A 71,673-nucleotide genomic window follows, 5' to 3' on the forward strand; every position below is an offset into this window, starting at 1 on the left:
GCAGAAACATCAATTTAAAGAGTCCAGCAGGAACAACAGAACATAAACCCCTGGGGATGGAGACAGGTGTCTATCTCATTGGGTCTTGGGTTGGAAATAGGTTGTGTACTTGAAGATTTTTTGCTACTACTTTTGTATGCCTTCCAACTTCATGCCATATGGGGAGGGGATACTGGTCCCATGACTCCTTTATGGTGTACTTATTGCTGCTGGTTGATGTAAGCCAGGACTTCTTTCCTGTGATTTTTTTTATTTGAGTTAAAAGTAAATATCCATGCCAACAGCTCCTGGGTTTTGAAATCTGTCATTCATTCATTTTTTTTTAAGATTTATTTTATTTATATAAGAGCTGGGATACAGTCCAGATGCGTGGGAAGGTGAGAGGATTCACCAGAGATAGAGCAGGGAACAGAACAGGCAGACTGATGAAATACACTGCTGAGGGGAGCAGTGGGTGAGACAATAGAGGTCTGCTCACCATGTGGGTTGCTCCAAGGCCGGTGGGGATTGAACCTGCACTGCAGAGGCTATGGACAGCTTCACAGTGCTGTGCTCAACTGCCTGCACCACAGGGAGGCCCTGTCATTCATTCATTTTTACTTGCATTTATTCATTCCAAATTATGTATTACAGATTCACTGTGAATCAGGTACTATGCTAAAAGAAAAAAAATAATTAGTAGTAGAAAAATTAAATAACAGTTGTGCAAATAGGCAAGTTGAAGATAGTGTGATGTGATAGAAAGAGCACCTGAGGAGTCAAAGTGGTTTCATGGGTGTAACTTTTAGTGCTTATGTGAATGGTCCTGATATTAAAAACAGAGATCTTCATATAGAATCACAAGGAACAATAATTAGCCAAAATAGTTTTCAAAAAGCACAAAATTGGAAGATTCACATATTCTGATTTAAACATATTGCAAATCTACAAATAAAAAAAAAAACAAAAAAACAACTGTGGTACTGATATAAAGACAGACATATAGACCAACAGGATAGAATAGACAGCCCAGAAATAAATCTTCACATGTACAGTCAAATGATCTTTGACAAGACTACTCAGGGAGGAAAGGATAGTAACTTCAACAAATATGGCTGGAAAAACTGTATATCTATGCAAAAGAATGCAATTGGACCCTTGTCTTATATGATACCAAAATTTGGGTCAAAGAGGGATTAAAATTAAACATAAGATCTAAAATGATAAAATCTCTAAAAGAAAGCATGAGAGAAAAGTTTAATGATATTGGACTTGGCAATTATTTCTTAAATGCAACAACAAGAGAACTGGCAACAAAAGCAAAAAATAGACAAATGAGACTCTATCAAACTTAAAAACTACTGCGCAATAAAAAACACAATCAGCAGAATAAAAAGTAAACTTTTAGAATTGGAGAAAATATTTGCATATCACATATCTGATAAGAGTTAATATCCAGCGTATCTAAGCCAGCCCTACAACAACAAACCAAATCGGCAAAGGACTTGTGTAGACATTTCTCCAAAGATGATAACAAATGATGAATAAACATGTGAGAAGATGCTCCCCATCACTAGTCACCAGAGAAATGCAAATAAATACCACAAGGTATTACTTCACACACATTAGGAAGGTTGCTATTTAAAAAAGAAGCCAAAACATAGAATAACATTGTCAGTGAGGATGGAGAGGCATTTGAATCCTTGTATACTGTTGGTAGGATTGTAAAATGGTACAACTGGTTATGAAAACAGAATGGCAGGTCCTCAAATAATAAAAAAATAGAAATACCATATGATCTAGCAATCTCCTTTTTGGGTATGTATCCAGATGAACTGAAAGCAGGGTCTGGAGATACCTGCTCACCTATGTTCAGAACAGTAATTGTCATCATAGTCAAGAGGTGGAAATAACTTAAAATTCCTTTAGCAAATGAATGAATTTGGCATATTCACACAGGAAGCATCATTTAGCACTAGAAAGGAAGTCATATACTACAGTATGGATGATTCTTTAGGATATTATGTTAGGTGAAAGAAGCTATCACAAAAGCAAATACTGTATGATTCCACCAATATGAAATATCAAAGGTGTCACATTCATAGAAACAGAAAATAGAATGGTGTTTGCCATGTGAGTAGGAGGGGGAAAGGGAATTATTATTTATTGGGTACTGAGTTTCAGGTCTGCAATATGAAAAGACTGGAGATATGTTTCACAACAATGTGAAGATACTTAACAGAGCCAAACTGTACACTTATAGATGGGTGAGATGATAAATTTCACCATGTATTTTTTACAACAACAACAACAACAACAACAATAATAATAAAACCGTGTCCTTCCTTACACTCAGAATAGACTCTTCTTTAAGTCAGATTGTAAGAAAAGATATTATTCTCAACTAGGTGACTTTTTTTAATGGAGGTGACATTAGTTTATAACACTGTATGTGATTCAGAGTATACGATCACACATCTTCAGATTTACATCACCACACTCCCCACCAAGTCATTCATGGTCCTCCACCATGGTCCATTGGGTGCCCTCCATACTTTGCTCTCCACTCTCCCTCTTCCCCTCTGGTAACAATTTTACAGAAAATTTTTAGGGTTTGTTATTGGCTTGGATTGACCCATTGTTTTATTCCTTTATAGTCTACATATAAGTGAAGCCATGTGATATTTTTTTTTGACTTATTTCACTTAGCATAATCCCCTCCAATGGTTCCATCCATTTAACTAGGGGACTTCATGCTCAAAGCCTCCTTTCCACCTCAGGGGCTGTCTAATTCAGCATGCAGAAAATCTTTTTTTTTTTTTTTTTTTTTTTTATGGTGGGTTGGTTTGGACTTACATTTATAAGAAGGCTATTTCTTATAAATAAGAAAGGGATAAATTGTGGTTAAAAATTCCAAATACACATAACAGTAATTTTACTTCAGAAGATAGGGTTATATGGAGATTGGGCCTAGAAAGGATGTCAAACCTCATCTGGCCTATTCCCATTATCTTGAAGATTTGAGAAGGTGAATGATTGAATCAAGATCACACAAATGGGGACAAAACTAATTTGGGATCCTGAAATAATACAGTAGCTAGGGACAGAAGAGAGTTGAGTTCTAATCCTAGGTATGATACCTTGAATAGGTCACATCTCTTTTTCAGCCTTGGTATTCTCATCTGCTAATGGGGCAATGGTGGGGTAATAGATGGATGATATGATTAATGTCCTTTCCAGAAATAAGAGGCTAGCACATAGACAGTACAGGAGCATTTGTTGAATGAATGAGGCAGACACAGACTCATTCTATGTCTACAATATCTATCAATTTACTATTCATTTAGCATAAGCACTCTCTTCAAGTGCTCATCCTATCTCATTATGAGATTTCTCCTGTCTGAATATCATTTATCTGTTAGTGATTAAACCTGGGTATAGCTAATTATGAAGGTATTTATTTGATCCTCTACTTGCTAATGTCCCATTGGTCAAAGCAATTCTTATGGTCAAGCCCAGAGTCTATGCCAGGGCATGGATAGTAGAGGCTTGATTTTTGGGGAACCTTGAATGCAACAAACTAAAATATCTGGAGAGAGAGAAGGGTTTGTAATCATTAAGATCTTGAATTTAAACATGCCTAAGGCCAAATCTATTCCTAGCTTCCTACGTGTGATCAATAAAATCTCCCTTCCTCATTTTCTTTTCTTTTTTTTTAATAAGGCAATTCCAGTCCCAACTCATGTAAGAATTTTACCTACAACAAAAACTTAAAGAGAAATGAAATCTCTAAGAGTTCTAATCATTCTGGTTGTGAAATATTAGGTTGACTCCAAACTTTCATGTCTCTTTTTACTTTGAAACTAATTAAACGCCTGATAAAAGGAGTCACTGCACATTAGTGATATATCCTCTGCCAGCAGCCATATTCCTCCCAAATATGAAACTGTCATGAAACTGTCTCACTGAAGCAGTGTTAAAAGGTCAGTTTGTTATCCACTTTCCAATGGTTCAAGACACTGCCCCTCTGAAGACAGCCCAGATAGCCTCTGAAAAGCAGTCCCAGGAGGAACAAGCTTAACCACTGTGCCATCATCACATTCTCCATGAAGAAGATAGAAGACAACAACACACTTGAGATTGTTGTGGATGTCAAGACCAATAAGCACCAGATCAAATAGGCTGTGAAAATGCAGAATGGCACTGAAGTGGCCAAGGTCAACACTGATCAGATTGGGATTATCTTAAACTGAGTTTAGCTGGCTAATTCTAAATATGAATTCTTTTCACCATCAAGAAGACCTCAAACAACTGTTACAATGCAGTATAGCTACACTGGTGTAAGTCTGACATGAATAATGTGTCAAACACAAGATGATGCCATCAAGGTAAATAGAAGGTGGTTGCCTTCATTTGGGTTTCTCAGAGGCAGACTTAGAGCCAAAGATTTGTGTGCAAACAGGTTATTTAGGAGGGAATATGAGGTATATTAGAGGCCTGGGAAAGTGAAATATGAAAGGATGCTAATAAAGAGGACATTATGAGGTCAGTTACCACTGCCACCAACTGGTGCTCACTACCTTTGGAGAAATGTGGGGGAACAACATAAAATACGCTTCAGAGTAACCCATTGACAGCCAAGTCTATTCCCACTGCACAGATACAAAGAACAATATCTGTTGCTTTTAAAATGCAAGTCAACAGAGCTCCACATGGGCTATGAACACTTGCAGGCTCTTGTGATAAATGGCTACTGGCCTCCATAGGCAGGTTTAGATTGGCTGCTTCAAAATCCATTCTGCTTTCTGAGTAAAGTTCAGAGTTAATATGGGTGTTAGTGATGGGGGGTGGGGTACGGGAGCAGCTTATCTTCTACTAGCTCCAGGTCATCCCCAAACATGTGGTTTCAAGTGGTTTTGCGCTGGTGAATTAATTTGAAGGAAAACCTTTTCCTGTAGGCAGTTTCTGGGCCCGTCTAAACCAATATGCCTGGATAATAAGTTCTTGGCCCCAAATCACAAAACATTCCTAAAAGACTTTTCCCTCCCTGAAGCTATTTCCATTCCTCTGACTTTTATTCTTTTACTAATATTTTCAAACTTTCAAACTACTGAGCTATATTACCAGAGATAAAAACAAAAACAAAAACCAAACCAAAAGAAAAAACTCATCTGGCTTAGTTGCCAACATTTAATTAGTTATGAATACTTGGTTAGGTGCCTGTGGTTCCCCACTGAGTTAGTTATCAACATTTGAAAAGTATAGGATTTTTATCACCAAGAAAAAAAGAAATACAAAATCGAGATGTCCCATTTTCTTCAAATTTGGGGTATTATAGGGCAAAGATTGATCAGAAGTTATGAAACAATCAACTCCTTTATACAATTTACATGTCCCACTCTGGCAACACTCACACTGACCATTCCACATAATTTCGTGACCAGAAAAGTCACAGAACCCATGTTTGGGAGGCCATTTAGAGTATCAGCATTGTGGAATGTACTGAAAAAGAAATTGGCTGACAATTTCAGCTACACGAATTTAATGCCAGAGTTCTGGGGCAGACATAGGACAGTTGCAAGTTTATTTTTCTATTGTGGGATTTATATATGATCAATTCAGAAATATACTATCCATTCAGTGGGAATTGGACCATGATGATCAAGACTAACTATGAATTATGGGGCAAGAGAATTATACTAGTCCATCTCTGTGGTTTGTTATGAAAACCAAACACACAGAAACCTGCACCCAGAAAAGTCTATAGGAACAAGGTAGTTGCTTTAGCAATCTCAAAAAAGATTTCTTTCTAGATAGACAGTAATACTATGTAACATTTATAGAGTATTTACCTTGTGCTAGGCATGGTTCTAGGTGATTTAACATCAATTTTCAGATTTAACATACACAGAAATTAATGAGGAAGAAAGTGATTGTTTCTGATTTATATGGGAAGAGACTGGGACCCAGAGTGTTTAAGTAATTTGACCAAGGTCACATGGATACCAATTTGTGCCATCAAAGTTTGACTACAGACTTGCAGGACTGCAGAGGTTACTTCTACCCTCTAACTACTCTCTATAGTCTTTTAATTTATTTTGCAGTTCTACAGTCTGGCATCATTTCTGAAATTATTTGCTGCTCTTAAGTTCCCCAATACACAGATGAGATTAGTTCACAGGTAATACGTGACCAATGTTCAGGTCAGAGCTCAGTGACCACTAAGATATAGTGACCAGAACCAGATGCTTAGACAACACTCCACAGCAAGACATTATGAGGTGGAATCTCAGCTCTGCACTTGCATGTACTCAGGGAAGTAAGACTCACCTCCCTCCTCTGAAAAATGAGAATAATATCTATCTCCCAGGACCATTGTGAACTGTAAGGTAACATATGTGAACACCTGGTGGGCAATGGGAAGTCCAAAAATGTTAAATATGCTACCAGTTGAATTGTCTGTTCAACAGTTAAAAACTGTAATTTTGATATTAAAAAAGGCAACTGATGGTTGCCTTTTGGATTTTTCTTTAGGACAAGCTGCTTCATGGGGCCCTGGAAACAATGGTTACCAAGTCTCAACCTGCTTCAATTGAATGTTAAAGTTTGCCTTATTTGGCTCTAACCAACTTCCTGAGGTGAATTTCCAGGGTTGGCGGGTGGCATAGATGGTGAATAATAATCCTTAAACCCTTTGAGGAGCAATGCCTTTTCATGGCACATTGGACTTGACATTTGGGTACACCAAGAGAGATTAGTGTGACTGGATTGTCTGTAAAACCATAACATCACGTCACTCGTAAGCAATAGAATATTTTCTGATTTGGGCTGAGTTCTGTGTTGTTTCTCTGTATTGGGAATGTTCTGTGTGCACAGACCTCAGTTTTCTTAACCTCCATTCTGACTAAAGATTAAACTTGGGGATTTTCTCAATGATATCAATTTGCCTGTAACTTTAATTTTTTTGAGTGCCCAGCTCCTCAATTTCCTACTTTTTCCTCTTATAACCAAGGTACAAACTGTTCATTTGTACTAAATCCACCTTCCATTGATAGTCTTATAAAATAATGATCTTAAGTTTAGGACTAAGTGTGAGTTCCAGAGATTTAAATGTTTTGACCCTTATCTCTACTAACTGGGCTTCTGGCTTCTGAGCTAGTGTGCATCTTTACCCACTATAAACAAAAAGGGTCTTGATTAAGCTCTGCTCATGAAGAGATTTATACACTGCATTTTGCTTCTGAAAGTGAAAGAGGTTGACTTCTCATTACCTCCACCAGTAGCCTCAACACCATATCCTTACTGGCCTTTCTGCATCTTCCTTGCCTTTACTATTAATCTTTTCTTCACAAAGAAGCCAGAGGATCACATTAAAAGTTGGTTAGATCATAACATTGCTCATTTCAAAATCCTGCAACGACCCTTGCTTTATTCCAATAAATGAGAGAATTCTTGCAATGACTGCTGGCCCGCTATATTCTCCTCCACACCCTCGACAGATATTTTGTTCCAAACATGATGGTGGTATCCTTACTGTTTCTTGCATGCTCCCAGTCTCAAGGTCTGTGAACTATATTTCCTCTCACTGACTTTCTTTCCCATATTTGCTTGACTCTATCTCCATAAGCTTTACTCAGATGTCACCTCCTACCCTGAGGCTTACCATGAATGACCACTTATTGAAGTTGCAAATGCATGACTCTGCTGTATTTTTCTCCATGGCACCTATCATTATGTGTTAATTTTCTTAGCCCGCCACAACAAGATAATATAGACTGGGTGGCTTAAACAAAGAAAACTATTTTTCTACAATTTTGGAAGCTAGAAATCCATAATCAAGGCACTAATAAATTCTGTTTCTGGAGAGCTGTCTTATTGGCTTGAAAGGGCAGCTGCCTTTTCTCTATATTTCCATGTGGCCTTCCTTTGGTGCTTGTAAATGGAGGCAGAGTAGATGGGGGGCAAATTCTCCAGTGTCTTTTCTTATAAGATCGCTAATCTTATGGGATCAGGGCCCCCACCTTTAATATATCATCTAACCACTTTACCTCCTCAGAGGCCCATTTCCAAATTCAGTTACACTGATGATTAGGATTTCAACGTAGGAATTTTGACAGGACAAATTCAGTACACAATACCATCTGATTAATATCATTCCATATGAATTCTTTTTTGGGGGTTTGTTTTATGAATTCTCCCACTAGAATTAAAACAAGAGTTTTGATCTGTTCTGTTTACTGCCTACAGTAAGACCTGGCTCATCATAAGTACTCAATAAATATTTGTTAAATGAATGAAATATCTAGCCTTTACATCATAGGCAGCCTTAAACTGCATGCTCCCAGCATTCCTGATTCCTGGTATTTCCACACTTGGCAACCCTCCCCACTTGATTATGGCATACCTAACAATTTACTTCTAGTCTATACTTGATACGGACTAGATCAAGTGAAAACAGTAATAGGGTAGGTTATAAAAGGACTCTGACTTCTGTCTGTCTTGACCTCTCTTATTCTCTCACTTGCTCAGTCTGATGGAAGTCAGCGGCCATGTTATGAGAGGCCCACATGGCAAGAACTAGGGGGACCTCTAAAAAACCTAATCCTGCCACAACCATGTGGTGAGTAAGGAGAGAATCTTCCCTTGGTCAAACTTTCGGATGAGACCATCTCCCAGGTGGCAACCTCATTGCAGCCTTGGGAGAAACCTTGAAGCAGAGGCACCTAGATAGGCTGGGCACAGACTCCTGACACGCAGTAATTATAAAATGATGTTGTTTTAAAATCTTTTAAAAGCTGCAAAGTTTTGGAGTAAACTTTTTATGCAGCAATGTGAGCATAACTTAAAACAGAACTGAGGATCACATCTTCAGAAACAGAAATCTGAAATCCCAAATTCTGGGAATGATCATTTGAAATTGGGGCTGCCCTAATAATTTGCAGTCATTCAATTACTGTAGGCCTAATGCATACGAATTCAGGTACTTATCTATTTTTATAAGGTTCTAAAGGAGGAGTCAATAAACTATGGCCCACAAGCAAGCTCTCTGTTTTTGTGAGCAATGTTTTACTGGAACACAGACAAGCCCATTCATTTACATATCCTCTATGGCTGTTTCCTCAGAACTGAGTAATGGTGATAGGTGCCACCTGACCAGCAAGCCTCAAGTTCTTATCTGCCCTTTAAAAAAAATTTTTGTTGACTCTATCTCCACAGAGGCAAAAATAAAGAATTCTTGATATCATGATCTTGAGTGCTTTCCGAGGAGTCCACTCTTTGTGGTCTTCCTCTACAAGTCTTTAAAAGTAAACTGGGCTGAATACTCCTGCCTATCAATGGAAGCAGGATTGCCAAGTGGTTGAAAGCAGTGGCTTTTAAACTTTACTACAAAGGATACCATATATATAAATCGCACACATATATAATATGAAATAAATGTATCACAGACAAACAGATATTCTTCATGTAGCATGTCTTCTGTTGCTTTCTATTTTATTTCATGTTATTACAAAGTGCTGGTTTCTCCTATTCAATCCATCTGCATAATGGGACTGCGGAAGGATTGTAACTTGCTGGATTAGCACCCTGGTCTAGGGCTAGGTTTGTGGAATTAGGCAAACTGGTCCTTTGAGTTCAACTCTGACTTTCACTAACTGTGGATTACTGGGCTGGGGACCTGACTTCTCTGAACCTCATTCTTTTCATTAGTGAGCTGGAGGATTACCTAGCGGCAGGGGGTGTATGTAAATTGGGATGTGCTCCGCAGATGATAATACTGCCATAAAAATAACTGCGAAAGCAAGAGATACCCTAGTCCCATTTGCATATTTGATTAGTTTATGGCACTTCCAACATGGATGAAAGAGACATCCTCCCAACGAACCTACTGACAGAGAACTGACTTAAGTCTATGGAATCAGTGTTCCTTTACTGAGGTTCAGACAGAAGTATCTTACTAACCAAAAGGCTGAGCATTAATTGGCATGGAATACCGCAGGCAGCCTATAAACAGCTGCCCTTTGTCAAATGGTTAAGGAAACTCCCTCCTTTTCCTTCAATCCCATAGCCATTACAACTGCCAATCACTGAATTCTCAGGAAAGGTGAGTGTTTAACTCAAAGAGTGAATCACAATTATCTCAGCTAGAAAAAATTTTCTCATTCACCCTCTTTTGTGAAGGGAAATTTGGTTTTACCTTTAAAGTTTTTCCACATTTTCTCCACAGTTGCTTCTAATTCTCTCCCTGTGCCTCAGACTGCTGCCAATGTTTACATCTTAGAGTCCACTTCTGTTGAGAAAGCACGTCAAAATGCTCAAAATCTGCCTTTGTCCATTGCTGCATTTCCCCCAGTCCTTTAAAAGCACCCAACGCCAGGAGCTCCCTGCATGAGCTTTACAGCACACCATTTTTCACTCCCAATTACAGGAATGGCAGGCCCGACCCTGAGTTCAAAGGGAAAAGCAGGAGAAACTCAATCAGCTGTAGCTCATTCGCTGCCAAACCCACGTCACACCCTCCCGGAGGAATCAAACCTACTTTAGCCTCTCTAGAGCTGGGGTAACAACTGCCTAGGATCCCTTCTTTCAGAAACAATTTATAGCCAAAGTCAAGCCTACTTTAGCCTCTCTGGAGCTGGGGTAACAACTGCCTAGGATCCCTTCTTTCAGAAACAATTTACAGCCAAAGCCCTGGTCTTGTTGTCTTCTTATGCAATCCCTCAAATTTGAATCAAAGTTCCACCCCAACAAGTCATTTCATTACCACCAACTCTAGACTAGACAATGAAAAATTTTCCTTAGATAGTGGCTAGTTTCTGAAGAACTTCCAAACCCTTCTTGGGGTCCCTGAACAAGCATAATGGTACCACTTTTTCTGGACTGCTGCTTGTGGGGGTAACATCTTCCTTCCTTCTCCCCTCTCTTGTGGGATATTTTCAAGAATCCCACAATTGAAGGCTGTGGAAGGAGCTTAATTTTCCACTTTATCCCCTGCCCTGGGGATAGGAGGAGGAACATTATTGTTCTGCTCTCGCTCTAGCTATTCTGTGGTGTTTCTTGAAGCCATAGGAAGCTATCTGTCTTTCCAAGTAGAAAAAAATCATCCTGGATAGATTTTATGTGCCCATGCTGGGTTCTGGGGCATCATCAATTGATTGAATACTCATAGGCGGATGGATTTTTATATGATATATGTTGGGGGCAGGAATGGGCACAGTGTAGGTTCTCTAATCCAGCAGACAGGGTAAAGGAGGAGTCCTGGAGCCCTCGGTGGCTTTTGCAGGTTTTTATTGGGATTTACCAGGCACACAGCAGGCAGAGGTGCCGGCAGAGGTGCCAGCAGAGGCCTGCCAGCCTCCCAGCCCCCAGCCAGTCTTCACTCTTTCTGGGCTCTCCGGCATTCTCTGGTGTTCTCTCTGCTTCTCTGCTCTTCTCGTGGTTCTGCTCTCTGCTGGTGTCCCCATGATGCCACCCTTATAAGCCCAGTCTTAGCCCAGATGAATCCCATCTACATATGCCCACACCCTACTCCAGGTGCCTGCCATCAGGCATGCATTCAGGACCACAGGGTTCCATCATCTATCCTACAATATAAAATAGGGCTTCTCTGTCACCCATTGAGTGACCCTTCATTCAGTCAGCTCATCTTCATGGACCTCAAAGTTCTCATACTATAAGATGATTAGTTTATCTGCTATAGTGGCTTCCCTAGCAACTAGTTACATGGTAATGGCTGCTTGGCGGCATTGTCTAGAAAACATCTGTTGGGCCACAGTTAGGCTTAATAATTCATTCTGCCTTAGATGAGGGTGAGAGGAATTATATTACCCATCACATATGTGCAATCTCTAAACTAAATGCCCTGTTAATTATTCCCAATTCTAGATTTCTTTGATTCTATAATCTTATATGACTGCTATTGAGATCTATCTCAAGTTAATCTGTTTTAAGTATTTGCCTTTGTGCCAATGAGACCGGAGAGATGGAAAAGGAAAAAAAAAAAAAAATCCCTGATCTTCCAAATTCACACTGCCCTTTGAGTAATGAAGACTCAAAAATGTGGTCTACTGCTTCTCTTTGAACCAAAGCATTTTAATTAACTGCAGGAATTGGAGAAGATGAATTCTTTTGTTAAAGCATAGTCCTTGTTCTTGTCCTAAAATGGAGAAAATAATGCTTATCTCCATTTCAGTGCACCAAGTCATTGTGTACAAAATTCTGATTTAAAGAACAACCTTCTAATATTATTTAATAAAAAATTAAATTAAAAATAATTTAAAGATTTTCATTCTGAAATGAGGACAATAGAAAAACTAGAATTAAAGCAAGTAATAGGATGTACTTCTGCACTTTTTTGAAAAATAACAAAATGAAACATTGAAACTTCTCAGCATCAGTCACACATACCTGAGGTGACTCTTTGGGAGGGCTGAACTCCTAAATAGGAAGAAAAAAATAATGCCATAAATGGTAAGCAAAAGAATGAATAGTCGGTTTAACTGACAGTTACCATGCATGCCATTCATGAATTACTAATTTTTCAAACATTTAGAATGAGACCATATTTTATATAAAAATGATTTGGAGTAAAATCTAATCTTGCTTTGGTGGTTTGAAGACTCTCCAAAATTTTGCAGTTTCCCTGGTCCATCAAATCAAACACCAGTGAGAAGGTGTAACTGGGCTGTCTTTCCTGACCCTATTTAATAAACACTGGAGTACTAGATGACATTTTGTTTGTCAGTTTTCAAATAAGTAGCTTGTATGAAACAGAAAAAAAATGTTACTGATTTGAAGTTACCTAGATTCCTTATGACACATTTACTGTACCTTTTACAGTTGAGTGTCCAGTTCTGATCTTTAAGGGGCTATTCTTTATAAAATTCTGCTGTCATAGCGATTTAGAAGTGTATCACACCTAAACAATGCACACATACTATATTACATTCATGTGAACAAGATGGTTTCTCTATTTCCCCTCTAATAATGGGTGTGGGGGGAGGTGGAAAATGACCCGCTAAGACACTAATGTTCTCCAGGTGTGTGAGATAGCCTCAGAGACTGGAGCCAAGCCAGCTTTACAGGGCCTCGAAGATGGAAACTTTCCCATCACATACATCTTTGGTTGCCTCTACTGAACTCTTTAGTTCAGACCTTTCTCTGAGTAATAGAAGCTTAACATAACTTATAAATAGTACTTATTTATGAGCCTGGCATGTTCTGGAAATGACGGGTGCGGAGGTAAATGGATGTGTAATTATCTAAACTGGTTGGCATGGGAGAGGTGAACACACACACAGTATGGCAGAGTGCAGAGGAGGGGAGCCTGGTCTGTGTCGACTTCAGTTACTCTGAGTATGTCTCAGCTTGAGATCACTCTGTCTGTCCCCACAAACTCATAATTCCAGATATGAAAGCAGATCACATGCAAATTATGGGGGCCAACATGACTTGTGAGAACCTAAATTCCTTCAAATCAATCTTAGACAACAGTCCCCACAGCCTGATTCTGACTCTAACTGCATAATCTTAGGCAAGTCATGTGATGTCCTGTTCTGTAAATGAGCACTTGGAAGAAAAAATGGGGCTGTCACCCATTAGTAAGAGTGTCTGAGCAGACAATGTAATACCCAAACACGATTTAGAGGGGGCCCTCACCAAAGGGTATCTGGCAAATAGCGCCTAGCCCTGTGTGACATCAGCATATACTACCCCAGTGGTTCATTTCCCAGGCTGTTCAGTGAAACCACCTGGGCATTTTTGAAGCTATATCCATGGCCAGGGCAAAACTGCATAATAAAATAGAACTTTTTGGTGTTTGAGGAACAACTGCTTTAGTCTGATGTCAGTAACCACTGAATGCCTGATTTCATGTTCACCAATATTCTCATCAATATTTGACTCCCCACACTGATTTAAGGGGAGACACAAGTATTGGCTAAAATGACTGAGAATTTTTGGAGCCTTGCTATTTATAAATCTCACTGTAAATTCATGAATTGGCCTTCTCTTCCCTCTACATCTATCCTGTGAATGGAGGTAATGTGAGTCAGCTCCTGAGACGTGTGCTTCCTGTCAGTGTGGGGATACATCATGTGTCAAAGCTGCAATGCTGGGGACAGAGGCTGGTCTTGCTGATGGCACAAAGCTGATGCCTGCCAGTCAGGCTTCTCAGGAGGTAGGCTGCTACCTGTTCCCATGAGAAAAATGTATGTGCCCATGCATTGCTTTGTGTGTAGCTAGTGAATGTGCGTTACCCTTCCCATACTTTCAGGCAGGATTTCCCTTTTTATTCTTCTGTTCCTTAGATAAACAACTTTTTTTTTTTTTTTAAAGAGAACTTGGACTATTTATATGACTCTTTCAGCAATTATCTTCTATGACTGGGTTTAGTATTTCTAAGAGGAGTCTCACCCACCCCTATAAAGAGACTGATTTTCTCTAGAATTCCCCTGTGTCATTCTACAATGTTCTTCGTAAAGTCTTTGTAAAAAGAAATATGCTACCTCGCTCTGGCCATCCACTAACCTACCTAGTCAAAATAGAACTCATTAAAGGCATGCGTATCCTGCAAAGTCAAAATCACATAATCACAAGATACAGATATATTAGGGGAAATTGTATCTCAAGATAAAGATTCAAACTTCTCAGAATTTGTCCCTGTCCAAGTGTGGCCATAGCCTGAGTAAATTTTTCTTCCCAGCTGATAAAGTTGTCTTTAAAAAAGTGGTAAAAAGATATAAAATTACCATTTAAACCATTTTAACTGTTCTGTTCATTAACATTAAATACATTCACATCATTTTGTGACCATCACTACTATCCATCTCCAAACTATGTTTTTAAACAGAAACTCTATCCATTAAACAATAACCTCCATTCCTGTTTTCCCCCCAGCCCCTGGCAGTCCCCATTCTACTTTCTGTCTCTATGAATCTTACTACTCTAGGTTCCTCAGATAAGTAGAATTATATATTTTTTGTTCTTTTGTGACTGGTTTATTTCACTTAGATTAATATCCTCAAGTGTAGGGGCAGGACAGAGCCACTGAGCAGGTTTTCTGATCCAGCAGACGGGGGTAAGGGAGGAGTCAGAGTCCTGGAGCCCTCAGTGGTTTTTGCAGGCTTTTATTGGGATTACCAGGCACATGGCAGGCAGGGGTGCCGGGAGGCTGGCAGGCCTCCCAGCCCCCAGCAAGTCTTCACTCTTCCTGGGTTCTCCGGCCTTCTCTCTGCTTCTCTGCTCTCAGCTTCTGCTTCTCTCTTTCTACTGCTTCTCTTTGCGTCTCTGCTTCTTTTCTTCTGCTGGCGTCCCTGTGATGCCACCCTTAAAAGCCCAGTCTCAGCCCAGGTGAATCCCATCTACCTATGCCCACACCCTACTCCAGGTGCCCGCCATTAGGCATGCATTCAGGACCGCAGGGTTCTGTCATCTGTCCTAATGGTGGGAGGGCAGAAAAGCCTGATACTTTTACCTTACCCTACATCAAGTTTCATCCATGTTAGAGCATTTGTCAGAATTTCCTTTCTTTTTAAGGCTGAATAATATTCCTTTGTATGTATGTACCATATTGGGTTTATCTATTCATCCACTGTGGATGTTTTCCACCCAAATTGGTTATTGTGAATAATGCTATGGATAATGTTAAGAGCATGGGTATACAAATATCTGTTCAATTTTTGGGATATACCCAGATGTGGAGTTACTAGATCATATAATAATTATATGTTCAATATTTTTAGGACCTGACATACTGTTTTCAACAGCGGTTGCATCATTTTACATTCCTACCAGCAAGGCACAAGATTTCCAACTTCTCTATTTGTTTGCCAACACATGCTATTTTCTGGTTTTTGGTAACATTCTAATGGGTGTGAAACACTATCTCAAAGTGTTTTGATATGCCCTGCTGATTAATGTTGAGGAACTTTTTATATGTTTATTGACCATTTGCATATAATTTTGAGAAATATCCATTCCAGTCTTTTGCCCATTTTAGCATTAGGTCATTTCATTTTGTTGTTGTTAAGTTTTAGGAAATTTTTATAAATTTTTTATAAATTTTTATAAACATATGGTTTGCACATTTTCCCATTCTTGTGAGTTGCCCTTTCATTCTGTTGATGGTATCCTTTCATGCAGTCATTTTTAATTTTAATGAAATCCAATTTATTTTTTCTTTTGTTATCTGTACTTTTGCTGTTATATCTAAGAACTCAAAGGCAGGTTTGACATTGTTAAACTTTTCATCTAAGAATTGTATGGTGGGGCCTTTCTGGTGGTGCAGCAGTTTGAGCGCAGCACTGTGAAGCTGTCCACAGCTTCTGCAGCACTGGTTTGATTGCCGGGCAGCCAGGGACATTCCCACATGTAGCAGCAGACCTCTCCTGTCTCGCCTGCTACTCCCCTTGACAGTGTACTTTGGTCCTTCTGCCTGTTCTGCAGCCTTCTCTGTCTCTGGTGAATTCTCTCACCTTCCCACACCTCTGGCTCGTACCCCAGTGCTTGTATAAATAAATAAATCTTAAAAAAAAAAGACTTTTCTGGTGTAAGCTCATATATATATGTCTTTAACACATTTTGAGCTAATTTTTGTATGATGATGCTGATATCCTTGTTTAAAATGAGTTGATTACAGACACAAGAGTTTATATCTGGTTATGCTATTCTATTCCGTTGATCTATATCTGCTATTATGCCAGTACTGTACTGTTTTGATTACTGTAGCTTTGTAATATGTTTTGAAGCCAGAAAGTATGAGAACTCTAACATTCTTCTTTTTATTTTTTTACTATTATTTTTTAAAGATTTATTTATTTATACAAGCACTGGGTACAGTCAGAAGCATGGGAGGGTGAGAGAATTCACCAGAGCCAGAGCGGGGAATAGATCAGGTAGACTGACAAAATACACTGCTGAGGGGAGCAGCGGGCGCGGCAGGAGAGGTCTGTAGTGCCATGTAGGACCCTCGCCAGTGGCTGGGGATTGAACTGGCGCTGCAGAGGCTGCAGGCAGCTTCACAGCCCAGCACTCAAGCGCTGCACCACCAGGGGAGGCCCCATTCTTCTTTTTAAAGATTGCCTTGATTATTTGGAGTTTTCTGATGTAACATAAGAATTTTAGGATGGATTCTTCTATTTAGCAAAAAAAAAAAAAAGTCATTAGGGTTTTGATAGGAATTGCACTGAACTTTTATATCACTTAAGGTAGTTTAGACATTATAAATATTATTTCTTCCAGTCCATGAACATGGATGTCTTCATTTATTGGCGTCTTCTTTAATTTCTCTAGACAACATTTCGTAGTTTTAGTGTATAAGTCTTTCTCCTCCTTGATTAAGTTTACTTCTGAGTTTTATTCTTAAAATTTTTGCCTAGCTTAGGCCAATGGAGTGGTCCCTAAGCAGGAAGGGAAGACAGCATCTACCATGATGCAAATATGGGAAGTCAAGAGGAGGCATACTGAAAGCAATAAAAAGGTAGACACTCTTACATCAAATGTGAATTGCTTATTTCCCAGAAAAGCTGCCAGCTTAAGACTAGAATGTTCTTGATGTGAAACACAACAGGAGCTGTCAGGCAAATGTGTTAGTATCTGGTGCCTGTAGTGATAGAGAATGACATAGATTATTGTTCTTGGCCAGGTTTCTGGATAGTTTTTTAGCTGCAAGCTTTTATTTGATATTCGCTATCATTGTTGTCCATTACTGTGAGGCAGGACCTATGCTGGAAGCCAACTTTTACTAGAGAGGAGTGAGATTACACAAGCTTGTCATGTCTGGGTACCTCAGTGGCTCTTTTCCTTTTTGCTATTAAGATGCCAAGTCTTCCAAGGATGCCTGATTAGTTTTGCAGAGGGAAGAATCCACTGTTATTACTTTTTCATGTCTTGTATTTAACATGCCCCCTTGTAGTACAAGCTCTCCTGTGATCTATCACAGGTCAGAATGTGAGTTATGAGTCCCCAGCTGAAAATTGGAGTGTGTAACTGCGTCATGGTCCATTTCTGAACTGTAGGCCCAATCTCTAAGGAGGCAACTGAAAAATCCTTATGGATTTCAATGTTTTATAGTGTTGATTTTTTTTTTCCTCTTAGAGCTGATGGTAATTTAAGATTATATTGAAACCTCAAAGGAAGAGAGCAGTAAGAAGTAGATAGACAGCTCCCCAGCAGGCTTCTGACAGGATGTGGAACTTCTGATTTATTTTCATAGTGATGGTGATGGAGTGGGAGGAGGGAAAAGAGAAATCATTAAGCAGAGATTCAAGGGAGGCCTTGGGAATGATTCTGCATATGGGTAGCTTGCTTGTTTGCTTTATTTAATGTGGATAGCTTTAAACCTGGCTTATGTCTATCATCCCAATTCTAGGCAACATTGTCACCCATTCTACAAATAATACCAATGAAACATTAGTAGAAATGTTATCATCTGGCAACATGTCAGTTTAGTTTGGTTTTATCAGCATAATGTAATCTACAAAATGATTAACTCTTATGGCAGTTTTTCTGTTCCTGCTGGTAAAAATGATTCCATTATAGCACTAAATCTATTTTAAGGTGTAAATGATGATTGGCTGACTAACAGTAAATACTGGCTTCTATATCAATATGTGACAAAATGACAGCTACTTGTTTATGCATAAGTGTCTTCCCTGAACATTCGCACCGTTCCTTGAGTTTGGACCATTTCTTTCTTCATCTTTACATATCAGAGTCTTATATATTGCCCATTAAATAAACTGATTTATTCAATGGGTTTTGAGTCCCATTATAAGTCAGATGTTAATACAGAGATGATTAAGACAATCTTTTATCTCAGTGAAGCAATGAGTGGTAGTGGAGATGAGCAATTTTATAAAGCAGTTAATAAAAATACAGTTCAGCCATAAAGGCTAAAACAGTGCGCGTGCTAGTGTTGATGAATACAAGTAGAACTTAGAGTGGCTAGTGTAGCTTAGTTAACCATTCTTCATGTTTGGAGCTGGAGGTGGTGGTGGTAAATGTCAGCTCTGAGGCTTCCCCTGGCAAACCAAGTTAGAAAGTTCCTGGTGTCCTCTTCTTCCTGAAGTAATCCAGGAGGAAATGCCAAAGGAACAGTTTGGTTTTATAGTCTATGGGCCCCTAACAGGCTGTGGGAAACACTAAGGGAAATCTCATCCTGAGCTTTCACATCTTCCTGCACGTGACTGGAGGAAAGTTAAGACTCCCTGGCTGTAGGGGCCTGCTTTGAAAAGTTGCACTCTCAGATGTTCTGTCAGCTTGCAAGGTAGGGATGTCTCCTGCTAAAAAGGAGAGAAGGAGGGAGGGAGGAACAGAGATAGAGAGCAAGGGAGGGAGGGGAGTAGGGTAGAAAGGAAGGAGAGAGAAGAAAGAGGGAGACAGGCAAGCAATTCCCTTTTCTTTATTGTGTCCTTTCTCTCTAGGAATTTCCACGTGCTATTACTTCATTTAATCACCTCAACAACATTGTGTGGTATCTATGATCTCTTTTCCAGAGACAATAATTCATTCATCTAATAAACATGTACCCAGCATCTTCTCTGCCTGGTGCCCTGTGGGGCCTAAGACACTGTTGAGGCTCTGATGAGGAAACTGAGACTCTGCGGGGCAGGCACTGTGCACTAGGCTGTTGCTCCGCAGTGGGGGTGGCACTCTTGCACTTTCCACTGGCAGCAGTGTTGCACTCCATCCTCCTCCCTTCAGGCTAGGGGTGGGGGTTGGGGGGCCTGTGTATTGACTGAGAATCCATTTCCACACATCTTCAAGGCAGCTTGTCCTGGGAGGCCCAGATTCCCCGGAGTGAAGAATTTCTCTCTTGCTTGTGAAATCACCCAGATTGCAGACACCAAGTAGATTTACAACCTATTGAGGTAAGCCCTTTGAATATCCATGGAGAGGCATATGAAAAGGAAAGGAAGTCCAAGAAATTCTATGAGATTTTATGATTTAATCTTCATTTCAAAGTTCTGTTAGGGGTTAGGTGAGGGAGAGGAGAAAGCCCTGAAACAGCCCCCACCCTCCAGCATGGAGGAAGTCTCAATCAGCACCTGGGGAGGAGGCTGGACTCAGACAGCCAGGAGGAGTTACTTTAAAGTTTCCCTTTGGAAATGACTTTAAAGTTTCCTTGTGGAAATGAAATTAAAAAGACAAAATAAAACAAAAATAAACTCAACAGGTCTTTCTAGAACTGTGTACAGTATTAGGTATCAGAACTGAGTAGGCATGGAGATAGAGGGGTGGGTTCAAAGGAATTAATGAGTTTAGACTTGCTGGTGAATATGCTAGTGCTGAGTCTGGACTCAAATATGGGCTGGATCTGGCAATAAATCCCAGTTCTGACACTAGAATAGTTTGAGTTATTTACTCATTTCTCTGAACCTGCTTTCCATGACAACAGACAAAATAATCAGATCTCTTGGAAGTGCAATACCCACTTACAATGGGCCTTCATCCCCATAAACCCATCAGAAGTTGAAAATATCATAAGATAAAAATACATTTAATACAACTAACCTACAGAACATCACAGCTTAACCTTTGAATGAACTCATTGCTTTCACACCATCATAAAGCTGAAAAATCTTAAGCCAAACTATTGTAAATTGGAGATCATCCGTACCTATCCCAGAGGAAGTTGTCTTTATTTAATGTAAATGCCTCCTAAAAGGTCTCTCTTTTGCTCACTCTTCCCTAAAACTTAAATTATATCACCATACTAGTGCCTAAGGCTCTTTAACATTCCCCCATCAATATTTGGAATTAAAAAAATGTTAAAAAGTCTAGGGCCTCCCTGGTGGTGCAAAGGGTTAAGACTCAGCACTATGAAGCTATCCGCAGCATGAGTTCTATCTCTGGCCGGGTTGCTGACCCACATGGTGCAGGAGACCTCTCTGTCTCGCCCCCTGCTCCCCTCAGCAGTGTATTTCAGTGGATCTGCCTGTTCTGCTCCCACTATGTCTGTGGCAAATCCTCTCACTTGTATCTCTGTCCTGCACCCCAACTCTTGTAAGCATAAATAAATAAATCTTTTTTAAAATGTTAAAAAGTCTAACAAGGCCTTGACCCTTCCAACTAATATAGACCACACTCATTCTCAATAGTCTCCACACACTCTGCTCTTTCTAGTCATAGAATTATCACTACTTGTCACTATGTAGGTGTTTTCTTGTTCTCTTAGTTGTTTCCCCCTACAAAAGGTCAATCTCTACGAGAGAAGCAATTATTTCTGTTATTAGTAGCAGAGAGTTTTTATAACTTTTGGGGCTGATAGACCCCCCTACTTATGAAATAATTGGTGCTGAGTAGTTTACAGCTTAACAATCATTTTTTTTTGTTTTGTTTTGTTTATAAGGTGGATCTTTCTGTCTTCCAGGCTGACACATCAAGAGAAGCAGACATGAGTACAAGGAATGATTCAATGGGGTTCTAATCCATGGTTCCATTTCTCTTGATAAACAGTTAAGTCTTTCCTCTCAGTCTTTAAGGAATTTTTCCCTTCTTGTTTAAACTATTTGAATTGGTTTTATTTACTTTCACTCAAATGATTTCTGATTAATGGACCCCTCTATGGTCTTGGGTTGCCTCTCCCTTGCCATATATATCCATAATAGAGAGTGATAATAATATTTATTGCAGTGATACTATGAGTCAGATGTAGCTAAATACTTCAATATCCTATGAACAGCATCTGCCCATGATCCTAGGTATTTCTTTGATTTCTCTAACTTTTCTACAGGTCCTTCCTTGGTTTCTAAATCTCCCTATTAGCCATGTGTTTCACATGTACAGGTCCTACCTAGTTCTTGGATTTTACTCAAATGTTATCTCTTCAAGACAGAATTTTTTTTTCCTCTTAACTCATGTGGAATCACACAAGATGCATTCCCAGTATGCATCTGACATAAAGAAAATAATAGTTATCATAAAATTTTAATTTACTTTTTGGCAAAGTTGAAGGAATATTCATGTATGATAGTGAGTAGACTTTCAGTTACAAAAGGGAAATTTATTGGCTCACAAAATGAAAATTTCAAAGGTAATGGGCTTCAGCTTTCACTGGATAAAGGAGATCAACCAATGCCATTATAAGTTAGTGCCATTATATCTTCTATTCTGTTTTCTCTGGCGTTGGCTTTACTAATAGCTCCATGATAATAACTTCTTTTTTCATCTCCAGAAGCTTTAGGGTGACATCATATTAACAAATTCTAAAGTTGGTGTTCATTGCTCTAGTTGGTCAGCCTGGGTTTTGTGCAATCCCTTGATTATCACTGTGGCCATAGCCATGTATCATTTTTTGGATGTGCCTGCTGATAAGTTTAAGGAAAAGAGCTAAGTCAATCTGCTGGATTGGGATTGTGAAGGGTAGGTCTCTAAAGGAAAATAGATATTTTTCCCAAAGAAGTAGAATTGAACATAGTGCCCACAGAAACAGTAAAGCCTTGTACCATGCAAATATGTAACTGAGAGAACACCTTGACTTTCAGGTAATAATTACCTAGACACAAGTCTTTCTGTTCTTCAGAAGGAAGGAGGGTGCAAAAAGAAAAACATAATAGAAGAACCCTGAACTATAGTGAGGGTTTTCTGGTATTGGGGAGAAAGAAGGATAGATGTAAGAGGCAAAGAGGTGTGTTTTGAGGACATGTTTTCCTTCTGTTGGGCAAGGTGATATGAATGGTGCTTGCAGGTGTCTTGGTCACAACTTCCAGTGCTTATTTAGCATAAATTTTGCAAGATACTCTGTGTGTGTGTGTGTGTTTAACTGCTGACTTTATGTAAAGGAGCTTTTCCCTTGGATCCTTTTAATTGGGACATTGCTCTGTGAACAAGTTGGTAATATCCCACAGGATGAGCAGGGCTTTGAAAGGCACTGTGTTAACTGGTTCTGGTTCTCAGGAGACTTCATGGCATTTGACAGCCCCATTATCTTGCATTTTTAAGAGTTCAGAACTTTCAGTATGGATTCCAGTTTCTTCCAGAAGCATTGATATGATTGCTTTATCTTTCCCTTTAATAATTCCATTTAATCACAGTATAGATTGTTTGTGGGAGAAAAACTAGATAAGATCTTATGCAAGTCACTGTATCCTGGAGCAGGTCACCAACAGTTATCAGGAGGCACTGCCTGGCTGAGACCACATGAAAGGAGTCATTGTCTACAAAATAATGACTGGGGTTTATTGAGTATTCATTTACTGAAAGCTTACTAAATGAGAGCTAACTTATTTCATTTATATGACAATTCTGCATGCCAAATTCTGTTGGTATCACTATTTAACAAATAACGTAACTAAGGCACAAAGTGGTAAATATCCTTCCGGGGATTACAAAGCTAGAACCCAACCTATCTGCCTTCAAGGCCCAGGCTGTCAATTGTTAATCTATCCTCCAGAATTAACCTCAGAAGATTCTACATTTGGAAGGCACATCAGGCATGTCTGTCTCAACTCTCATCCAGGGCAGATACTGGAGGAGAAACTGTCACCCCACCTTACTACTTGAATCTCTCAAGTAGTGATGGGGGGGCTTACTATCATTCAAAGGAAATATTTAGATTATTGGTGAATTATAATGATTGAGCAGTTATTTTTTTCTTTACTGAGCTCACGTGATCCTCATTATAGTTTCTATTTTTGATCTTAGTAATAGTGGCCCTGTACCAAGCAAGTATTATATGACTGGCTATGTGCTAAGCATTATCTTATGTTGTTTCATCTCCACAACAACTCTTATCTACAGTACAAGAGAAGAGACTCAGAAAAGTTGGGTGATTTGCCCAATGTCATACAGAAGATCTCAGGACTAGACTCTAAAATCATATTAATAAGCAACAATGCCTTCTAGGAGGAGCAACTTTTCCTTTGGAACATTTCATTGCAATTCAGCTTTACTAACTGAGCCACTGCTAGGGATGAGAACAGAGGGCTACATCAGATTTTGGGGATTCATGAAAAGGTATGTATGAGACAGAGTGAGTGCTTGCCAGGAGTTCTCCCTCTGAAAAGAGACATAGATGAGTATGGCTATGGCCCAAGGCCTGTTCAGGTTCCAACTTCAGGGAGAGCGAGTCTGTAACTAGGGAGCAAAAAGAGCATATGAGAGGACAGTGTCCTCTATGAGACTCATGGAATGAACTTATCTGGAACTTTTTCCTTCTGTATCTCCCAGGATGTTTTCAGCAGAATGCTAGCACTCTGGGAGAAGGCGCTCTCCACCTACCACTACTTGTGGCCTCAGTGCTGAATAGGACAATGCACAAGCTGAAGCAAGCACTGGGAGGGGCCACAGTACCTGCCAATGGTTCTGCAGAAAGCTGCCAGGAGTCAACATTTGAAGATAGTTACTGCTACTTTCCTCTAAGACAATATAGTGTTATCCAAAAGAAACCCAGTATAATTTCCCTGATGCCCTCCAGCAGGGTTAGTCATTTAGCATTCTGTACACACCCTGCTATCTGACTCATTTTAAGTGAATTGTATTATAATCATGTTTACATACTCTTCCCCCACAGATTGCCAGTTCCCAGGACTACTGAATCTTACAAATCCCTCCCCCATTGGAATAGCACCTGGGAAATGCTTTACTAGAGCATTAATCACTTGCTAATATACCATAGATTTCACTTGCTTGTTTTGTTCTCTGTCTTTCTCTTCTCTAACTGGAATGCAAGTTCCTTGGATATAGGGATTCTATCCATTTTGTACATGGATGTATCCTCAGCACCTAGGACAGTGCCCAGCATAATGTAGGTGCTCAAGAAATATTAGTTAGCTATATGACCATCCCTTAGATTGTAGATGGGATGAGAGGAGACACAAGAGTCAGAAAGCATGTGGAGGAAAGGGACCCCTGTACACTGTTGGTGGGAAGCTAAACTGGTTCGACCACAATGGAAAACAGTATGGAAATTCGTCAAAAAATTAAAAAAAAATAGACCAACATTATGATTCAGCAAGTCCATTTCTGTGTATTTATCTGAAGAAAATGGAAATACTAACTCAATAAGTTATATGCACCCCATGTTCATTGTAGCATTATTTACAATAGACAAAATATGGAAAGTGTCCGTCTAAAGAAGATACACACACACACATACATGTGCATATACATAATGGAATATTATTCAATCATAAAAAAGAATGAAATATTGCTATTTATAACATGAATGGAGTTTGAGGATATTATGTAAAGTGAAATAGGGAGATAAAGACAAATACCATATAATCAAACTTATATGTGGAATCTAAAACCAGTTAACTAAGCAGCCAAACAATAATATAAATAAATAAAACACCCAAGCTTATAGATTCAGAGAGCATATTGGTGGTTGCCTGGTGCAGGGAGTAGAGGGGGGGAAATGGGTTAAAGAGATCAAAAGGTACAAACTTCTAGCTATAAAATAAATCACAGGGATGAAATGTACAGCATGGTGCCTATAGATAAGATACTGCATTGCATATTTGAAAGTTGCTAAAAGAAGTAAATTTAAAAAATTTCTCATCACAGTAAAAAATATTTTTAACTATGGATGGAAATGCATGTTAATTAGATTTACTGTGGTATTACTTCTCATATACAAATACTGAATTATCATGTTGTACACCTGAAACTAATACAATGTTATATTTCAGTTATATGTTTACTTTTAAAAACGAGTCAGAAAGTGGCTGGTTCTCCCAGGGGCTGGGAGTGAAAGAGGGTAAGTGGATGCTGCCAGGGTGCAGCAGTGTCCTATGTCATAAGAGGTTAGCCCAGGAGCCACCCTTGTTCTCGTGGTCCTTTTTAATGTATCTGTTTACAAGAGACTTCTCTTTTAAACAATGGCTCGCTATTTTGATGAGTCAATGAATTAGAAAATATACCATGTGGGCAATATTGATAAAACAAATTTCATTACCATTTATGAGAAAATAACAATAACAACACTTCATTGTATATATTAACAGGATGTTAAATGAGACTGTTCCTCAGAATTTTGTCAGAGGACCAAAAGGCTCAGAGTGTCTCACATCCTGAAGGGGTGCAGAAATAGCTGTCCTGATGTACTGAGAGGTGCTCCCGGCTCTACTCAGAACCCAGGGCAGTGGGCAGGGCTATGAATAGAGTAGTAGATGTGCTGATTTTCACCTTTTCTGTTTACTCCTTTTGCTGTCTACTTCTGTCTACTTTCTTTCAACCCTTGGGACAAAGATAAGAGCCAAATGAAGAGAGTGTTAGGAGATAATCATTTAGAGAGATTGACTTGTGTTCCCCAGAATTTGGAGAACTCGGTGATCCTCAAGGGAGAAATTTGAAGGATGCCGGATGTGGCACAGCAAAATACAAAAAGAGCTTCCCCAAACTCTGCATGTCCACCCATGAGCAGCGCAGGGGTGTATCTCTTGGGGGCTAGTTTAAGCCCTCAAGCAAGGGCCAGCCTGGGGCAGGCCCTTTCAATTCTGAAAGAACTGCCTCCAGTGGTAATGTGACTCAACCAAAGCAGGGCCACCCTATGGTCAGTTGGAGGAAGTCCTTCCCAAGGGAGCTTTAGGAAGGAGGTCACCAGCAGGGAATATCCAAGGGCCCTAGTAAACTGTGCCACAGAAGAAAGAACCAATAATAGTTCCTTTGTAACACAGGGAGAGCCCAAAGTTGGAGCACAACAGTATTAGTAAAGTAAGACCACTCATATCCCTTCCTTCTTTCTCATCCTCAAGGGCTCAAAGCAGCAACCATTTAGAAGAAAAGAAAGTAGAGGGAGGAAGGAGAGAAGCAGCAACCATGTTCCTGTCTCCTACTGTGGACTAGAGCAGGGGAGAAGTTTCCACATGCATCTGGAGTTTTGATTATATATAAATATAAATACACACACATACTGTAATTGATTGGAATGGACTTTTTGTTATCTCAAAAAGACCTGAAAAGTCATGAGAGATGACTGCAATTTCACCCATCCCCTTGAATGACAGCCCCACTGGAGTAGCTTGATCTGTGTGGTCCCTGCCTGCTGGAGAACTCTGCCATGTCATCTGAAGGACCTAGTACTACTCATCCCTCAAGAAACAACCCCAGGGGCATTCCACCTAAAATGACTTCTCTGGTACCCTCACCTGAGGAAGATGTCCTTCCACCTGTGTTCTACTGACACCCCAGTTAAGTAAAGTAAAGTAAGTCAGCTGGTCAAGAATGTCTTTCCTCCTCCTTCTACAGCACCAAAATGGTTCCTGAACATGTGGATCCTAACACACAGACCGCCAGATATGCATCGCCAAGCCCGTGGTGCAGTTAGGTGTGGCGTTAATGAAATGCCAAGGATATAAAGTTCTACTCCTGGGCCTTAAAATGTTTCATTCATGCTCCTTTGTAATCATTTTCCTACCTGTTCGTGGGAACCCAGATATGAGGCCACCAGTTTCAACCATCTGGATGAGAACAGTCCAGTTGGGGACCCATAGAATAACAGAATGGAAAGAACCTGGGTCCCTGATGACAGTGGGGGGCAGAAAAATGCCTTCTCTCCTGGGATTATTATTATTATGAGAGAAATACAGGTCTTTGTTCCCTAAGCCCCTGGTTTTTGTTGTTGTTGTTTGTTTTTCTTTGAAATATTTAGACTTTTGCCATAACTAATCCAACTTTGGTTCTAAAGTGTACTGCAATCATATGTTTACCTGTACCTCTCCCCCTAGAAGATGTAGACTCAAAGAGTTCTCTCAGGGGCTAGAACTAGGACCTCTTCAATTTTGCTTCTCCAGAGAGTATTTTCATAGCAGGTGTTCAATACACACATAAAAATGTAAGAGAACAGGTGAATTAAAAAAAATCAGTATCCTGTAGAACACCCAAAGACTTGGAGTACCTCTTAAATGGATTGCATTTGACCACTAATGCAAAATTTCCCCTGCTGTCTCTGCTACACTTTAGCTTGATAGAGTGCTGATAGATGTTTGTGTTTCAGTCACTGAATGTTTTTTCTTAGTCATGTGAGACTTCTGTGTCTCTATTCTCAAGAGCCCAGGCACAGAGAACCCCTTTAAGCATTACAGAGACAAGGGGTTGAATGTAGGAATTAGAGCTTTTTTGAACATGAGAGAAGCTGCAGGAGGGAAGGTCTGGAAGAGGAGTAAGGATTGGAGAAGCAGGCAATAAGTACTTAGCCTGAAGCACTGATGTGGGTAGTAAAGCTGTAGTTTGCAAGAGTCCCACCATGAGATGGGAGCTGTAGTGAGGTCTGAAAAACTGTCTAGCCTATGCACCTGAGCAAGCTCTTCACCTGGCCACTGTCAAACTGCAGTCATGTTTGCTACTGTGGCTCTGGGTAAAAAAAGAATTCTGTTTTATTTCTACTTTCCAAAACTTAACATGAGTTCCTTTTGTTCCCAATGAGAAAGGAAGTTCTATGGAATGTATTTCCTAATCTTAGACTTGGTTATTCCAAGTTGAACGCAGATAACCTAGTTTAACAGAAAGTGGGGAGAAAGTTCTAGGCAAATGAAACAGTGTCAGCAAAGACTTGGAGGTAAGAGCAAGAATGGAGTGTGTTGTGACTGAAGAAGGAAAAGATGGCTAAGAAAGTGTCTGCATGAAGTAAGACTTCAGGTTGTAAAATGTCTTGGGAGGGTTTTACGGATATTGGAATGGTTTTTTAAGAGGAATGTGAAGTAGTGACGAATTTGAAGCAGGATGGGACCTGGTCAGATTTTGAGTTTGAAGGATCACTTGTGCAGCAGCATGGAAAATGGAATGGTGGGGGACAAGAGGGAGGAGTTTATAGGTGCCTTCCAGGAAGAGATGGCATTAATTTAGGCTAGGATGATGATGGTGGGGATGGAGAAAAGTTAAAGGGTATGATATTCCATTGAGAAATAGAGCCAAGTTCTTAATTGTAGCTTTTAAAAAGGAGCTGCTTCTTGCTAACTGGTTGAACCACATGAAATAGCCAGTGTGTAGTAAAAATAGTAAGGGTTGACAATTTCAATTGATTCAAGGTAATAATTTCTCTAAAGCTCTGTGATAATTATCTTGCTGCAAATAAGTTGCTGCTGGTGGTCATGTAGTAGTCAGTCTTGGGAGCCAGAGGGGCTTCCATCTACATAAATATCTGGGAAGAAATACTCAATCTAGAAGATCTTCAGTTGCAAGTAAAAAAGAAATTGAATTCAAACCAATTTAACATCAAATGGTACTTATAACACATGAAATAGAAAGATGTGAGATGCAGAGAACTTCAGGTAATTTTTGTTCAGGGATTTGGTTTTAGTTCTCTGCCATTCTCTCAATTCTGGTTTCTTCCATGAGACAGTTTCACCCTCAAGCTGTCTTCCCCTGGATCTATAATTTCCTTGTCCAAAGTTGGGTGAGACCAAAAGAAGGAGCACCAAAATATATCAGACAACTATTGTCATCTCTGAAAACAGACATCAGAGAAAACACATACATAGTGGGAGACTTCAACACACCACTATCAACAATGGATAGATCAACGAGACAAGAAATAAGTAAAAGACACTAAAGCTCTAAACAAGGACCTAGAGTGCTTGGGCTTAAAAGACATCTATAGAACACTAAACCCCAAAAAAAACCAGATTACACATTTTTCTCAAGCGCACATGGATCATTCTCCAGGATCGATCACATACTGGGACAAGACAAACATCAACAGATGGATTGGAAGAATAAACATTATTAAAATGGCCATCCTACCAAAAGCAATATACAGATTCAATGCTATTCCAATCAAAATTTCAATGTCATTCTTCAAAGAAATACAACAATTATTGATGAAATTCATATGGAATCACAAAAAAACCCCGAATAGCCAAAGCTCTCCTGAAAAAAAAAAAAGAAGGGAATGGAGGCATCACACTCTCAGACTTCAAACTATACTACAAAGCCATAATCATCAAAACTGCATGGTATTGGAACAAGAACAGACACACAGACCAATGGAATTGAATAGAAAATCCAGAAATAAACCCACGGATTTATGGTCAACTAATCTTTGACAAAGGAGTAAAGACTATGCATTGGAGCAAAGAAAGTTTGTTCAATAAATGGTGCTGGGAAACTGGGTCGCTACATGCAAAAGAATGAAGCTTGACCACTACCACACACCATACACAAAAATCAACTCAAAATGGATTAAAGAACTAGATATAAGACCTGAAACCATAAAATACAGAGAAGGAAATAGAGGCGAAACACTACATGACATGCACATCAAAGACATCTTTACAGACACATCACCCAAAGCAGTGATAATGAAGGCAAAGATAAACAGCTGGGACTACATCAAATTAAAGAGCTTCTGCACAGCAAAAGAGACAATAACAAAAACAAAGAGAAATCCCACCGACTGGGAGAACATTTTTGCACACAACACTAATGATAAAGGACTGATTACAAAAATCTGCAAAGAGCTGATGAGACTCAACAACAACAAAGAAAATAATCCTGTCAAAAAATGGGCAGAAGAGCTAAAAAGAAACTTCTCTGAAGAGGAAATGCAAATGGCCAACAGGCATATGAAAAATGTTCAACATCACTGGTAATCAGGGAAATACAAATCAAAACTACCATGGGATACCATCTTACACCAGTGAGAATGGCACATATTAAAAAAATAGCAACAGCAAATGTTGGCGAGGGTGTGGAGAAAAAGGAACTCTCCTGCACTGTTGGTGGGAGTGCAAACTGATCCAACCACTATGGAGAGCTGTGTGGAGATTTCTTGACCTACTAAACATAGAGCTTCCATATGATCCAGCAATTGCACTCCTAGGTATTTACCCAAAGGACACAGAAACATCAATTCCAAAGAGCACTGCACCCCTATGTTTATAGCAGCACTCTTTACAATAGCTAAGCATTGGAAACAACCCAAATGCCCAAAAATAGATGACTGGATCAAGAAGATGTGGTACATATACACCATGGAATATTACTCAGCATTCAAAAAAGATAAACACATGCAATTTGCAGCAACATGGAAGGCGCTGGAAGGGATCATGGTCAGCAAAATAAGCCAGAAAGAAAAAGAAAAATACCAGATGGTCTCACTCATAGCAGGAATCTAGAAAACTTAAATGAGGGACCAGGAAAATGAATAACTATAAGAAAGTGAAAATCAAAATCAACAAACAACTATGAACCAGAGGGTGGGGTGCGGGGAGGAGAGGGATTGGGGTCAAAATAAGGGCGTTGTTGGGCCTCCCCGGTGGCGCAGCGGTTGAGCTCTGGGTTGCGAAGCTGCCCGTAGCCTCTGCGGCACTGGTTCGATCCCCGATCCCCGGCTGCTCCCCGGCCACCAGAGGAGGGTCCCACATGGCGCGCAGACCTCTCCTGCTGCCCGTTGCTCCCCTCAGCAGTGTACTTCGGTTCTTCTGCCTGCTGTGCTCCCCGCTCTGGCTCTGGTGAATTCTCTCACCCTCCCGTGCTTCTGACTGTACCCAGTGCTTGTATAAATAAATAAATAAATCTTTAAAAAAAAAAAAATAAGGGCGTTGCAATTGTATGGGGAATATAAAAATAAAATTTATTTAAAAATATATTTTTATTTAAAAAAATTAAAAAAATATTAAAAAAAGAACGAAGTTGGGTGAGAGGGATACACACAAATATTCTAAGAAAAGCCCCAAGCTTCTCTCTGTTTCCGTCAAGTTGGATCACAAGATCATTCCTGAATCAAAGTAGTGAAGGCCATAAGATGACCCCAATAGCTTGGACCCCTGGAATTGAATGGGGTCAAGTCCACACAAAAGACATGACTAGCAACAGCATGGGTATGTGTGTGGAATGGATGCTGTGGAGACAGCACTTGTCCACGATAGCAGGGGGCTGAATCAAACCCTTTCCAGAGGTAGGGCTCCTCTAATCTAATAATATCAAGGGACTCTCCCTATGGTTATGTTTTGAAATCACTTGTCAGGTCTGAGGCACCTGTTGAGAAAGAAATGTACTTATCCATGGTGTGCCCATAAGATGCACAATTTTATGAGTTCATAAGAAAGACTCTCCCCAAAACTATTCCAGGAGTCAGGAAGCCTTCCTTCCAAAACTTGCAGGCTAAAGATGAAGAGTCTCATTTGAGTCTAAAGGATTTCTGTGGTCATCACATAGTCTAAAAGATTTTTTATGGCCAACTTTATCCTTGTACTGCTGAAACAGGGCATGTGCTTTGGGTCTTCAGACCCTCTCACTCTCATGCTAAAGTGGCGGCAGGGAAGAGTCCAGCTTGAACTTATTTTCTGAAATTTCTTTTGGCACAGAATAAAAAAAAAGACTCATCTTTTCAACTTGGGGTACTAATCTGTCTCATATAATTACATTAAGATGTCTCTTCAAATGCTGTCTCCTCACCATTTCTTTGAAATGCATTACAGATATGGGATTAGAAGAAAGCTGAGTACTTTCTGCAAAGAACTTGTGAAAAGTTTCTGTTGTTACAAATGCAGAAAGGAAATATGCTAGATATTAGCTTTATGTCACAGTCCAGCTCTTCTAAGAATAATCTCCTTGTAAAGAAATATCATTCATCATGGGCCACAATCTTATACTTCTAGATCCTCTGAGGAATTGTTACTGAATTTAGGTTGATGACTCTCTTTGGAAAATGTTGCTGTCCAGGATCCATTAGTGATACTACTACCAGCTTCCTCCACAACAGGTTGTCCCTGTGTTCTAGTTTAGCATTTATCCCAGACCAAAAAATAAAAAAAATCCTGATTTGGATGAAAAATTATCTGGTCATTCTAGCTGTTATCTACTTGGTTTATATGTAAAGCATATTTGGAAAGGGAGAAAAAATGGAAACAGATGGGGCCAACCATAAAATAGCACTGCAATTTCTAGTATTTATATTCTTCTCTGTATCGTTCCAATTTTAGTATATGTGCTGCCGAAGCGAGCACTAGTATTTATATTAAGTACTTACTGTATGTTATCTATTTTAATCATCACAATAATCTTTAGAAAGCAACAGTACTGCTTTATTTATATTACAGATGAGAAAATGAAATAAAGCTAAACAAATGTGGGAAATTTCCTCAAGCAAAATTAAGTAGAGGTAATGGGATTCAAATTCAGAATCTAGAAATAGAGATTTTAATTACTGTATTATAATAATGCTGAGGTTACCAACCAGAAAGCATAGTTGCCTTTATGCTAGGTGGGTTCTGGGATCTAAATGACAATGCATATCAATGCTGGTGTCAGTATCTGTATTATTGAAGAAGCTTTTATCTTTGGGCAAAAGAAATCCAACTCGAAATGACTTCAACAGTATTTGCTGAAAAAGGAGCAGCCTCAGGGTAGGGAAGCATTAGGATTTGGTGGTCAAGAAGCTCAGTGGCCTTAGCAAAGATCCAGTGAATGCCCTATGTTGGGTTATCCCAAGGCTGGTTTCCTCCATTCTTGCAGGGTGATTATCACTAGCATCCAAGGGTATGTGCTTCCTTGTTCTCATCTAGTAGGAAAGAGAGAGGTTGGCTTCCCATGATTTTCTCTTAAACCAAAAAAGTAACTTTCCTAAAAACTCCCAGTAAATTTCTTTTCCTGATTTTTTGTCTCAAAATGGCCTAGGCATGCCCATCCCTGAATCAGGCACTGGCAAGGAGGATTATTCTTACACACTTGGAATGGGGTGAAATGACCTCTGGGGACTCAACCATAGTGTTCACTCGCACAAACTAAGGCAGAACTGTAAACCCCATGATAGGAGTTTCTGGGCAGTATTAACATTTGGAGCCCTGATCCTGGAGTTAGAGTGACAAGGGCTTAACATTTCATTTTGTCATTAGCAAGGGCAAGTTTCTTAACCTCAGAAAGTCTTTATTTTCTCTAATGCCAAAGGGGACAAATAATAGTATCTGCTACATTGGATTCTCTAAACTGTTTAAAATGTGATAACAGAAAGTTCAATCCATGACCCATAACAGGATCCTAAGAGATATTAATTCCATCTCCCTTAATGTCAGATTAGTATAAAAGGGTCATCCCAATTCCCATCAAACCAAACTCAATAATGTATATGTATAGTATAGATTTACAGACTGTTGATATGTTTACATTTTATTTAGACATGACTTTTTTTGGAAGACCTAGGACAAGACTATTTCTTGTGGATGTAGAAGAAGGCATATCCTGTATCATTTTTGAGCAGAGACAGAGCATTAGACAGGAAATCAGAACTCAGATGGTGGAACTGACCTAAGGCTATATGTGATCTATAAATTTATTCATTCATCTAGATATCAGTTCAACAAAATCATACTGAGTGAGAAGCACTGTTCAAGGAACAAGGCATCTAGTGTCCCTGCCTTCATGAATCTTACATTCAAATGGGAAGACAGATAATAAATAAAAACTAATATCATGAAGAATACAAAGCAAGGTAAAAGAACAGAGCGTGACTCATGTGGCCTGACTCTGAAAAAAAAGATGAGTGATCAGATTTCTGAAATTGTGCACCTGAGTCAGTAAATGCTGAAATCTTAGGTAGCCTCATGATCCAAAGCTTCTTGATTGGGCCAGGTATGGCATAAGAATGTAGAAGAAATCTTTCTAGAGAAAGAATATAGGGAAAATTAAAAGTGAGAGAGACATGCAACTCCCTTGAAGTGAAAGGAAGATACGCAATTCCTGATTTTTCAGTCTTCCAGTTCTGGTTCCCAAGAGGCCTGACCTGGATGTCTCCCAGAAGGAGTGGCAAGTTGGCACTCACTCACACTAGCTGTGAGGGTTTTGTGCATCTCTTCCCAATTCTGCATTCAGTGACATGCCATCTGTAGCTTGAAATCCACCAAGGTGGGATTATTTACACCATGGAAATTGGCAAATGCTACAGATGTGACATTTCCACAGAAGTTGTGCTCCCACAGACCTGGCATAGAGACTGGCACACAGTAGACTTGGCAAGTATTCATATATAGAATGTTCAAGTTCAGTTATTGAATGATTGAATTATTACATGTAGATTACTCATAACTAACACCAAATGTTCTATGCTATGTGCCAGCCATTGTGTTAGGCACATTCTCTCATTTAATCCTGTAACTACCCTGTGAGGTCCAACTATTATTCTTTAAAGACAAGGAAACAGGCATAGAGAAGTTCCTGAGGCTGTGCAGGTAGTAAGTGGGAGGACAAGGGTGAATAAGTAGCGTGAACAGTACCTTGCAGGCAACCAAGTGGTTGGGGAGCTAACTACCCCACCATGGGGCTTCTTCTCCAGATGGATAGTGCTGTTAATGAGGGAAGGACAAGTAGACTGGCTGTAGTGGTGAACAATGAAGAAGGGGTCACAGGGCAGTTCTGTGTAGGTGTATAATCCCAGCTAGGTCTGTATTTTCCTAAGTTGGCAGCCCCAGTGTAAGCCCAGCTGCCAGTATCCCTCCCTGGTGCCAATGGGGCTCTGAGGGTCTGGATCTCCTTTCATCTCTGGAGCCCAGCCATTGGAATAGGCCCTACATAGCCATCAGGGACTTGTTTTTATTTGGATGCAGCTGCAATTTACTTGAGGAATTTCCTGGAACTGGCACAAGGCCTAGCAAAGGTTTGAATGTGGTGAGACTTGAAAGCTCAGCAAACCTCAAAAACCCAGTGGTTGGTTACCCCCAGGAATTAGCAACTGCCAAGGACCAGGCAGGGAGGAAGCCTGCCCGGATCTTATGAGGGGCTCTAGGCTAGCCAGCCTCTCCTCTATGTGGTGTTTTTCTTTCAGCAACTTGGGGTCCTCCAGTCCTGACAAGTGGCCATACAGCTATCTTGTTTTTCTAGTTCAGCAAGAATGCAGGCTGAGACCAATAAGACTGGCAATGCACCCATGGGGTCAGGCTGCTGTATGTAGACCCCAGCCCATGCATGGCCACATAGGGGTGGGTTGACAGGTGGTGGTGTTCTGAACCAGGACATGGGTACACAGCATCATCTCACTCTCAGCTGGTGGTGCCTGGGCCTACACTGTCACTTAGATGCTTGTCCACTCCAGTGGTAATCTAACCACTGGGACCCTCAGCAACATTCCAGCAGTGACACTTTCCTTGGCTTCAAAGATGCACTCTCTTCATTCACTCTCACAATGCTTCTCAAATCAGAACCCTGTGTTGGAAGGCTGGGTCCAACATCTGGTAGCCTCAAGTCCAGGCTATGCAGGGGCCAGCCCAGGCCCAAGAAAACCAGAGCTCTTGTGTGAAGCTAGGCACTCTCTGCCATCCTAGATTGGGCCCTTACTGTGCTCTCCCGCCTTTGGTGGGTCTCAAGGTCCTGTCACTCAGGCCCTAACCTTACTCTCAGGGGTGTGGATTTGGGTTCACAGCAGCTTCCTCCTCAACTCATCTGTCAAAACTGGAAAGGGAGGGATGGCCATGCTATACATTTCCCATGGCAAGGAATGCCTGTTCCCCACACTTTTGCATATCCAAGAGGGTCCAGTGGTTTTTGTAAGCACAGAGTATTCTACTGTGAGGTCATGCCAGGTAGAATGGGTGGAATGGCAGCTTCCCTTCCCACCTCCCCAAAATATATATATTCAGCTGGGACCAGCAGCTATGACCTTATTTGTGGGGTATTTATAGCTATAACTAATTTAAGGATCTTGAGATGAAATTATCCTAGATGATACAAGTGAAATCTAGCTCCAAAGACAAGTGTCCTTATGGTAGACGAAAGAGAAGACAGGCACAGAGGAGGTGGCCATGTGAAGATGTAGGCAGAGATAAGGGATACTCTACTGCAAGCCACCAAGCACCTGAAGCCACCACAAAGAGAAAAGTCAAGAAGAGAATCTCCTCTAGAGCCTCCAAGGAGATGGTGGCCCTGTCAACAGCTTGATTTCAAACTTCTGGCCCCAGAACACTGAGAGAAGAATTTCTGGTGTGTTAAGCCACAGGTTGGCAGTAATTTGTTATAGCAGCCCCGGGAAACTAATACCTGCTGTCCACCCACACTGAGAAAAGGCTGGCAGCTTCCTGCATGCTGTTTTGCAGACATATATTAAAAGTCTCCTCCCCACATGCTGGTGCTGGGGCAAGGGAAGCTGAAAAAGCATAATGGATGCCTTGTTCACCGCAAAGTGTTCCACATACAGATACATATCACTCACTGTTATGATGATTGATTTTATAAAATTTGACTGTACAAGTTGAACTGGGATTTTAAAAGTTGTCAGAGCTTAACCTTGAATTTCTTAAGTTCAGGCAGTGATAATATCTAGCTTTAAATTAAGCTAGTTGTGCCAGGTATTGCTCTCTGCTTTACAAGTGTTATTTTGTATAACCCTTAAAACACCCTGCAACTAAGAGTCTAAGTAGGGATGAGGAAGTTTGAATGCAAAGAAGTCAGAGAACCAGGACCCCACCATGAATAAACACAGGAATCAGGTGTGAAATCCAGCCTGCCTTACTCATCCACTTGACCACTTGACCACAGTGCCTCGCCAGTCCCGTAGCAAGAGCTTAGATTGCTAGGACCAAGTTTGGTGGTGGGGCCAAAGGGATGAATACAACACAGTCCTGACCAGGGGAAAATGGAAGAGATAAAAATGTAAAGTACAAAACAAAAATGTCCAAGTTCTAATGGATTAAAGGTAAGAGATGAGTCTAGAAGTTGGCTGGAGACTATATGGGCAAGCATTAATGACAGGTCGATAAGTTGTTTCTGTAGGTGACAGAAGGGCTGCAGAAGGCTTTGACGTAGGGTCCCTCAGAAAAAGCAGCTGGCAGGAGGGTGCCAGGGAAAGTGGGCTTCAAGAAGAACTGGGAAGAGGGAATACAGATAGGATCTTCTTTGACTTGACCTGGTTTTTCAAGATGGTCAGGGGTTTATAGTTCCAAGCTCTCTCCTGCTTGGCCTGGCCTGGCCTGCTCATACCTACTTCACTCTGGGCCTAGTAACCCACTCCGTCTCTTCAGGTTCATGCCAGTCTCCAGCAAGTCCTGGGAAGTCACGTCTAATTGACCAGGTCTTTCAAGTGACATCCTCTTTTATCAATCCTTTTATAGATCCTTTAACCTGGACCAAATTAGCAGTCTTTCTGGTCCCCAGCTTTCTATTCTTTTCTTATGTATGGTACCCAACTCTCAGCTGCTCTGCAGCTGCACTGAAGCAGTCATGAAATAATTCACTGATTTTTATTGCCTGCTCTTGACGTGTAGGGTTCTGTGCGAGATACCAGAGAGGATTAACAGATGCGCTTGTCCCTTCCATTTGATGGGGACCTTATCTTTTTGCATTAGCCCAGTGTCTGACTTGGAAATGCTCAAAATTTATAAAGATGAATTGGAAAATGAATAAATGAATGAAAAAATAGTTCCTGCTTTTAATGAACATATTATCTAGTTGGGCAGATAGATTCAATAGCTTTCTTATCTGATATTGCTGGGGTACAAAAAATCCTAGATAAGTGAATTTCCCAGATAGATGAAACTTATTTTTAAGTGTCAAATTATATTTATCTTAGACATATTAAATGAAAAAAACTTTATTCTTTTTTTCCCTTACTGTATCAGTTAGAACTCTGTTTCCAATAGCAGAAAACTCAACTGAAAATGGCTTTAATAACAATGGGTATGTCTTATCCAATAGTTAGGGGTTCACACTTTCAGACAGGACTTGACCCAAGGCTCAAGTAATACAATCAGGGTGTAGTTTTGTTCTCTTCACTTTTGGTCTCTATTTCCTAAATGTTTGCTTCCTTCTCAGACAGATTTTTCCCTTTGAAGCACAAGATTGTGCCAGCAGCTCCCAGGGCTATGCTCTTTCTTATTTATATTTATCAGGAAGAGAAAATTATCTCTGGTATCTCTCATAGAAGAAGGAGACTTGCCTACTGAAGATTCAGAAAATATCTCTGATTGGTTATACACCCACCTCTGAACAATCTGTAGTAAGACAGTTAGGATACTGTGATTTCTTTAGGTAAATTAGGCTCGCTCCTGGGAGTGAGGTCAGTCATACTCTATACCAGGGCTAAGCAGGGACAAGGGTGATTCTCTCATGAGAAGTCAGGTAGGAGAAGTAGGAAATGAATGCTGAGAGGCAACCAAGGCCCACTACCCGCTTCCCTTCTACCATTCTTCTTTTCTTCTTCATCTGCTTTCCTGGCAAATTCTGTGCCAGGGGCAGAGGCTACAAACATGAGAACATATTCTCTGACTATGAGCCCTTTCTGGACTGGTTACATAATGATAAATGAGAGCAATAACTATAGCAATGGATAAGTGCTAATAATAGGAAGATGGGAGCACAGCGGAAGAAAGTGGGTCATGTGGTTGGCCTGAGGAAGACATAGAAGGCTTTCCAGAACTGTTAAAACTGGAGCTCATTTATTTTTTAATTGAGTGAAAGGTCATCAAACAGTCAAGAAGAGATATAGCATTCCTATTAGAGGGAACAGAAAATGATAATGCAAATAAATGTGAAGAGCTGAGGTTTGAACTCCAAGTAGTTGTGTATGGCCACAGCTGTGTATGGCAAGTGTGGCATGGAAGGGAAGGGATGGTTGTGAACCAGAATGGGAGCTTACTTGTCATCTGCAGAACTGGACATTGCACACACATCACTATTTAATTTTTACAATAATCATGTGCTATGCGATGGGATAAATGCTTACAGCCATTTCTTCTCTTTCACCTGCTCAATCTTTTTCTCCACTCCCCTTTCCCTCATATCTGAAGATAGAAAAGATAAAAAATGGCAGGGAATGAGTTTTATAGCAAAGCAATAAAAACAGCTAAGAGGCTGTTCTCTGTGAGAAGTTCCTGACATGTCATGTGGGGATGGCTATGGTGAAGAGAAAGGGCATGTGAGTATAACCAGGGAAAACTGCTGAGAAGTGTCTGTTAAAGTAGAGGGTGAGAGACTCCAGGAATCTGGAGTGCTAGAGGAGAGGAGAGGACAAGAGTTTTAATGTATTTCTATGAACTAATTTTTGGACCCTGTATTCATTATCCATTATTGTGTAAATCCAAATCACAGTGGCTTAAAACAACATTTGAGCACACAACTTCAGTGGGTCAGAAATTTGGGAGTGGTTTAGAAGAGTGGGTCTGTATTGGGGTCCATCATGCACGGTGTCATGCAGTTGGCTGGGCTACAAGGCTAGATGTGACTGGGACCAGAAGAGTGACTTCCGTGATGGGCCATCACCTGGTGGTGGAAGGAGCCTCCTTTCCTCACCAGCTGGACTTCTCCACTGAGTGTCCTTATGACATGGTAACTGGAATCCCCCAGAGTGAGTGATCCAAAAGAGGGCAAGATGGACGTTGCAATGTCAGAAATCACACACAGTCACTTCAGCCATGTCCAACTAGTTACACGGGCCAGTCCTATTTGGTATGGGCCAGGCCCTTTCAAGGACATGAATTCCAGGAAGCGAGAATCACAAGGAGCCATTTTGAAGGCCAGCTATCATGGATATCCTTAAATGTTTGAGGAAGACATGAGGAAAGGTAAACAATTCCATCCTGGTTCACATTCATTAAATGCTTTGCTGCTTTGGCAGGAAGTTAACAATTTGATGTTTATGGATTAGTTTAATACTTCAAAAACCCATTTTACAGATGGAAAGTATTGACCCTAGGTCAACAGCCATCATGGATTGGTTGATCTTGACCCACCTAGATCCAAAACCCATCTTGCTTCCACAGGGTACAACTGAAATTAGGAAGATGGGCTACAAGACTGCAATGACAGTCCATGGCTAGACAGTAAGTGTATGCAGAACCCAGGTGTATCTTGCTCTGTGTTCAAACTCATTCTGTTCTTCTAGCTATCCTATTGTTTCTGAGTTTTTCTTTTTCTTATTGCTTGTGTTCACTTATTCAATGAATATTTATGAAACAAATCACATAATTTCTTCAAGGGAAAGGATTATTTATATATGCTGCTATTCCAACATCAAAAACAGTGTCTTGAACATGGTAGGAAGTCATTATAAATTCATTTATTGAGAGATATACCTGTCAGGCTTCTGTGAGCAAAACAGAAGTCAATATAGGTATTTCAGCCTGGAAGTAAACTTAATATAGGGAGGTAGAGGCTTCCATAACCATTGGATGGGCTGAGGCAGGGCTGAGCCAGACTGTTGCTCTTTGCCAAGGAGTCTGCAAGTATAGGAATCTTGGTGAAGTGAGCACCAGGATCTCAGCTGTAATCTAACAGCAGCCAGTGAATGACTCTTGGGAGAGAAACTGAGAACAATTTTCACCCCCATGAAACAGTTTTCACCCATTTTCTAAGACTCATGCGATTATCCCTCACTGGCAGAGTCTAGCTAGAACTCTTTTGGCAGGGAGATATATTTTCTAGATTGTCAACTTTTGTGCTATAAGGGAGAGTTTGGAAGGTAGTATACCATGCAAAAGAAGACATTATCTGGTAGAGCAGTCAACACTTTCAGATGATCACATTTAACTTTAGAAGAACTTGCATTTGCTCATTATCATGAAATATTCTTTGAGGGAGGCTAACCATTAAGTGCTAGATTGCTAAAGTGTGAAGAAGAATTATTAGTCTTCTTTTCAATCATATGAACTGTTAGCAGTCATGACTATTCATAATGACCATAACAGCAGAGTCACTATGGGTTTTAGAACTCTAAAAGCCTAAGTATGAAAATCTGTTCTGTGACCAAGCTATTTGACCTCTCTCCTTTGTAATTCTCATCTGTTAGGATGGAGATAATAGAATCTCCCTCATAGGTTTGCTGTGAAGATTAAATGAAGTTAAATATATAAAAGACTCAGCACAAGGCAGGGAACCCAGTAAATACTTAGAAGTGGGACTCAGTTGTATTCAATAGAGTACATCACCATTTACAAAATACCACAACACATGTGATTTCATATGACAAGTCCATTAGGAAGGGACACAGGATGAGAAAGAAAAGAGAGGAGGAGCAGGGGGAACATGAATTCAAGAGAAGGTCCAGAAGGCCATGGGAAAGCTTCAGATACAGGAAACCAGAGTCAAGGGTGGGGCTGGTATGAGTTGGCTGGCCCCGGGGAGAGCACCAGGCTCGGCATACCTACCATCTTGCAACAGTCTTCTTCAGATGGCTCTGCTTAAAACAGAGGATAGAAACACAAACAAGTGCTGGGAGTTTATAAAGACTGAATGCTAATATGTGAGTGATGACCATGAGTTTAGATACATTTCTCCCCCCAAATATTAAAACAGAAAATCTAAACACTGAGGCTTTTCTTCAGCTCTAACCCAGCCCCTCAGGGTTCCGCGGTTCTGTTTATAACTAACAGATGAAGAGCAGAGACTGTGGGCTTTGCTGGGCCCATTAACTTAGTCTAATTATTTTGGGAATTTGGTTTTTTTCCCCAAGAGATTAATCACAGATGAACGATGCCAACTTACTTTATGATTTTTCCCTTTGCTTGTTCTGCAGGAAGCACGTCCAGACCTTCACCAACTTCACGGTTCCTGAACTTTTCTTTAGGGACAGCAGCTACATCATGTAGCACCAGGCAGTCTTGGAGTAATGCTGTATTGCCACAGTGAAACAGGAATTCATATTCTCACTCTAGAGAGGGCTGTATCTTGGTCATCAGCACCCACAAAGCTGGGGTGTCTTTAGTTTTGATACAGACACTGATCTTTTCTCAATCTTCCATAAAAATGAATCAAAGCATTTGTAGAATTTGATTTTTTGCTGTTTCTTTTTAAAATGCAATACATTCTAATTTGAAGTAATGGGTTTGTTATGCAACCTGGATTTAAATCAAGTTTGCAAACACCCTTTTATAGCCAGGCTGCAACCCCTAATGCTGAAATCCAAATTGCAGATTTGGTACCGTTAATCACAGCTGTCTCTTGTTAGCCGTGCACTTTGTTGTCTTCCTCACTTTTGTCAACCTCAGTTTCTTCTCCTGTAAACATAGACTTACTACACCTATTTCCTGAAGTTGTGAATATTAAATAGATAACCTATAAAGCACGTAGCAGAGTGTTGGGCACACAGTGATTGTTCAGTAAATAGTTCTGATAGTAATTAATTAGCAGTAATACCAAAGTCAGAAATGAGGGATGATTATGTCAAAATTTGACTCCAGGTAAGACTAAAAAGCCTAGAACTCTGCCTCCCAGCAGAGTAAAAGACTCAAGACTTGGTTGTTCCCTAAAAGGTGAGTTAGGGAATGAACTTTAAAAGAACAGTGAAAAAATGAGTGGAATAAATGGAAAAGAAGAGGAAAAGAAAGGAGTACTAAAGAGTAAGATATGGGGGGAGGCTTTGAGATTTGATAAGCAGCTAGGAGGGAGAAGGTGCTTCTTGTTAACATGTAACCTCTTGGTTAACCCACAGCTGTGAGTCAGATCTTTCTCTAAAAGTGGGAATTCTGATTTAGATTGAGGGAGAGAGTTAGACTCTGTAACCCCCTCTTATCCTGAGAGACTGCAGCCTTTTGTTCCCTGTGCCCAGGGCACTTTGTACAGTTATCTTGCTTTACTTCGGATTTGTTGATTTCAAATAAGAGAAACAGAATCAAAATCGACTTAGAGAGGGAAAGGGAAGGTACTAACAGGGATTGTATTCTAGCGAAAGCTTTCTTTTTCCTAAGAGTAAAAATGCATTCAAGACAAGGGGAATTCATATTCACATTCCCTCCCTCCCTCTCTGCCCCCACCTCTCTCTTGCTATGTAACTTTTGCTATGTATCTGTTTTCCTCTCCCCTCTTTGCAAAAAAAGCTATCTGCTTGCTCTTCAGGATGCAATGCCCCAAAATGAGCGTCCCCTACCCAAATGTCTGCCTTGGCTCCCAAGTTTATGAGACTTCACAGGCACAGATCCTATTGCCCGTTAACTCAAATTGGGCCCAATTCCAAAATCTTGGGAAGGAAATCTGATTGCCCCAGCTAAGTCACGGGATGCTCATTGGTTTTAGCTGCTCTGAGAAATGACCCCACTGTGGAGGTCAGTCTCTCTCTTCAGGCAGGGGTTGAATAAAGCCATTCTGATACTATCCTTTGCTGCCATTAGCTGCATCTCTCCTACACCAGACTGAGTCCTTCATCCATCAAAGCATCTCTTGTGCCTAAAAAAATATCTTAAGGATTCATAGTATTTGGGGAACTGAGATGACACATAATGCAACAGTATCACATGTCCATATAAATCTTTATAATTTACACTATAGTTTTCCCACTGTGATCTTCATAACCACAGTGAGCATTAAGTAGTATTATTACCTCCATTTAATAGTTAAGAAAATGAGACTAGTCCAAACTCACTTTGTTATTAAGTAGCGGAAACAGATTTTACATTGAAATACTCTGCCTTGAAATTCTAGCATCTGACTAGAAGATTGCTAAGGATCCTTCTGATCCTAATAGTAACTAGTGCAGGGATAGTAATATCATTGTGCTTTCAAAAACCCCCACATCCGTGTGCTTCTTGGTAATTATTTCCATCTCCTTCCTGATTTTAGCTTTGTATCATTATATGGCAAATACTAAGTTGCACTTTAAAAAAAAAAAAAAAAAACAGCCCATAGGTCTCATTTTGTCAAAAATACGTTTCATTGGAAAACAGGGAGAGTGGAGAGGAATTGAGAATTTCACAATAAAAGGAGAAAGGCTCATAAAGTGCTGTCTGGAGCTGTCCTTAATGAGAAGCATCAGATTCTGCTCTTGAGGCCATCTGGGATGGGGGTCTGAGGATCTGGCTGAGGTTTCTAGTATAACTCTAGTTGCAGGCTGCCTTGGGCACCTGCAAGAGCGGCCCTCTGTTGTTGAAATGTCAGGAATGCCTTTTATTTCTTTTACAGTCTTAGGCCAGGCTCTTGGGTGAGTTACTGTGTTTGAGTAAATCCTGACCTAGGTTTTCAACTTTCCTCCCCGCGGGAGGCATTGCTCTGGAGAATTGACCTCTTTTGGAGGTGACTCCTTCTTAGGACAATAAATGTAGTACTACTTATTGATTATTCTGCAATGTGTCAAGCAGTTAGAAAACAGTTTAATAATATTTCATTCTCCCAACCACCCTATGAGATAGGTAATATAATCTCTGTTTTATAGATTATTTTATAGATAAGAACACTGAGGCTTAGAAAAATAAAGATCCCATAGCTAATAAATAACAGAACTGGCATTTAATGCAGATGTGGTTGGCCACAAGGTACATGCTCCTAACCACTGGATTCAGGCACTCCTAAGCCTGGATAGGGCACTGAGGAGCAGAAGCTAGATCTGAACCCAATCCTATCTTATTCCAAAACCTGTGCTTCAAAGACAACACTCTGCTTTTATATGCTTTATATATCTGGGTCCTGAATAATATATTATTCATAAAAATCTTCAATACTGAAAATAATTATCATAATAACTTTGAAACACACTCCAGGGAGAATGCTGGACTTGGGACTTCCTCCAATTATTTCTTCCCCACACCCATTCATTTCCCCTTCCTCATGGGCATCCAGCTGACCAACTGTCCCAGCCTCCCCTGTGGTGCTATGTGTGACCATGTGACTGAATTCTGGCCAATCCGAGGCAGGCAGAAAGAAAAAAAAAATACCGGATGGTCTCACTCATAGCAGGAATCTAGAAAACTTAAATAAGGTACCAGGAAAAAGAATAACTATAAGAAAGAAAAAATCAAAATCAACAAACAACTATGAACCAGAGACACACGGAGGGGGGGTGGGGAAAAGAAGGATTGCGGGGGTCAAAATAAGGGGGTTTTGGGCCTCCCCAGTGGCGCAGCGGTTGAGCGCTGGGTTGCGAAGCTGCCTGCAGCCTCTGCAGCGCCGGTTTGATCCCCGGCTGCTCCCCGGCCACCGGAGGAGGGTCCCGCATGGCGCACAGACCTCTCCTGCCGCTCACTGCTCCCCTCAGCAGTGTACTTCGGTCCTTCTGCCTGCTCTGCTCCCCGCTCTGGCTCTGGTGAATTCTCTCACCCTCCCGCGCTTCTGACTGTACCCAGTGCTTGTACAAATAAATAAATAAATCTTTAAAAAAAAAAAGAAGAATGCTTATAAAAAAAAAAGGGGGGGTTTCAATTGTATGGGAAATATAAAAATAAAATAAAAAAAAGGATTAAAGTGCACCACACCCAAGCCCTGTCCTTCACTTTCTCTTGTCTGCTGGTTGGATAGCTTCTTCCTCAGGGCGCAGCCACTTGCTGAAGATGGCAGAACCTCCATCAGGCTGGCCCCTGAGACTGTGAAGCAGAGCTCTCAACCCCACACCCTCCATCAGTTAGCCTTTGCGTGATCTAGAAAGAAACGTCTGTTTTGTTAAGTCACTGAAATCTCTCAGTTAATGCACAGTATAGCCTCTCCTGCTGAAACTTGTGGGTGTAAATAAAAGGCTCCTGCCTAAAGCAGGCCTTACTTCAAAAGGATGCTTATACCATATTATTCCGAGGTCTAGTCCATGACCTCATTTACTTCTATATCAAGATCTGGGACCTCTTGACTGCCACGATCCCAACTCTGTTATAAGACAAATTATTTGTTTTCTACGTAACTACCAATGTCGATAAGTACAAAGGCCTCTCTCTATTCTTGCTTAGAAGAGATCTTGTGATCATTTAATCATTGCCTCCTGGATTTTTGGCCACATAATTTATTATCCTCGGTCTATATGTAATTTTCTACCACCTTGAATCAGACTGGGGCAGAGAGGATTCCATTATTCAGAAATATTTCTTGGAGAACATTAAGATTCATTAGGCCAATTCCCTTATTTTACTTATGGCAAAGTAGAGGCCCAGGAATTCAGTCACTTACTTGGGTACTCACTACATTTGGGGGAAGAGGAAGCACTGGGTGAGGTAAGTGAGGCACCTTTGGTACACAGGTGAAGGAGGACTCACCTCATGTCCTATGCTGAGGAGAGAGCCCTCTGACAAATTCTTTCTTTTTTGTAAGAAACAGCAAAGATTCAGTTGGGTGGTTTTCTCAGTCTACTTCCCACTCCTAGAAACTCAAGAGGAAGGAGACGTTTCATTTTGAATTGTCTCAGTCGGTTTTAGTTCATGCTGCTAAAACTCCCTTAACATCTCTGTGCTGTATTATAGTCCATTAAACAAAAGCTACAGCCAACATTCCTTCCAAGACAGGTAGACCTCTTGCCTGACTTACTCATAGATCAGTTTTCTGTGGAACATCAACCTGAAGATTCTTAAAAAAACTTTTGTGTAGCTGAGAGGACTTACTAGGTTTAAAGAAAATATCTCTTGTATTTCTCTTTACTCTGACAATACTACCACACTCACACTTCTATACCAGAGGTGTTTTGCCTATACCAGGCAATTCCGTGATGCTAGCTGGATGTCCTATACTATCTACCTGGAGAGAACCTCAATCCCACAGTTTAAGGGCTCTGTCCCATGAGACAGCTCCCCAATTCTGATGCCAACCACAACTAGTAGGTCATCAGGCTTCCCACAGCTTTTGTCTGACTTGGCTACCAACTGGAGGCTTCCATGACTTCCTCCCTTAGGATTCCATTCTTTGCTAGAATAGCAGACAGAACTCAGGGAAACACATTTACCAGCTCACTAAAGGACATGACAAAGGACATAGATGAAGAGTCAGAGGAAGAGATACAGAAGGGAAGGTCTGAGAGGGTATCCAATACAGGAATTTCTGTTCTCATGAGGTTGGGCTACATCACTCCTTTGGTATGTGGATGGAAATCACTGAACCGAAAGATCTCTGTATTACTGGAATTTTATAGAGGCTTCCTTCGTGTAGGCAAGATAGAACATTAACTCCATTTCTAGCTTCTCTCCCCTCTCTGGATAATGGGGGGTAGGGCTGAAATTTCCAAGCTTCTAATCATGACTTGGTCTTTCCATAAACCCACCAATAGTCAACTCATTGGAATGAAAGACACCGCTATCTCCCAGAAAATTCCAAAGATCTAGGAACTCTTTATCAGGAACCAGGGTCAAATATCAGGATAAAAGATGCTCCTAGTGCTCTTATCCCTTAGGAAATTACAAGGATTTTAAGAACTCTGTGCCAGGAAGAAGGCATAGAGACCAACATATATATATTTGCTATATCTTACACTTGGTATCACCTTAAATATTTCAGAAGTCTTAACAAAAAGTCAGTCTTATCCTTGAGTTGTTCATTGCTATGAGTCATTTCTTATTTTGAGATTTTCTGGACCTTTGAAGAGACAGAAAATGTAAAACTATCTTATTCTCAATCTAGCAAGTCATGACCCCTAAAATTTCCTTTAAATTCCTCTTGAAAAGAGAAAATCTCCTACTTTAGCTCATCTCTGTTATCACTAAAAGCACCCAATCTCTCTAGGCAGCTTAGCAGTTAATTTCTTTAGCAATTATTTTGCTGCTACATAACATGGGTCATCATTTTTCTAAGCTATGACATTACTGTCCTCAGTGGTTTTCCAGTCTCCAATAATGATGTACTCATCATTTTTCCTGTCTTTGTTAAGTTTCCCCATTTCTCTTACAGCTTCTTAACAGTCCCAAAGCCAATGCTTTAAATTTCTGTAACAGCTAAACCCCATTTCTGGTACCAATTTATGCATCAGTGATCTATTATTGTGTAACAAACCACCCACTTACTGATTTACATTTTTAAAAAATTTCTTATGATTCTGGCTTAGCTGAATGTTTTTTTCTGACCTGGGTTGGCTGGAGTGGGGCTGCAGCATCACTAAGAGCCCCAGCACACATATCTGGGGCTGAGTGGGAACCACAGGCCCCTGGGTCATGCGTCTCTAGCATCTAGCACACTAGTCCAGACTCCCTCGCAAGCAGGCTGGGTTCCCAAAGCAGCATCAGAGGGCAAACCCTTTCCCACTATCTGTTAGCATTTCATTTGCTAACTCCCAAGTGGACAGAGGAAGTGCTATGGCCAAACCCAGGTTCAACAGCCATGAAGAAAGGGACTTGATGATAGGGATCTGCAAAATATGTGACCATTCTGAAAATGTGTATTATAAGGTAAGCATTTTTTTGGGTGGATTTCTTATCTCATGTATGTGTAGGGGGCTGCTGATTGTTAAGTGTTATGAATAATCTTATAGTCAAGTTCGCTGGGTCATGGAGTACCTAGATATGTGGTCAAGCATTATTCTGAGAGTGTCTGTGAGGGTGTTTCTGGATAAGATGAACATTTGAATCAGTAGACTGAGTAAAACAGATTGCCCTCCCAAATGTGAGTGGGCCTCATTCAGTCCACTGAAGACAGGGATAGAAAAAAAGGCCGAGAAAGAGGGAAATTCTGCATAATTGCTTGAGTTGGGACATCATTGTTCCTCTTTCTGTCGGGAGCTTATACTATATGCTTTTCTGGTTCTCAGGCCTTCAGATTTGACTAGACACTAATGACTCTTCCAGGTCTCCAGCATGTAGACTTCAAGTACACGGACTTTTCAGCCTTCATAATTGTGTGAGCAAACTCCTTATAATAAGTAATCAATCTAACTGCCATCTATATCTTATTTATTACATATAGGATATGTATGTATTAGTTATTTATAATTTGATATGTGTATATATGTATATCTCTCTATATCTCTACCTCTCTGTCTACTCTATTGGTTCTATTTCTCTGGGGGAAACTTGGCTAACACATGCAGTATTCGTGGAGCAGTGGTACAGTTTTGGGGAATCATAATGCTTAACACTGATCAAGTGATACCCCAGGCACTGTTTTTAGTGCTTTACTTCTTTTTTTTTTTAAGATTTATTTATTTATTTATTTATTTATTTAGTTATTTATTTATTTATTTATTTATTTATTTATACAAGCACTGGGTACAGTCAGAAGCACAGGAGGGTGAGAGAATTCACCAGAGTCAGAGCAGGGAGCAGAGCAGGCAGAAGGACCGAAGTACACTGCTAAGGGGAGCAGTGGGTGGCAGGAGAGGTCTGCGAGCCATGTGGGACTCTCCTCCGGTGGCCGGGGAGCAGCCGGGGATCGAACCGGTGCTGCAGAGGCTGCGGGCAGCTTCGCAACCCAGCGCTCAACCGCTGCGCCACCGGGGAGGCCCACTTCTTTTTTTTTTTTTTAAGATTTATTTATTTATACAAGAACTGGGGTACAGGCCAGATGTGCAGAAGGGTGAGAGGATTCACCAGAGACAGAGTGGGGAACAGAACAGGCAGACTGACTGAAATACACTGCTGAAGAGAGCAGCAGGAGAGACAGGAGAGGTCTGCCATGCCATGTGGGATTCTCGCTGGCTGGCTGGGATCGAACCTGCGCTGCAGAGGCTATGGACAGCTTCACGGTGCTGCGCTCAACCGCCTGTGCCACCAGGGAAGTCCCTTTAGTGCTTTACTTCTAATAACTCATTTAATTATCATAACAATCCTATGAGGTAGACATTTTGAATGTGCCTATTTGTAAAGGTTGAACTGTGCCCAAGGACACACAGTCATCAATGACAAGATTGACAACAACATCTGGACAGTCTGATGATAGAACTTGTGATCTAATAACTACACTTGTCTGATTTCATAATAGGAAAAGGAAGAGTGGGGGTTAGGTGGAAGAGAGAAGGAAAAAGATAAGAGGAAAGGAGCTAAGAGATGAGGTAAGAGAGGCCTGCAGGGTCCAAAACATAACCAACATTGTGAGCTGCATTGCACCCTTTGGGGGATACCTGTACACTACACATACTCTACCAGATGTTCTCTAAGCTCTGTAGGTGCACATTTAACTCCTCCCTCTGGACTCTAGTTGGTTGAAGTGGATCCAACCTGGGTCAATAATAATCTTTCAGGAGTTGGGAATTAGAACTGAGAGAATGCAGATTGGTGAGGGGGTTACATCCTTCTTAGCAAAAATCTGAGAAAAAGAAAGTGTACATGCATGAGAGAGTAGAGAAGGTGGGTGAAGAGTTCCTGAGACACCTTTTGTTCTCAGTCGCATCAGTTCCCTAAATTCCAACTCTTTGAGCCTATGAGGCTTCCCTACAGTTCCATTTTTCTGCTTATGTGAGAGTCTATAGACAAGTGGCACTTATAAGCCAAAGTATTAGGTAATTTTATCCCCTAAAAAAAGTTTAAACTTAAATGAAGGTGGTAGAATCCCTCAGAACAATTTAAAAACAGGGAAGAAGAGAAAGGGGTAGAACTGTTTTTTTCTGGAAATTACATGGAAGCTTATTTGTGCTCAAAAGAGTATGAGAAACTTTTTAGTGTTCACACTGCCTAAAACCCTGTCTAAATTGAGGGTTCCCTGACACTTGAGTGGCATAAGCCCAGAATAATCAAGCACATGACAGAGGGAATTAAAACTCCAGTCAGGGGCCTCCCCTGGTGGTGCAGCGGTTGAGAGCTGGGCTGTGAAGCTGCCCATAGCCTTTGCAGCGCCGGTTGGCTCCCCGGCCACCAGCGTGGGTCCCACATGGTGTGGAGACCTCTTCTGCCACGCCCGCTGCTCCCCTCAGCAGTGTATTTCGTCAGTCTGCCTGTTCTGTTTCCCTCTCTGGCTCTGGTGAATTCTCTCACCCTCCCGCGCTTCTGACTATACCCAGTGCTTGTATAAATAAAATAAAAAAACAAAAACAAAAACAAAAAAACCTCCAGTCGGGGCAGGAATTAGACTAGGCTGTGACTCCCAGGGCTGCTTCTACCTTGGGGTTGTGTGATTCTGTGACTCTGGATTCGAGTCTGGACATTTTTCTGCCAGGACTTTGTTTCCTATGGGGAAGGCATTCATGGTTTAGAAGGCACAATTATACTAGCCACCTTGCTTCAGAAGGAGAGCTGCTATGAGGAGACAGCTGGCTTCCGAAGGCCCTGCACACTGAGGACTGAGGCATGAACCAGGGCTTTTCTTGTCTGGATAAACAATGTTTCTCCCCTCTACTTGTCAGGATGAGCCAGCCAATTCCTTGGGCATGTTAATGAGCTTCTCTCTGGTAAAGTCTCCAGGCACCGTGCCCCTGCACAGCAATTAAGACTCAGGCTGTGTCTGAGAGCCTGATGACTAGTTTCTGCTACTCTACATACCCTTGTCTATACTTCCTGCCTCTCTCCACCCTAGTCCCCACCAGAACTGGTGTTTTGAGTCCTAAAAATCACATTACTTATTAATAAAGACATACAGAAAGCCTGAAGAAAATAGAAATGATTTAAAATCCTATTACTCAGAAAGAGCCACCACTCAGTTTTTTTGGTAAACTTAAATCTCTCACTCTTTCTTACTCTCTTACACACACACACACACACACACACACACACACACACACACACACACACACACACAAAATAATTGAATGATCTTATCCCTTGAGTTTCTCCGTAAACTGCTTTTCCACATAATCATCTCCTGGACATGTTTTCATGTTGATAAACATGGACCGACCTTACTAGGTCACCTCTTTTCCCTTCCTGATGGTTTCCCTGCTTCATTTGGATTGCCACAGACTTTCAGCCCAGTCAGTCCAGCCGACTTCCTTGCCTCCCAGACATCAATAATTGAACAAAAGCCTCCACAGACTCACGGCTGGGCACCGCAGTGGCCGCCAGCAGCCCAGAGGCTGCCCTGTTTTCCTTAGCCACAATCTTCCTGCTGAGGCTTTGGAACGAGCAGCTGCTGGGGAAATCACATTGACAGAAAGTGACAACAGAAATTTCTTTTGGCTCCTTGGCTGGCTTGTTTCACTCCTACTTTACGGAATTCTTGGTTTGTCTTTAATTAGCACCCAGAGCTTCAGAGCTTGGCTGCGGCTGAGAGGACGCCATGCTTCAAACAATTTGTCAGGGAAATTTAGGATCATTAGTACAAAAGACACTATAGAAAGAAGAACTAAATGCAACTTTGGACTCAGACTCTTGCCAATGAAAGTTGTGGTTTTTAAGGCAACAGGAATGGTGCCTGATTCACAGGGATGGTGCCTGCTGGGTGGGCCTGCCGTTGGCGTCTCCACTGGAATGTTTGTCCTGATGGGGGCCTGACCCCCTTCTCCTTCTCCCCAGAGGTTTTTCTTAAAACAACAATCAATGCTTCATCTCTGGGTTTTTGTTTTTCTTCTAGTTGCAGGCAATAAATAAAGAACATGTTTTTTCAACCTCTGCTCTATTGATATTTGGACTGGATAATCCTTTATTGTGAAGGACTATCATGGGCATTGTAAGATACTCAGAAACATCCTGGTTTCTACCCACTTAGGTGCTGGTAGTGTCCTCAGTTTTGATAACCAAAACTGACTTCAGATACTGTCAGATGTTGCTGGGGGACAGAGCTACCCCAGAATTGAGAATCACTGGTATAGAGGGGTAAGCACTGCAATAGACCAACCTGGATTCAAGTGCTAGCCCTGAACTGGACTTAATTGTGTTACCTTAGAAAAGTTATTTTTCACATTTGTGGTCCTATGTTTTCTCATATTTACAATGGGGGAAAATAGCAGTACCTACCACAAGGGATTGGTGAGAGGATTAAATAACATGAGGGAAATAAGTTGGGTAAGAAAGGGTTCAGGGAATTATCCAATTTTATTTTTCACAGTTATTCATTGAGCTCATTAATGTCAATATCACCATTCTTCAGATGAGAAGACAGAGTGTGGATGCCGGCTTACTGCCTTGAGAAGTAAGTGGCCTGTGCTGTTAGTCTCTGGGTTGTTAGTGTGCTGAGATACCAGTTCCCTCAACCAGCAGCAGTGAGCAGAGCCTAGAGGGCCAAACCCATGCACTTGTTGTCTTGGTTTACCCCAATATGCTTCACAGATATCATCGTTTTCTCTGAGTCAGGTTGTAACTGAGAGTCCTTTTATATCTCCAAATTGTCATACAAATGGAAGGCTAGCCCTGAGAGGAAGTAAATGCCCAAGGCAGATGTTTGTTTATTCTATAGGAGCTGGAACCTTTAAAATTCCTTTGTCTGTTTAAGATTTTATGCAGCCAACATCTTATGAATGAAGATGCTGATAAACAACATTGATGAGAGAAGAAGGTAGCTAGATTTGAGCAGTTGGGGAGGGTATAAGACTCCAAGACAAACAAGTAGTCAGGGCAGCTTGCATTGCAAATTGTTCTCCTGGAAGGACACGTCATCTCTGAGCACGCCCTTCCCTTTCACTCCATCCCCAACTTCCAGAATCAGGACTCAATCATGGGTGAATAAATGAATGAATAGTGACAAGTATAGCAAAATATTAACATCAGAAATCTCAGTGATAGGTGTATGTATGTTTACTGTAAAAACTATATTGTTTTGCTATATGTTTGAAATCTTTCATAATAACAGTATTTAATCTCTGGAAGAATGGGAGATGAGGTAAACCAAAGAAATATCCTAAGGCCAGAGACCATGCTGCAGGTTTGACAGGCCTCCAGGTCTCTTCTCACTCTGACCTATTGGACGTCTCAGTCAGGCAGATGCTACTGGGCTATGGCGCTCCCAGTTCAGCACCCTGTCTGTGGTCTTGGGGTGTGGGGTGGCCTGAAGAAGGGGAAGGGAGCACAGAGACAAGACTCACTGGCTCATGCTCCCAAAGGCTACACTTTGATTTCTGTGTTGCCTCATTTCTCCTTCTTCCATCTGTCTCCCATATGTGCAGAAGTTCCCTGGAAGAAGCAGCTGCCCCGGACATGGTTCCCTGCTATGGGCCTCTTTCTTCACGTCCTATTTCAGCTGGGCTTCAGGCCATTAAAGGCCCCATCCTGGTTTCTAATGCAGACAGTGAGATACTAGAATAACCAGGTTGCAGTAGTCATTAAAGTTCCTGCTGATTTACCTATTCATTCCTTCTCAGATGGATTTGCAGCTTTACTAAGAATCCAGTAGAATATATTTTTGAATTTTAAACTTGAAGATGTTAAAAAAATTTCGAATTTTTGTTGAAAGCAAAGCATGTCTCATAACACCTTCATTCTAATCTGTCATGGTCCTGTCAGTAGTTATTGGTTGGTACAGGTTTGAATCCCAGCTCCACCAACTGTTATCTGTATGACCATTGGCCTGTTCCACAACTTCAGTAAGCCTCATTTTCCTCACTTGTAAGGTAACAATTACTGCTTAATGTTGTTTGAAATAAGAAAATCATGTGTGTAGAAGTATTTGTATGATGCCTGGCTCTCAATTAATGGTAGTTATTCATATCATTATCATTATTTCCCTATTATCTTTCAGGCCTTCTTTACAGAAAAGGCTTTATTTTATATATTTGAAAAAATCATTAGTTATATCTACAATTTCTGACTAAATTTTTGACACCAGGAGGCACTGGAAGTTGGGCTGCTGAGTTCCAGGGTGGCATTATTAAACCCTTAGGAATTTATATTAATCAAACTTAGTGAAAGCTAAAATATAAACCAAAACATCAATTTGTTGATTTACTGGAAGAAATATAACTTCCTCAATTATGAGAATGGGGGCTGGGGGAAAGAGAGAGGGAGTTGAGTGAGCAGTAAGATATTTATAACTTTTCCTGGTCCTCTCCTATTTTACACTTGGAGGTTACATTTCTGTGAGATTAAAAGAAGTCTGAATTGAATAGCTCTGGAAGGACTTTTTAAATCTTGAATATCAACCTTGAATATCACAAGAAACTTCTGATACTTCTCAATAACACTAAGTTTTAAAAATCTGTATTAAGTGTTATTTTTTATCTACCATTTAATATATAGGGAGCTTTGGCACATGATTAAAGTATCAAAAAGTATAGCAGCGTAACAATGAAGAGTTTTTCCACTCAAGTCCCATAATCACCCACTTCCCTTCCCTAGGGAAAACCACCATTGTTCGTTTCTCCTTCATTCTTTCAGAGGTTTTTATGCATGCATGAGCAAATCGGGTATATTACAGTGAAATTGCCCTTTTCCCCACCTGTCTAGACAGTTTGGTTCATGTGCCTCTGAGGGCACAGAAATGTAAATGTTTTCCAGCTTCATTTTCTTATCTCATGAGGAGGGTAATACTAGCTCAGTACTCTGAATTGTCAAAGTACTTCTGTCACTAAGGATAATTTCCTCTCAAGCCTTCCAATTAAATACTATTTGCCTTATAGTCAATATTTTCATTTAATTTTTATGATGGCTGGGCCTCCCCAGTGGCGCGGTGGTTGAGCGCTGGGTGGCAAAGTTGCCTGCAGCCTCTGCAGCGCCGGTTCGATCCCCGGCTGCTCCCCGGCCACCGGAGGAGGGTCCCACATGGCGCGCAGACCTCTCCTGCCGCCCGCTGCTCCCCTCAGCAGTGTCCTTTGGTCCTTCTGCCTGCTCTGCTCCCGGCTCTGGCTTTGGTGAATTTTCTCACCCTCCCGTGCTTTTGACTGTACCCAGTGCTTGAATAAATAAATAAACAAACAAACAAACAAATAAATAAATAAATAAATCTTTAAAAAAATTTTTAATAATGGCTGAAATGAAGGTTTTAAGTTTATAATTTCTTTTTCCAAACACTGAATGACAGCAACAACAGATCACATAGTGCTATAGAAGTTAGACAAAGGGGGCCCCCCTGGCAGCACAAGGGGTTAAGTCTCAGCACTATGAAGCTATCCACAGCCACTGCAGCAGGAGTTCCATCCCCAGCCAGGTCACTGAGCCATGTGGCACAGCAGACCTCTCCTGTTTCGCCTGCTGCTCCCCTCAGCAGTGTATTTCAATCAATCTGCCTGTTCTGCCCCCCATTCTGTCTCTGGTAAATCCTCTCATCCCCATACCTTTGGCCTGCACCCCAGCTCTTATATGCATAAATAAATAAAATAAATCTTAAAAATAAAGAAGTTAGACAAAGGAGAGTGTGAATCCGAATGCTCCTGTGGACATGATTGGTAATTTCTCTCTGCAGATGAGCCCTCACGAATGCAAATATAATCAAAGTTCTACAGTAGGAAACCACAAAATAAATAATAAATATGATTAGAGAAAGAGATATAGTTCTCTCTGTGTAAAATCAAAATCAGAAACAAAAAATAAGTACAATCACAAGGGAAAAGATTAGGAAAAGTATTTGTAAAATCCATGGGGGAAAATTGATTCAGATTCTAACTCTGTGCAGGGAACATTTGTACTCATTGTCATGAGTGCTTACGATATTCTGAATAACTTTTTTTACAGTTGGGGAAAGTCAGGTTATGAGTCCAGCCTCCCCAGTGTTAAAGTGGAAGCTAAAATGCCCGTGTTCCCGTGCAGCTAGATATCAGACACAACAAACTGAGACCCTGACTCTGAAGAAAGCAAAACAGGGAATCAATTTTCAACTGTCACTGGTAATAGGCCAAATTCCTAGTACTTACCAAGACTTGAGGGGCCAAAGTCCAGAAAGAAAAGAGGTACAAAGAACTAAGAATAATACTGTGGCCCAGTTTTGCCTCAAAGAATTTGTTGTTTCTTAAGCTAAATCAGGTGAAAGTCTAAGATAATGAGGAGAACATGGCTGAAAATTCAAGAACAGCTTTGGGCAATATTATGGTGCTGAGGAGATAAAGCTGGATTTTAGGATCGGCCAAGGGGAAATGCCCTGGTATACACTCCAGTTTCTCAGTTGCAACCATACTTCTTGGATTTCAAAATCTCAATCTGGGACAATAGTTATAATAGAAATTAAAAAGAATTCCAATGCACTCAAAAATTTAATGGTGTTTGAATATGCACATTAATCTATTTTTTGAAAATTAATACCATCAGGAATTAATAATGGCCTGACCATAGGAGCAAGGTGCACTATGCTTAGGAGCAGTGTTCCATGAACACGAGTATAATAAGCGCTCTATGCCAGGTTGCTGATTAGTACAATGAAAGCATAGCTCAAATGCCATTAAGAAGGCATCTAGGGCCTCCCCAGGGGCACAGCGGTTGAGCGCTGCACTGCGAAGCTGTCTGCGGCCTCTGCAGAGCCAGTTTGATTCCCCACCGGCCAGGGAGAAACCCACATGGCGGGACAGACCTCTCCTGCCTCGCCCGCTGCTCCCCTCAGCAGTGTCTTCGGTCCGTCTGCCTGTTCTGCTCCCCGCTCTGTCTGTGGTGAATTATTGCGCCCTCCGACACTTCTGACCTGTATCCCAGTTCTTGTATAAATAAATAAATAAATCTTTTAAAAAAAGGCATCTAATCGTAAATCACATAAGATGGCAACTGTATTAAGGAAAAATTAGTGTGTCTTAGGAGATTGCTGAAATCTCCATTGTCTTCCCTTTATGATCAACTGTGTTCCACCCTCTTCTCAGTTTCTCAACTCACACCATAATATCTGGTAAATGATCCAGAGGTAATAATCATGATCCAATTGTCAGGCTGAAATCAATAACATTTCCTGTTAACTGGGATTTTGATCTCTCACATCCTGGCTGCCTGCCTATCTCTATGGCTTCCTGCAGATATGTTTTTGCTTTTAGAAATACCTTGCTTTTTCCTTTTATCTGGTTGTTCTGCTGCAAGTTATTCCATCATAGCCACATTAGATTTAATTTTAAATTTAGAGATCCCATATATAAGAATCACATAGTTTCTCGTCAGTCACATATTAGTGCTGTTTTACAATAAAACCTCAGTGAGACATATGAAAATCTTTCATTCTCGGGTTACTGCATTCTCAGGTTACTACAATGAACTTGGATATAACAAAGGAGATTCAAAGGATGAAAACTTATAGAAATCAGGAAATCTATTTAAGGCAATAGTTTGAAAATGACTCTAATGTTTTTAGTATAAATCATTACAAATTCCATAAGAAATAATTTTTTTGCCCATGTAAACATCTCACTTTATAAAACACTATGTGAGAGAAAAGAATTCATCCAGTGTCTCACACACATATGCCTGAAGATGTTTATAAAATAAATTTAAAAAAATGGGTTGACACTGACAAAGTTGTAAAGAGCATTCCTATACTAAAAAAGCTATTGCTTAAATTCTGATGAAATGAAAAAGAAATTGATAGACTGTAAAAGCTTAAGCTACTTTGATCTTTCATGAATGAATAATTTTATAGAAAGATGGCCATATTACTATACTCAGGCGGTCAAACAACTGATTTTTTTCCCTCTGTTTTCACAAGTAAAAAAGGAAAACAACAAGATAGCAACCAGATGGTAAAGAAAACAGGTCTAACAAGTTTCAGGTTAGCACTTAAATAACTTAGAATATAGGTTCAGCTGTTCTGACAGTCCTAAAATAACATGCTTTTAATTATATAGATCAGGAGTCAGCAAACTGTAGCCTGGAGGTCAATTCTGACGCACAGTCTGTTTTTGTAAATAAAGTTTTATTGGAACATAGCCACACCCATTCATTTACGAATAGTCAATGGCTGCTTCTGTCCCACAACAGCAGAATTAAGAGTTGTGACATAATGGTCTGCAAAGCACACAATATTTAACATCTGATCCTTTATGGAAAATATTTGTCAACGCCTGATACAGTCACTTCTGTTTTGTATAAACAGATGCACAATTATGATGGTTCTGCTCTGTAAAGTCTTGGAGGCTCAGGATCTTTCTGTCTCATCACTTTACCTTCCTGAATCACATAATACAAACTGGCTCACTGTGAGGCCCGTGTTACACTGCTGGGATGGGATCCTGTACATTCCAGTCAGTATTTACCTATAGCCTTATGAGTGAAGGACTTGGAGCTTAATTCCTCTTCTTATTTGCCATATCAACTTGGGCTACTCAACAACTCTGAAATACAGCTTCCTCATCTGAAAATGGGGATAATAATCTGTGTATGCTTTGTTGAAATTTTGTGGAATCCAAATAATGCACATAAAATCCATTTGCAAATCATGAGTACAATTTGAATATTATTATTTTTCACGATTCAATACTCAATTTTAGTATCCAAATGAGATCATTAATGGTTCTCTATTTCCAAAAAAGGGTTAAGCTTGTTCAGAATGTCCTATTCTTTTAATAGAGGCATGTTTTTTTTTTTATTTATTTATTTATTTATTTATTTGTTTGTTTTGTTTATACATGCACTGGGTACAGTCAGAAGCGCAGGAGGGTGAGAGAATTCACCAGAGTGAGAGTGGGGAGCAGAGCAGGCAGAAGGACCGAAGTACACTGCTGAGGGGAGCAGCGGGCGGCAGGAGAGGTCTGCGCGCCATGTGGGACCCTCCTCCAGTGGCCCGGGGGAGCAGCCGGGGATCGAACCGGCGCTGCAGAGGCTGCGGGCAGCTTCGCAACCCAACGCTCAACCGCTGCGCCACCGGGGAGGCCCCAGAATGTCCTATTCTAAGTGTGTTATATTAAATAGAATATATTTTTAATCAAATACATTTAAAAATATTTAACTTATGTTTGATAGAATAGATTTGCTTGACAATATCTATGTTTTAGAAATATTTCTAAATTCTCTGAGCTGAAAAGGAAAACCTTGCTTATTATATGGACCACTTCTCTCAAGTATGATGGATAAATGAAGTATTACAGCACAAAAGTCATATGGTGAAGTGGGAAAGGGATGTTCTTTAGAGTCAGAGAGCATATTGAATCTCAGCTCCATCCCTAACTAACTTGGGCAAAATCTGTAACTTCTCTGAAGTCTCACATTCTTTATCTTTAAAAACAGATAGCGGAGGGAGTAGTTATAAATAGTAAATTAGGTGTATGTGTTGTGCTGACAGCTAGCAGTTGCTCCATAGCTATTTGCCATCTTACCTTTCCATGGGTTTTCCAGTGTGTCAAAAGGAACTTGATCATTAGATGTGTTAAGCAGATTGTTTCTCTTCCATAGAAATGTACCAGGCCCTACACACATCATTCATCTCGTATAAAAACTCTGTGTAGCTGTCTTATTTATGCATAAATAACTTGTGACGCATTTACCAAAGAAGCACAACCACAGCTTACACCTGACACTGACATTCAGGAAACCTATGACCATTCTTGGGTAGTGAGGGCATTTGATTGAAGAGCATCTTTGTATACTCTGCTTCTGAAACCTGTAATTAATGCCTTAAACTGCAGTATATAATTTAGTGTGACAGACTTCTTTTGTGTTAATAAGAAGTTACTCAATAATTCATTTTCTAGTCTTCTCACTGTAAATCATGATAAACTAATGTGATTTTTTAATGAGGCTGTAACACCCTCCTACAAGGAAATCTGTAGTGTGGTAACAATGTACTATAACTTCAAGTCACAATTGCCTCAAGAATGAAGGCAGCTCAATACCAAAAGAAATTATATTTCCAGGGCTGATTTTGGGAAATTAGTCCCCTCTACCCTCAACAATATAGCTGTTGTGGAATGCAGAGATTAAGTAGGTGAATACTTAGAACAAAATGAATCTGAGATGCTAACATGTGAGATGAAGCAATATTTTTCTCTTTTTTGAAAAAGACTGTAAAGTAAGGAAGAAATGGAATAAAGAGAAATTTTGATTAGTAATGAACCCATTCCAGGTTCTTGATAACATTCCTCTGCTCACTGAATTCCTTTGTTTACTTCAATGAAATTAATTTTGTTTATTTATGCAAGATGCCTCATATGTCTTTGTAAGGAAAAAGAGAATTAGTTCTAAACAGAAGACCAAGCACACATTTTCCCTGAAAACATTTGAGAACTGTTGTATATACTACTATTTGGACTTATTCTTCTGTAAGTTAGGTGTTATTTTCCAATATACATATTATAAAATTAAGTGACAAGGAAGATAAGTGACTGCCTATATAGTCAATACAAAACAAGATCTGACACATTATGAGCACATAAAGATGAATAAGTGCTTCTAAGATTTCACAGTCTCACAGAGAAGACAAATATATACACAAATAACATTGATATATGAGTCATGAAAACTACTACTATAGAGTACTATGTAATTAGGAAATAGAGCTTTCATTTGAATTGTACTTTTACAGTTTGCAAAAACTGTATGTACATTATTATTGTATGTACATTATTATTCATTTGGATTCCACAAGAAGTCCATGAAGCATATGAAGATTATCATCTCAGTTTTACAGATGAGAAAATGGTCCAGAGGTGTTGAAAAGCCCAAGTTCATTTGGCAAATAGGAAGAGGAGTGAGGCTCCAAGTTCTTTGCTTAATTTGCAATATTATTCTGCTTTATATATGTTATATGAAAGGGCAGGGTATTAATGAGTTATCTTTAATGTTAAATCCAGTAGCATGTGCATCTGTCCTGTCTGGGAAGGCTGACCAGTCTATGCCATATCAAATCTGTCATGAGCTTTCTAAGATCTGAATGAAATGCAAGCTCCATTACTGTGGATTCTTGTTGGAATTCTCAGCTTCCTTGTTTGCCATACTTAGTCCTGAACTCTAGTCATACACCTACTTACGTGGTTTCCCACCTTTGTCTTTCCAGCCTGGAGTAGACTGTCTCCCATTTAACCTGATAACCTTCTATCATCTGTAAGACTTGGCTATTCCATTTCTCACTAGAAGGTTTTCAAACACTATCAGGATCAGTTATGTTTTCATAACATAGTATTCTTAATTGTGTTTTCCTCCTTTTATTATTATGTTTATGCAACTGTCTTCTTTGATAAACTGAGGCTAAATGTGGACAAGAACTAGGTCTTATTCTTCTCTGGTGCTAGATATGCAGAAAGTGCTTAGTAAATGACAGCTGTGTGAATGACTGATTTAAAGCATAAGTGTCTCTGATATGAAGTACAGGCTATATATGGCAAAATTCTGTCAGTGTCTTCTTTTATATTCTAAAGTATACACCCATTGGTGGATGAGTGGAGAAACTGGTCCCTGGACAGCATTGGCTGGTCGACTATGCTTCTGAGTTTAGATTAGAGATGGCACTAAAAGCAAAATACAGTAAAATTTTCCTAGTAAAGAGAAGACAACTAAATGGAAACACCTTGAAATGTTGAAATAAGGGCATTAAATTTTTATTAACAGAGAACAGTAATATTAAAAAAAAAGTTTAACTCAAAGATGCTTATTCCTAGAATAAGCAGATAATTGAAGGAAAATGGAACCCATGATTGTCTGTAGGTCAGTTGTCATGTGTGATTGCACACACACACACACACAACTGAACTTCACTGCTAATGCAAATAAGAAGAAGAAAGCAAGAGGCCTCCCTGGTGGCACAAAGTGTTAAGATGCAACCTATGAAGCTATCTGCAGCACTGCAACATGAGTTTGATACCCCGTCGGCCAGGGAGCTACCCACATGGCACATCAGACCTCTCCTGACTCGCCCACTGCTCCCCTCAGCAGAGTATTTCAGTAGAGCTGCCTGTTCTGTTCCCCACTCTGTCTCTGGTGAATCCTCTCACCCTCCACAACTCTGGCCTACACCCCAGTTCTTGTATGCATAAATAAATAAATCTTAAAAAAAAAAGAAAAAGAGAGAAGCCTACTACTATATTTCTCTTCGCCAGTTATTCTTTTCAAAATGGCCAGTTAGTACCTTCTGTTTACTATTCCCTGCTTCAAGGAGAAAAGGGGTATTGTACTGACATCATTGGAATCCTGATTCTATGGATAGGGTCACGGGGAGCCACTTGTCCCAGCTAGTTCATCACCAGGCAACCCAAAAAGAACTTCTGGAGTCATCTCCCTGACCACCTAATTCATCTCTTCACAAACACACCATGACCAATCCCAAAACTGCTCCTCCTGTAAGTTCTCCTACTTCAGTAAATGACAGTTCAACTTTTTAAAAATAATTTTATTTTTATATTCCCCATACAATTTCAACCCCCTTATTTTGACCCCAATCGCTCCTTTCCTTGCTCCCTCCCCCCATAGTGTATCTCTGGTTCATAGTTGTTTGTTGATTTTGATTTTTTCTTTCTTACAGTTATTCTTTTTCCTGGTCCCTTATTACCATCCTGTATTTTTCTTTTTCTTTCTGGTTTATTTCGCTGAGCAATTCAACTTTTTAAAAGTTGTTTAGCCAAAAACCTTAGGGACATTAATAACTTTCCTATTTTTTCCTATACTCTATATCCAAACCACCAGTAAATCAGTAAATTTTCATTTCCTTTGGAGTTAACAACAATGACTTCATAAGACTTTTACATGAGTTGACCCCTGACTATCTCCTCTATTCTCCCACCTCATTCACTCTGCTCAGCCATGACTGGCCTTTTCTTCTCAAAGACATCAAGTAGGCTCAGACCCCAGAACCTTTGATATCACTAACTCTTCTCTGAGCTAGAAAGGCTCTTCCCTTAGACAAATGCTCTGCTCACTCCTTATTTCCTTCAGGTTCCTGTTGAAGTGTTTCTGGTAAGAAAGGCCATCCATGTGCACACACTTTTAAGTTCTAACATCTCTCCCTGCTCTCTATATAACCCACTTGTATTTTCTTCACAACATGTACTACTGCCTGACCTATTATATATACAAATATATCTCTTATTACATTTATTACCCTTTGCACCCCTAACATAAAGTTTATCATTGCATGAACAGAGACTCTATTGCACTGAAGTATGTCCAGGAATGAAAATGTGCCTGGCATGTGTACTTATGTGTTGATGGGAAAGGTAAAAAGATGAATAATACTTAGTGGTGGTGAAGACATAAGGAAATAGCATAGTATTCTGAGGCTAAGTTGAGACAATCATTTCACAGGACTATTTGGTACTTGGAGATATCCAACAAAATAAGAGATATTTCTTTGTTTTGGCAACTGAATTTCTAGGATCTGTCCCCATAAATACTAGTTGATAAAGATATATGATCAACAATAAAGAAGTATCTTTTTAAGAATAAACTACATTAAAAACAATCCCTTAATGCCATCAATATGGAATTGGTTAAATAGATTTGGCTCCTTGGAAAACAGTTTTGTAAGCAAACAAGGCAGATCTATATATTAAAGCTCTCTGATAAGTGTTTTTAGACTACATCTTACTTTTTCAAAGCAGACACGATTTAGATTTAGACCTGCACATGTACTTACATGTACTAGATGGTACCTAGTACAATGTCATCAAACCAAACAGGTGATTATCACTGAGGGGAAGTGGGAAAGTAGCTTTGCTTCCTGATTCAAGTGCTTCGGTGCTATTTTGAGTTTTCCCATAATAAACTATTTTAAAACTATTTTGAAATGTCACATTTCTTAGAAAGGCTAAAAGAACAGTAAAGAGAGATATGAGACTTGTTTGAATATTGGCTCTGCAACTTCCGAGCTATGTGACTTTCAGCAATCACTTTTATCTCTCCAGAAATCAAAGCCATTACTTGATAGGGAAGCAGGAAGCATGTGACTCCCACCCGGCTGTACAATGCGGGACCTTTTTGGACACCAAACCACATTAAGTAGCAGTAGATAACAGAAGAGATGGGATTTGAGGGGGAAGTTAGAATAATGCCGCTTCATGTCATTTAATACTGACAGTAATAGGCTCCAAAAAGCTTCTTCCCCCTTTTACTCGGGATGTAAGCCAGACATCTTTAAGATAGAAGCAGTTAATTTTATCCATATTGGTTTCCCAATCAATGCTTTTACTTGGAAGATATTTATGTTTAGGAGGCTGAGAAGCTTTCTCCACAGTTCGATACCTGGGGCATTCTAATATCACTTGCTAAAGTTAAGTGCCGAGTCCTTGGATGCTTAATATGAGAAACAATAAATAATGACTGTAGTCCTTGGAAAATGCAAAGCCCAAAGCAAAGTTCTATAAAAATGCTCAAGCATGCAGAATGAACAAGAGAAAGAATGCAATGCTCCCATTTTTTTATTCCAGCAATTAGATGTGAAAACACAAGTTGTAATTTTGAATATTGGACTATCACCCTTTCAAGCATTTCTTTATCAATTGCCACTGCTTATTAGGGTACATTTCCTTTTATTTCCAGTGTCTCTTCTCCTTTTCTTCCTTCACTCATCAACCTTTTTGTGCTAACACTCTATTCAACACTAAAATACGCTAGTCATCTCAGCTCTCCCTCTCCAGGTCTTCACTGGTGTCCATTTTCCATTTATTCAGAATATTCAACATTCAATAACACTAATTTCAACATGCCTATCTTCTGCTAGCATGAATGCTAATATGAGTGGAATTAATCTAACTGCTTGACTCTGAAGAACTCTGTGGATTGAGGCTTCCCTCATTCTGCCATGAGAGAGAGTAGATTTTATGATTTAAGGACTTGCATTCATGTGAAAGTCAATTAGCTTGATTGGGTTTTTTGAACTCATTGAACCATAATTGTGAGAGTAATAATAATACTCATGTCTTGAGATTGTTCTGAAGATCAAATGAATAGGTGCTTATGAAAGCACTCTGCAAGGAATAAACACTATAAAATATAAAAAGAGCACTAACATTTGTTGAGTACTTGTGCAATGCCTAGCTGTATACCTATTCAAACCTCAAAACAACCTAGGAAGCCTACTATTGTTTCCATTTTACTAATATGATAATAGGCTTCTTAGGTTCAATGTTTATTATTATTGAATGTGTGTTCAATAATGCATCTTAATTCCACATCAGGATGCATTATTACACATACATATCATAGAATTGGGTGTCCCATACATGCAGTGTAACCCTCGAGCCTATTCTCTGACCACACTGCAGCCCTAGTGTCAGACCTAATGACCACCTGATCCTAGCAAATATGCATGCATTTGAGCTTCCATGCCATTCTCCTCTCTCAATATTTCAGAAGATGCCACACTCAAGCTCTGTCTCCTGCCCATATGACCTTTCTCTCTAGCTACAAAGCTGATCATGCAACGCACAGCCCAGTTCAATGCCCACATCTTTCCAACAAATCTCTCTGAATAGAGTCCCTACTAAAATCTCAGTTCATTGCTCATCAGCATCTCTCACCCAGCCCTTGACTGCCCCTGCCAAGTATTTTCATTTGCTGTGGGCTCCTGTAGGTCAGGATTGAATTCCTCTGTTTTCTCAGCATTCAGCATGATAGAAGGTGTTCTGTATTTTTTGAAATAAATATTGTCTAAAATGATATTCTCCAAGCTTACCTATTTATTTAAAATCACTTAGAGCCATTGTTAAAAACATATTTCTAAGTCCTGTGCTGGATCTGCCAAGTCAACAACCTGCCAAGTCAACAATCCAGGTGATTCCTATGCCCAGGTAAGGTTGGAAAGTACTGACCTAATTCAATAATCAGGGGACAATCTGCTGAGAAACTTTTCAAACCAAGCAATCCCATTTTCATTTCCACTGGTCTTTGAGATTCTGGTTTATGAACTCTAGGATATATATTGACAAAGTTTCTTAGAAGATTCTTATGTTTCCCTTTCTCACCTTTGCCTCAGCTAAGAACCCATTTCTAAATGTTACATGTGTATGCACAGTGATTCACAACTCCTCACCCCCAACATGGAGACTAAAATATTGATGGCAGCATCTTTTTCCAATAAATTTGAATCCATCAAAATGCCAAGGACATAATGGTTTCCAATAGGAAATTTAGTTGAATTAAAATAGAATGGAATAGCATTCTCTCATCGACATCCCATTTCTACCAAACTAACTTTTGATCCTACCATGTACCCAAACTTACCATTGGTTTAATTTACTTGCATCTTTTCATTTGCTTGCTAATCTATCTCTCTACACTAGAACACGGAGAGTGATTTCAAAACCTACCCTCCTTGGAATCCTACACAGTTTTTCAATTAAGTACATTTTGATTTATTCAGACCATTGACCTAAGTGTGGCATCACACTTGAAGCATGCCCTAAGTGCCAATAAACCCTTGATAATGATATATTTCCAACAAGATCAATTCTACTTAAATGACTCACAGATCTCCAGGTAACATGACTTATTGGGCACTGAGGACTGCTCTCCCAGAAAACATCTCCCAAGCAGACCCAAGGGCCTAGAAGTTTTAGTACAACAACTGCATATTCTCACCTTTAGAACAAAGCAAACATAACATAGGGGCATATCAACACCTATAAACTCACTAGTTTATTCAGTTAGCCCGGAAGATGACCATGAGTATAGAACATGGGTCTAGTTAGCTTTGATAGATGGGAGAAGGGATGATCTGTGCAGCACTGGAGGGCAGGGATTCTTGTGGCACACTGAGATTAGTGACCCCTGAAAGATATAGACTAGAACAGTGATTTTATGAAGCAGAAAAATAAAGGCCTGAAATATAACTCATTGCATAACATTTTTCTGAGAGCACATGGATGAAATAGGACACTTTCTAATCAGTTGATTTATATAATTTCTAACTTCATATTCTCCCTCAACCTGATACTTTTAATATTTTGATATTATTACTCATTTTTAAATTCATCTTCTCATTTGCCCTCTCAGACCAGCTCCTTTCTTGTATCTAAACTCCTTTAAACAAGCTATTTTCCCTTAGGCTTTGATTTTTACTCCTCCAACTCTCCTTGAATGTGAGATGTATTGGTAAAGAAGAAAAAGACAGGGACAAAAGATTTCAACATAGAATTCTGTTCTGTAGTTGATGTGTGGAGTGTGTGTGAGTGTGTGTGTGTGAGAGAGAGAGAGAGAGACAGAGAGACACACACAGAGAGAGAAAGAGAGAGAGAGAGAGAGAGAGAGAGAGAGAGAGAGACTAATTGATTCTCTATTTTCCTTAAAGAGAATTGGGAGTTTACTGTATTATGTAATTACATACAAGTCCTGAATTTATTTCTCGTCTTTCACTTTTTTCTATTTTCTTTTCCTCCGTCTCCCTTAAGTTGCTTTGGATTGTAATGAAGACTAAACAATCTGCCATTGTGCACAATTTGCGCACAAACTGCCAAGCTGGCTGCCAGGTTTAGTCTTGATGTGATCAAGTATGGTTGAATTACAAAGCCACTGAAAAAACCGGTTTTCTACTGGAAATAGAAATATATTAAAATCAGGCCTCCTCAAATGCCCAGGCTGTTAAGTTGGCAGCCTGCCAGATCAGCCTTGCTGGAAGAGGAGACAGATGTGATCTGCCAGGCCTGCTCAAGCCAGATGGGGGCGCTGTAGCAGCTGGAGAGGCAGCTGTCATGCATATAAAGGATCTCCATGCTGCTCCTCCTACAGGACCAGAATTATGGTTTCCTACTTAAATTCCAGATTTTTAGGAATGTGCCACTAATGAATTCTAACCATGTGTGGCTCCCAACCTCGATTTCAATTTATCTCTGATCCACTTGTCACTCTTTCCCAGCAGTATAAAATATTTAGATCTTTATGGAGTCTTGGGTTCCAATCTCAGCAGAGTTCCTTAGTCCCTGAACCTCAGTTACGTCATCTCTACCGCGGAAAAGAAACTACCTCCTGAACAGTTACTTTAAGTGTATTCATAATGCCTAATAGCTGACTGGACTGCTATTGTTATCTCTTCCCTCCCCAACTTGGGCTACCCAGGTCAGATGGCACATTGATTTAGACACTGCTTTGGTTCAGGGATTAAGGGCCTGAGAAGATGTTGGTCTGGCTTCCTAACTTATTCTCTGATCCCATAATAATGGTTAGCATTTACTGAAGATTTACTTGGATCAACAATTGTTATACACACTATAAATATATTAGCTCATTTAATTCTTACAAACACCTCTTATCCTCACCTCACATATTAGGAAACTAGGTCACTGAGAACCTAAGTCACTTCCCCAAAGTCAATGTTTGGTCAGGGTCTAGGCACTTACATGCCTTGCTGGAGAACCTGTGCTCTTTCTTGTTGAAGAACAATACTTTTAATATTTACTGTTTAATATACTTTCCAGAACATTAGCATCTAACACTGGGCTAGGAACGTGAGAAAGAGAAGAAACAGATACTGAGGAGCAAGGGAGAGAGAAGCAGCTCCTCATGTCTTTCTCGGTGGGGAGTAAACACATTTGATGGTGAGCCACGCATTAGGAGTGTCTCAGCAGAAACAGACAAAAGTCTAGGGGTCTGAGATCACTCACACCCCACATCCTGCATTCACCCGTTTCCAGGCTCCCTGCCTACTCTTAATTCTCGAGTTTGCTGAACATCCTTTGTGCCTAATTCTATTGCTCTCTTTCCACCCTTTTCAGATACAATAATTGTAGTTAGCAGTTATTGAACTCAACACTGGGTGAAACACTTTATAGCATTTTATTATCTAACTCCAACAACTCTGTGAAATATGCATTATTATTCTCTCCACTTTATGATGAACAGGTGAGGCTCAGAGAGACTGAGAATTTGCCCAAAGTCATATCTCGTAGGTGGAGAAGCACAGATTTGTGCTGAGCTCGCTGACTGTAGAACCCAGCTATCATTTCAGATCATATGAAAATAGATACCAAGTTTAACCCCAGAAGGAAAAATAATGGCAGAGCCTGTGGGGATTATTAGCAACATCCCATCCCACCCCAATTTCTTAATTCCTCATTTCTTTAAATGTCTCTACTATACTTCATACCAGAACCTTGACCCCTCTTTCCTCAAGGTCAATTTATTACGAAGTCTTGTCAATTCAGCCGCCTATAAAATCCTTGAATCCATCCACTTCTTTGTTTTCTCTTTTGTTTCTCTTTGCTTAACTGTCAGACCACCTTCACTTCTCACCTAGCCTGCTCTCTCATGCATGTTCTGGCCTCTTGACTCTTTTTTTTTTTTTTTTTTTTTGAGTCCCTGTTTCAGTTTTCTTACTCCCTGCCCATAAAAGTTATGTCAAACTACTTTGGGCTCTTTTCAGATGTTGGGTCCTGTCACCTAGCTCATATATGTCACTGAGCAGTTTCCTCTGCCCAGGCACTCTCCCACCTTTCTCTTGGCTAACTCCACTTATTTTCCAAGGCTCAGTTAAGATGTCACCTCTATGGGGAAGTTTTCCATGAGTCCTCAAGTCTTACTTAAGGATCCTTGTAGCACTATACCCAGTTTGAAGTTCACCTGTCATACCACTTCCATTTATTCACTGAAACTCAGTGAGCACAGGGGTTTATCATTATCACTAGTACTTAATATTTGTTGACAGAGCTAGTAGGATGTGTGTATATATGCGTGTAGAAAGAGAGAGAGAGAGAGAGAGAGAGAGAGAGAGAGAGAGTAAATACATACAGATATTAGGGAGAACAATCAGATTTATTCACCCAATTTAAACATTACTCCTACACAAAAGCAATAATCTTTGAACAACTATTTGGGCACCCCATGGCCCAATTAAGTAGATGGACACAAGAACCCATCATAATACATGAATGAATGAGTAAATAAATGAATGAGTTAAAGGTTCCACATTTCTTCACTGATCTTCAGCTGTGTACACCATCCTCTTTCTCTTTCTAAAGTCACTGCCATTGGTCTATACTGGGGAAGTAAGAGCTAGATTTTTAGCGCTGAAAAATAAAAATGGAGTGTTTGCTCTTTCTGTTGTTCTGTGCTATGACTTCCATATTCTCTTTCATTTGCAAACACATTGATTCAAACACAAAAAATGTATGGGGCCAACTCCCTACTCCTACCTTAATCCCATCTCACTTTCACCCACAGATGGGAATAGTGATCTCTGCACCAGGTGGGCAACATCCACATTGCTACACTACTCTTATTAAACAATAAGAGAAAAATTCAAATAAGCAACAAAAATAAACAGAGAGAACATCTGAGAACAAATGAGAACCACCAGAACAATTTTGTTCCCACTTTAGTAGCACCATTGTTACCTTTTTTGGCCTTCTGTCCACAAAGTTACAACAGGAAGGGAGTTTAAGTTAAAATTCAAGTACTTCAGTGTCTATCATACAGTAAGGCACTGCCAAAGGCATGAGTGATGAATACACAACATCTAAGTCTTTATGGAATATAAAGGAAAGGTAAATCTATAGATTTGGTTATTTTGAGTTTAGAAAGATCTATTTACATTATAACTTGGAAGTGAAGTGATCTA

The 71,673-nt window shown here is 40.2% G+C and overlaps 2 long non-coding RNA genes across 3 annotated transcripts; one reads left to right on the forward strand and one right to left on the reverse strand.

Moving 5' to 3' along the window:
- Positions 1–10,191: 10,191 nt before the first annotated feature.
- LOC129145148 (uncharacterized) lies at positions 10,192–46,878 on the reverse strand. 2 transcript variants are annotated; one of them, XR_008550282.1, is made up of 3 exons: positions 46,782–46,878; positions 12,385–12,414; positions 10,192–10,267 (listed from the first exon to the last, which is right to left on the reverse strand). It is a non-coding gene; the product is annotated as an uncharacterized LOC129145148 (long non-coding RNA). The 2 variants fall into 2 exon arrangements; XR_008550281.1 differs by lacking the exon at positions 10,192–10,267 and adding an exon at positions 12,057–12,133.
- A 2,383-nt stretch (positions 46,879–49,261) lies between these two features.
- LOC119235383 (uncharacterized) lies at positions 49,262–54,592 on the forward strand. The gene is made up of 3 exons (XR_005122832.1): positions 49,262–49,341; positions 53,416–53,499; positions 54,470–54,592. It is a non-coding gene; the product is annotated as an uncharacterized LOC119235383 (long non-coding RNA).
- The last annotated feature ends 17,081 nt before the right edge of the window (positions 54,593–71,673 follow it).

This window comes from Talpa occidentalis, unplaced genomic scaffold (genome assembly GCF_014898055.3).
Source record: "Talpa occidentalis isolate TD23 unplaced genomic scaffold, MPIMG_talOcc4v2.1 talOcc4.9, whole genome shotgun sequence".
NCBI classification, from domain to species: domain Eukaryota; kingdom Metazoa; phylum Chordata; class Mammalia; order Eulipotyphla; family Talpidae; genus Talpa; species Talpa occidentalis.